This window comes from Physella acuta, unplaced genomic scaffold (genome assembly GCF_028476545.2).
Source record: "Physella acuta isolate Inbredline_101_S28 unplaced genomic scaffold, ASM2847654v3 ptg000670l, whole genome shotgun sequence".
Classification (NCBI taxonomy): Eukaryota; Metazoa; Mollusca; class Gastropoda; family Physidae; genus Physella; species Physella acuta.
The window spans coordinates 96399-168487 of NW_026732189.1; the positions used below are offsets into that span (position 1 = coordinate 96399).

Below are 72089 nucleotides of genomic sequence, written 5' to 3' on the forward strand. Positions count from 1 at the left end.
CCATTAGCCTTGGTCACGGTCGGGCGAGTCCATTCTTACCCCCGCGTGGGGGGATTGATAGGATATGATGTGGTCAAAATGGAAAAAACAAATGACAGACGACTTACACTTCCTGTGAGAAAACAATTATAGATATTATCATTCTAAAACTACAAACATTACAGCCAATCACCATATATTATAACATACACACACGATCCTCAACCCCTGCCCCCCCCCCTCCTCCAAATTATTTTATAATACTCAAAATTCGTCACACATGAATTAATCTTAGAACTCCTGCGCGTGTCGATTAACGAAACTATAGTACACAATTGTGAATAATTAAGGGCTAATTACTTTCACGTTTTATCAAAATGGCACAAAGCTTGTAAAGAATCAACACAAAAAAATGAACAAATAATAACACCTGAATCTAGAGGGCGCCCGTATTCAACATTGTCATGTTAGGCACCAGGAATCCCTAAACAAAAGGCTACAATAGCTTCTAATTATAATAGGCGCCCGCATCCTTCATGAACGACTCGCACACCCCTATGCTATAGCGGTTGGTCTTGCGTGCGACCTAACTCCAGTAAGAGATATATTTCGTACCCACCACAAAGTAAACGTTACTAAAAAAATAAATTAACGTCATTGTGGATATATTTAAGTGAACGTTGATAATAATCTGATATTATCTTTAGCCTAGAATAATTATAAGATTATCACAAATACAAGTATCTGTGTTTTACCAACATTGTAACGCTGTCATTTGTAGATGGTGTGAAATTCAACTAGGCTCTAATGCTGGGGGGGGGGGGGGAGTCGGAGTAAACCTACACCCTGACGTACGCCTACAGGCCACCCTGCTGACCTGCCTACAGGCCACCCTGCTAACCTGCCAACCTGCCACCCTACTAACCTGCCACCCTGAAAAAAAATGACAGCACAAACTAATCTCCGTGAATTTTTGTAAGCATGAAATACGAAATCTTCAGCCCTGAATGGAAGCGTTGAAGCGTCGGACAAGCTGATGGTATCTCGGCGGGATGGGGAAAATCTCAGGCGGTCGTCGCGATGGTGGAAGTCTCAGGCGGTCGTCGCGATGGTGGAAGTCTCAGGCGGTCGTTGTGGTGGTGGAAGTCTCAGGCGGTCGATGGTGGAAGTCTCAGGCGGTCGATGGTGGAAGTCTCAGGCGGTCGTTGTGGTGGTGGAAGTCTCAGGCGGTCGTTGTGGTGGTGGAAGTCTCAGGCGGTCGTTGTGGGGGTGGAAGTCTCAGGCGGTCGTTGTGGTGGTGGAAGTCTCAGGCGGTCGTTGTGGGGGTGGAAGTCTCAGGCGGTCGTTGTGGTGGTGGAAGTCTCAGGCGGTCGTTGTGGTGGTGGAAGTCTCAGGCGGTCGTTGTGGGGGTGGAAGTCTCAGGCGGTCGATGGTGGAAGTCTCAGGCGGTCGATGGTGGAAGTCTCAGGCGGTCGTTGTGGTGGTGGAAGTCTCAGGCGGTCGATGGTGGAAGTCTCAGGCGGTCGTTGTGGTGGTGGAAGTCTCAGGCGGTCGTTGTGGGGGTGGAAGTCTCAGGCGGTCGTTGTGGTGGTGGAAGTCTCAGGCGGTCGATGGTGGAAGTCTCAGGCGGTCGATGGTGGAAGTCTCAGGCGGTCGTTGTGGTGGTGGAAGTCTCAGGCGGTCGATGGTGGAAGTCTCAGGCGGTCGTTGTGGTGGTGGAAGTCTCAGGCGGTCGATGGTGGAAGTCTCAGGCGGTCGTTGTGGTGGTGGAAGTCTCAGGCGGTCGTTGTGGTGGTGGAAGTCTCAGGCGGTCGTTGGTGGAAGTCTCAGGCGGTCGTTGTGGTGGTGGAAGTCTCAGGCGGTCGTTGTGGGGGTGGAAGTCTCAGGCGGTCGTTGTGGTGGTGGAAGTCTCAGGCGGTCGATGGTGGAAGTCTCAGGCGGTCGATGGTGGAAGTCTCAGGCGGTCGTTGTGGTGGTGGAAGTCTCAGACGGTCGTTGTGGTGGAAGTCTCAGGCGGTCGTTGTGGAAGTCTCAGGCGGTCGTTGTGGTGGTGGAAGTCTCAGGCGGTCGTTGTGGGGGTGGAAGTCTCAGGCGGTCGATGGTGGAAGTCTCAGGCGGTCGTTGTGGTGGAAGTCTCTGGCGGTCGTTGTGGAAGTCTCAGGCGGTCGTTGTGGTGGTGGAAGTCTCAGGCGGTCGTTGTGGGGGTGGAAGTCTCAGGCGGTCGATGGTGGAAGTCTCAGGCGGTCGATGGTGGAAGTCTCAGGCGGTCGATGGTGGAAGTCTCAGGCGGTCGTTGTGGTGGTGGAAGTCTCAGGCGGTCGATGGTGGTGGTGGAAGTCTCAGGCGGTCGTTGTGGTGGTGGAAGTCTCAGGCGGTCGATGGTGGAAGTCTCAGGCGGTCGTTGTGGTGGTGGAAGTCTCAGGCGGTCGATGGTGGAAGTCTCAGGCGGTCGTCGCGATGGTGGAAGTCTCAGACGGTCGTTGTGAAAGTCTCAGGCGGTCGTTGTGGTGGTGGAAGTCTCAGGCGGTCGTTGTGGTGGTGGAAGTCTCAGGCGTTCTGAAACCATCACAGGATGGTGGCAACTGACAAACATAGCAAGTCGATGGCTACTGCCGCTTTTAGCAAGAGAGGCTATTTACATATCTTGCAAGACAGTGTCTATTGCCACATCTAGCAAGATAGTGGCTATTGACACATCTAATGAGATGGTGGCAAATGACACATCTAGCAAGACAGGCTATTGACACATCTAACAAGACAGTGGCTATTTACACATATAACAACACGGTGGCTATTGACACATCTAGCAAGATGGTGGTGACCGGTAAATCTAATACGACAGTGCCGACCAAGCCTTCTTACTTCGTAGTGGCAACTGACACTCCTAACCTAAAAGAGTGACACCATTTAGCGAGCACTACGTCATAGCTCGCGACATGCCAACACCAAACGTCAGACTGCACGAGGTATTCACGACTTACCCGACTCTCTTCGCGATCTTAAAGTCGATTTTTATCCCGCAACTTCTTGCTTCCCGCTGTAAGCTCTACAAAATCCGCCGTAATGAACTGATTTTGTTTACCTAGCCCCCCTTTTATTTCTCCACACTCTATGGCATTTTAAAAAATATTTAGATTTCAGAAACAAAAAAGTATTGTCGCTTTAGGTAGAGTGGGGGGCTGTCTAAAATCTATTGCCTGTACGCGGAGATGTCTAAAATGTATTGCCTGTACGCTAGTGGAGCCTAGCACTGGATACACAAGCAGCGGGGCAACACAGCCCACTCGTTTCACAACTTCATCACCACTTGACAAGGCGGTGCTTTATCTTCAAGCCTTTCCTCGCGGTAAATAAAACTTTTTTAAAAAGATCGTTTCTACTGCAATGAACGAAACATCTGCAATGTTTCTGCCTCGGCTTTTGGAAGTAAAAAAAAAAAAAGTAGAACTCTCCTTATCGTAGCCGTGGACAAAATATCGTCCCTCTTGATTACCATGCATCATGGGACTCGCGTGAACGCAAACCAGGTACCCAGGTCCTGGCACTTTCGTGTTAACACCTTTATGAAAATATTGTGTCACGGGGTATTATCGAGCCCGATTATCCACCCACGCCTGGCTTAACGAATGTTGATGTATTGCCTAGTGTTGGATTAGAAAAGGTATTATCCCCCGGCCCCCTTGGCTAGGACGGAGATGCACTTGTGGTGGGCGGGGGACAATGGGGAGGAGTTTTCCCCGAGGGGTGAGGCGTTTTATTTCCTCTGGCTTATAATTTGGCTTCCCAACGCCGGGTGAAGAACTTGGCCGAGGTGTGGACGTCTACACAGACTGGGCTCGATGTGTGTTGCGGGCGGGGGCAAAGGGGTACCATATACAATTCAATGCCGGTGATATATTCTCAAGTATAACTTTATACAGTGACAGGTACCATATACATGAAGTCAATACAGGTGATATATTCTCAAGTATAACTTTATACAGTGACAGGTAGTATAACTTTATACAGTGACAGGTACCATATACATGAATTCAATACAGGTGATATATTCTCAAGCATAACTTTATACATTGATAGGTAGTATAACTTTATACAGTGACAGGTAGTATATACAAGTCAATACATGTGATATATTCTCAGGTATAACTTTATACAGTGACAGGTACCGTATACAATACCGGTGATATTCTCAGGAAATAGTTTTGTAAGCCAAATCCTATTGTGCTCTTGACTACGGTTGTGTTAGTTATCGTCCACATAGAGTTCTATAAGGTGAAGACAATGATATCCAAAATTAAGTGCTTTTCTCTATGGAAATTACACATTACGATTATATTATAATACGTCAATGCCAGTTTTTAAAATAGAAAACAGCTTTATTGATTATTTTACTTTCACGGTATAATAAACAGTTTTGTAAGTCTTGGTCGATATATTGAACAGTTTGTAAAGTAATTTTCATGATACCCTAAATCATACTTTTCCAAAAAGACCATATTTAATTCCACTGTATTACTGTGTAAAATAGCGCCAAAGAAAAGGATGCCGTGAAAAGGGGTACCAGATGAATGGTAAGACATCAGCAATGTATCAAAGGTATTGTACAGACTCAACGTTCCCTCTAAGGAGAAAAAGCCCAACGTGTATTTTGTGTGCGCGATGTTGTAAAAGTCTTGTTACAAGGATATATGTATTTTACAACATGACTGCACGCCGCTTAGAAGGAACATAGGGTACAGTATAGACCTAGAGCCAGCTCACAATAAATGTCACGCTCAGTGAAACATCTTTAACGAACATCAAACCCCATTACAATGATGTTCTACCAACTCAGTCATTGACCTATATCCACTAATACAAACAAGATCGATATAACGTTATTAACAACAGACAATCATCAAATAAAATGATGCGTGTATTAACTTCAACAGTTTTAAAAAATCAATTCAATTAAACGTTATAAGCTTGTATTTACATGAAGTCTATGCCTCGGCATTTTATTCTAATACCACCTAATATTCTATTACCCTTCATCATTCTATTTTCCGGTATCCGGTTTCCGTGATCGCTAAAGACATTCTCTCACGGCCATATTATTTTTTTTTTTTACCAAAATAAAAAAAAAATAAAAAAACTCAATTCCCCAAATCTCTCCTGGTGAAAACGTTGGCGTTGGGTGAAATAGCAGGTATTATAAACAGATCACTTGATGAAATTGTCGCCGCGAGCGTAGAGTTTGACGGTGGCAATCCACCAAGCCACGGTGGAACAGTGGATCCGGTGTCTTTCAGAGATCCTTCAGTGTTCTTTAAGAGGGAAAGTAATTGACACAAGATTTTCACTTAACACGTAGGGATAAAGGGGGGAGAGGACTGGATTTATCACCCCTCCCCTGAACGTTTAACTTCTATTGAGGTTAGGTTGGGTGGCTGCGACTAGAAATATGCTGTTTTCATCAGCGTGTAGGGCAACTAACTTTAGAGTGTAGGGCAACTAACCTTTGAGTTTAGGGCAACTAACCTTAGAGTGTAGGGCAACTAATTTTAGAGTGTAGGACAACTAAAAATAGAGTTTAGGGCAACTAACTTTAGAGTGTAGGGCAACTAACCTTTGAGTTTAGGGCAACTAACTTTAGAGTGAAGGGCAACTAACTTTAGAGTGTAGGGCAACTAACTTTAGAGTGTAGGGCAACTAACCTTTGAGTTTAGGGCAACTAACTTTAGTCTAGGGCACTCTAGGGCAACTAACTTTAGAGTGTAGGGCAACTAAAAATAGAGTGTAGGGCAACTAACCTTAGAGTGTAGGGCAACTAACTTTAGAGTGTAGGGCAACTAACTTTAGAGTGTAGGGCAACTAACTTTAGAGTGTAGGGCAACTAAAAATAGAGTGTAGGGCAACTAACCTTAGAGTGTAGGGCAACTAACTTTAGAGTGTAGGGCAACTAACTTTAGAGTGTAGGGCAACTAACCTTAGAGTGTAGGGCAACTAACTTTAGAGTGTAGGGCAACTAACTTTAGAGTGTAGGGCAACTAACTTTAGAGTGTAGGGCAACTAACTTTAGAGTGTAGGGCAACTAAAAATAGAGTGTAGGGCAACTAACCTTAGAGTGTAGGGCAACTAACTTTAGAGTGTAGGGCAACTAACTTTAGAGTGTAGGACAACTAAAAATAGAGTGTAGGGCAACTAACCTTAGAGTGTAGGGCAACTAACTTTAGAGTGTAGGGCAACTAACTTTAGAGTGTAGGGCAACTAACCTTAGAGTGTAGGGCAACTAACCTTAGAGTGTAGGGCAACTAACTTTAGATTGTAGGGCAACTAACTTTAGAGTGTAGGACAACTAAAAATAGAGTGTAGGGCAACTAACCTTAGAGTGTAGGGCAACTAACTTTAGAGTGTATGGCAACTAACTTTAGAGTGTAGAGCAACTAACTTTAGAGTGTAGAGCAACTAACTTTAGAGTGTAGGGCAACTAACCTTAGAGTGTAGGGCAACTAACTTTAGAGTATAGGGCAACTAACTTTAGAGTGTAGGGCAACTAACTTTAGAGTGTAGGGCAACTAACTTTAGAGTGTAGGGCAACTAACCTTAGAGTGTAGGGAAACTAACTTTAGAGTGTAGGGCAACTAACTTTAGAGTGTAGGGCAACTAAACAGAGTGTAGGGCAACTAACTTTAGAGTGTAGGGCAACTAAACTTAGAGTTTTGGGCAACTAACTTTAGAGTGTAGGACAACTAACTTTAGAGTGTAGGGCAACTAACTTTAGAGTGTAGGGCAACTAACTTTAGAGTGTAGGGCAACTAAATTTAGAGTGTAGGGCAACTAGCTTTAGAATGTAGGGCAACTAACTTTAGAGTGTAGGGCAACTAAACTTAGAGTGTAGGGCAACTAACTTAAGAGTGTAGGGCAACTAAACTTAGAGTTTTGGGCAACTAACTTTAGAGTGTAGGGCAACTAACTTTAGAGTGTATGGCAAATAACTTTAGAGTGTAGGGCAACTAACTTTAGAGTGTAAGACAACTAACCTTAGAGTGTAGGGCAACTAACTTAAGAGTGTAGGGCAACTAAACTTAGAGTTTTGGGCAACTAACTTTAGAGTGTAGGGCAACTAACTTTAGAGTGTAGGGCAAATAACTTTAGAGTGTAGGGCAACTAACTTTAGAGTGTAGGACAACTAACCTTAGAGTGTAGGGCAACTAACTTTAGAGTGTAGGGCAACTAAAAATAGAGTGTAGGGCAACTAACTTTATAGTGTAGGGCAACTAACTTTAGAGTGTAGGGCAACTAAAAATAGAGTGTAGGGCAACTAACTTAAGAGTGTAGGGCAACTAAACTTAGAGTTTTGGGCAACTAACTTTAGAGTTTAGGGCAACTAACTTTAGAGTGTAGGACAACTAACCTTAGAGTGTAGGGCAACTAAACTTAGGGTGTAGGGCAACTAACTTTAGAGTGTATGGCAACTAGCTTTAGAGTGTAGGGCAACTAACTTTAGAGTGTAGGACAACTAACCTTAGAGTGTAGGGCAACTAACTTTAGAGTGTAGGGCAACTAGCTTTAGAGTGTAGGGCAACTAACTTTAGAGTATAGGGAAACTAACCTTAGAGTGTAGGGCAACTAGCTTTAGAGTGTAGGGCAACTAGCTTTAGAGTGTAGGACAACTAACCTTAGAGTGTAGGGCAACTAAAAATAGAGTGTAGGGCAACTAACTTAAGAGTGTAGGGCAACTAAACTTAGAGTTTTGGGCAACTAACTTTAGAGTGTAGGGCAACTAACTTTAGAGTGTAGGACAACTAACCTTAGAGTGTAGGGCAACTAAAAATAGAGTGTAGGGCAACTAACTTTAGAGTGTAGGGCAACTAACTTTAGAGTGTAGGGCAACTAACTTTAGAGTGTAGGGCAACTAAAAATAGAGTGTAGGGCAACTAACTTTAGAGTGTAGGGCAACTAACCTTAGAGTGTAGGGCAACTAAACTTAGAGTGTAGGGCAACTAACAATGTGTAGGGCAACTACACTTAGAGTGTAGGGCACCTAACTTTAGATTGTTGGGCAACTAACCTTAGAGTGTAAGGCAACTAACAATGTATAGGGTAACTAAAAATAGAGTGTAGGGCAACTAACTTTAGAGTGTAGGGCAACTAATTTTAGAGTGTAGGGCAACTAACTTTAGAGTGTAGGGCAACTAAACTTAGAGTGTAGGGTAACTAACTTTAGAGTGTAGGGCAACTAACTTTAGAGTGTAGGGCAACTAACTTTAGAGTGTAGGACAACTAACCTTAGAGTGTAGGGCAACTAAACTTAGAGTGTAGTACAACTAACTTTAGAGTGTAGGACAACTAACTTTAGAGTGTAGGACAACTATCTTTAGAGTGTAGGGCAACTAACTTTAGAGTGTAGGGCAACTAAACTTAGAGTGTAGTACAACTAACTTTAGAGTGTAGGGCAACTAACTTTAGAGTGTGGGGCAACTAACTTTAGAGTGTAGGGCAACTAAACTTAGAGTGTAGTACAACTAACTTTAGAGTGTAGGGCAACTAACTTTAGAGTGTGGGGCAACTAACCTTAGAGTGTAGGGCAACTAACTTTAGAGTGTAGGGCAACTAACTTTAGAGTGTAGGGCAACTAACTTTAGAGTGTAGGGCAACTAACTTTAGAGTGTAGGGCAACTAACTTTAGAGTGTAGGGCAAATAACTTTAGAGTGTAGGGCAACTAACTTTAGAGTGTAGGGCAACTAACCTTAGAGTGTAGGGCAACTAACTTTAGAGTGTAGGGCAACTACTTTAGAGTTAGGTGTGTCCCTTACGTTCCAAATAGTCCCAATTTGTTTAATTTTATCATTTGACATATCTATTTCGCTAAGATAATAAATTAAAAACATCAAATGTGAACAACAAGAGAAACTTTTTTATTACAAAAATGTCTGTGAAGTAATGGGGTCCATTTACTTACCTTTATTAACAATTGTCATGTGTTATTTGGATAAATAATAAACCGAGAGTGATCTCTCCTAAACTTTCTCGAATATTCTTATATAACATGGAATATAGACATGATTTTTAATTACTTAAACTTTTAAAAATAGAATAGAATCTCATAGAAAAAAGAATTGCGCACCAAGCGAACGCCAAAACAAAAAATGTGCATAATAGTGCGCAATATTATTAGTACTTTAAAAATTTACATGCGTTTTTTGAGAAATTGGAAATAGCGTAAATTAGTACTTCCGGTCCACAGAAATTACTCAAAATTTGAAAGATGGTAGAGAATTAGATCTTTTAATTACATGTGAAATTTTATTTATCTATCTGAAATAGTACTCAAGTTATAGGCTTTTGAAAAATTCAAAGTAGAAAAAGTACCACTTCCGGTTATCGGAAATCGCTCAAAAGTTGGTCAGGATCTACGATTTTGATAAAATATTTATATATGAAATTTCATCAACCTAGCTGTAACGGTACTAAAGTTATCGTGTTTACACACAGACAGACACACAGACAGACACACAGACATACGGACAAGATTGCAAAATTATGTTTTTCCGTATCAGTGAGTTGTAAAACGTCGAGATTTGTAAAAAATCTCAATTTTTTTTTTTGCACGATTACAAGACTTTCTCTATACTTCGTATATACGAGAAAGTAAAAATATGAAAAAAAAGTCATTTTCTGTAGGTCGGTCGCTGTTAATATTGTTGAGGGAAAGCAAAGGTAGCTGAGCATAGTGCTGACCACTTTATCTCTTCATATGCCGACGGTCCATCAAACAGATCAACTACTTCATCTGCCTCATGTCTTGGACACCAACGGAAAAAGAAGCTGTTCGAGTTAATGTACTTAGCCATTACATAAAGTCTGACCAAACAATTAGTTTTTTAAATTAAAATAAAACATTTACCTGTGACATGAATATGAATTACAGATTATCTGAATTAATGTATTACATTTTTTTTTCGAAAATTAATGTGGATAAGTGCATTTGTAATTTGAAGAATAAAATTATTTACATCAATATATATTTCTGTGTTTCATGTTTATCAAATCAATATTACTTTGGTGATATATTATTTGAAAGAAAACTTCACTAAATAATCAAAGTCCATTGAACTGGGTAGTTCGACTGTTCTACTATGATGATTTGATTTTCATGTCAAAGTTTTGAAAGTCGATCCCATTCATTGAAACCTGACTCCAGGCTCACAATTACGTGTGTAAAATTTGTACTGTGTGCATTTATTTCTCAGATCTACACATATAAATCGCTGATCTACATTTTAATTCAGGTCTGATATTATTTACTTAAGTATGTGTAACACTTGCACTGTGCAGGTTTCATTTAAAAACTCTACATATAATAAACTGCTGCCCTAGATATTAATTTAGATTTGGTATTGGCTAATTAATTGATACAACGTGTAATATCTTAACTCAATACTTTCTAACCAATAATACCGGCGGAGCGCTCTAATAATATCACATGGTCCAATCGATTCATTATTCAAGTTAATATGTGCATCGTGTTTACATTCTTGAGCCTATACATACATCCCTGACTATTAATCAAATTATTTTCTAGGCTCTGATGTTCCCTGTCTATCACTAAAACACAGCCTGTTTGTGGTTTCGAATATTTTAAAAATAAGCGCCAATGTGTACTAAGGTTTCAAGCCGCTAAATCCAAGGGCCGAAAATAAACGTGCAAATGCAGCTTATTAAATGATTTATAGATTCGATAATTAAGAACTATATGTTATGTTGTCGATCTTACAACATTTGATAACAAAAAAATAATAGCATGTAATGTTATCTCTTCTATACCGCGTACGGCTGAGATATCAGCCCAAGAAAAAACAGTTCAATGCATCGAGTCTTCTACAAATTCATCCACTTTTATATAGATTCAACTATTTCTTTAAAAATTTCAGCCATTCCCTTAAAAGTGCATCCAGAATCCTACTAATTCATCCACTTTTCTACATATTCAATTTTTTCCAAAAATCTAAACAATTTTCCTCAAAGTTCAAACTTTTCCCAAAAATTTTAAACATTTTCCTAAACTTTCAGCAACCCTTAAAACTTAAACTATTCCCCTAAAAATGTATCCAGTCTCCTACAAATGCACCAACTTTTTATTTTGTTAATAAAAATTAATTTCACCATTTCGTAAGCCTGAGTTATCTCACCCATTGCCTTAGATCAAGTTGCCCTCCAGACAAAGAACATACTTATTGTTCGACTACGTAAACAGTAATAACAATTAAACAACAAATATCAAAAGCAAATCTACAACAGACTAACACGAAATGAAGACGACAAAGAGCATAGATTTCATGTTTTTATTGTATGATACCTCCAAATGTATAATATCAAGTAACACCATCCGAACACAATACTGAGTTCATCCAGCTAAAACACTTGCCACGTTCTAAAGTATGGGTCACGTTTTACATGTCACGTTCAAAAGCATGAATCGCGTTATAAAGAGTGTGTTACGTTTTAAAACACAAGTCACGCTTCGACTAATGTGAAACCAGGCGTATCCAAGTCTCACCAATCTAGCTAGACCAATGTCTTTGTACCAACCAATCTCACTACCTCATTCCCCAAACTTCATGTAGACTCACCACATTCCCCTAAAACCAACACGTCTCACTACCACATTCCCCAAACATCAACATGTCTCACTACCACATTCCCCAAACATCAACTTGTCTCACTACCACATTCCCCAAACATCAACATGTCTCACTACCACATTCCCCAAACATCAACATGTCTCACTACCACATTCCCCAAACATCAACATGTCTCACTACCACATTCCCCAAACAACAACCCGTCTCACTACCACATTCCCCAAACACCAACCAGTCTCACTACCACATTCCCCAAACATCAACATGTCTCACTACCACATTCCCCAAACATCAACATGTCTTACTACCACACTCCCCAAACATCAACATGTCTAACTACCACATTCCCCAAACATCAACATTTCTCACTACCACACTCCCCAAACATAAACTTGTCTCACTACCACATTCCCCAAACACCAACCAGTCTCACTACCACATTCCCCAAACATCAACATTTCTCACCACCACATTCCCCAAACATCAACTTGTCTCACTACTACATTCCCCAAACATCAACCAGTCTCACTACCGCATTCCCCAAACATCAACATGTCTCACTACCACATTCCCCAAACACCAACCAGTCTCACTACCACATTCCCCAAACATCAACCAGTCTCACTACCACATTCCCCAAACTTCAACCAGTCTCACTACCACATTCAAGTACACCATATTCCCCAAACAATTTACCAGTTTTACACAAGCCCATTAAACTTTTATCACACCTAAGTTAAGCCATCAGCATTGAAGAGAAAGAAGTATAAAATATAATATTCAGATTTTAATTATAACAGTAATAAGATTGAAAAGGAGTGAAATTTTATTGAAAAGATTTAGCTATGAATCAACAGCATCCACCTATCTTATCAACATCGTCCACTCACAACCACACGTATGCTAGAAAATGGCGAAGCAGTCGAGTGTACCGAAATAACTTGTCAAATCTTAGAAGTATAAATTACTACAGTAAAACAAATAATTTGATATTGAATTAACATCTAATATTGTCCGAACTGTAAAGAAGAATATGTTGGTATTTGAAAGAACTTCTAACTAGATCTTATTATTTTGAAATCCTGGTGGTATTAGACCTGTTTTTATTGAATCTCTAGAACCAAAAATTACAGCTGCTAATAAAATCATGTAATATTTATAAAGCTGGCAGATTGCCAAGTCTGCTGATTTAATTACTTATGTCTGCTCACTACAACTGTTACTGGTTCAATCTTTATGTGGAATGTATTCTAATTATTTATACATTCATGCAGTCTTAATAAAAAAAAACACATTTTTTTTAAATATAATTTCTAAAGATTTGTTAAAACTGTAGGTTGAGTATTTAAGAGATGTAACAGATTATTCAAAGACTATTGTAACGTCATTCAAACACTGAAGAAGAAAAAAACACAAGATTTCACATGAAAAAAAAAGATCTATTTATATCGTAGATCACGTGACCACAACCATAACTGTATGTACATATTAACAGAAATAGAATAATCTCATAACGCTTCACGTTCAATAGACATCACAGATTGCAAATGTACTGAAATTTCAAAGATGCATCAAGACCCTGTTTCAAGTCCCGGTGTCATGGGTGTGTGAATGTGCTTTAAAACAAACACAGACTGGATATTTACAAATTCTCAATCAAAGGCTTAGCAAATCTTTTGTTGTGTTCTGTAATTGAAACATATTAATTAAGCAAATTACGTACGCTTTTAATGTGATTTAATTAAAGTCTGGCAAAAGTGGCGCGCGATTTTTAGGCTAAACACTAAGAAGTAAAAAGGTGATTAATTTTTTTTTTAAAGTAATAACACATAGAATTGTTCTTTTTTTTAAAAATCGGAACAAAGTTTTTAAATTGTAATTTTAAATAAATTAATTATAGTTCAGTCTCGCACCGTGGTTAAGGTGCAATCTTGTTAAAACGGCGCCATATTCTTGTTAAAATGGCGCTATATTCATAAGATAGAGTTAGTAAACCACAGACAGCTTGTGGATGTCATCCTGCACTTATAGATGACAGCTTATTGCTTGCTCAGACGCAGATGGTCATAAATGTCATGTAGTACACAAGCATGCACACGTTGTGAGTACTAGTATGTGTTATTGGACTGTGTGTTTACATATTTCACGTACTTCTAGTGCCGGGGTGTCAGGAATAAAGTCCACCATTTGACCGAATGTTTTAGGCGAGAAAACAGATCAGGCAAGCAACAGTTGGGCTCGGATTATCCTGATGGATTAGTCTCTAGAGTTTATCACAAGAGTGGAGAAATAGTCTTTAAACAAACCCGAAGATTTGTTGCCAGTTTGTACCGTAAAGTTCTCATCAAATTGATCTACGCTGTCGTCGTTCAAATGTAGGGTGTTGTTATCATCCAAGTGGATATTGACGATGACATGTTGACTCGCCGTTATGGTGATGAGTACATCACACGTGTGCCGTGTCTAGTGGGCACTCACACAGCTTACATGTGCATTGCACACACAGCTTCAAAGCAGGTGAGTAGTTACTGACGTGCGTCAACGAGTCAACAATGACCCCCATCTCGATATCAAAACAAAATTTCCTCCGGATAAGTCTCGTGTGGCAGACGTGATGTGTTCAGAAGTCGCTGGATTTAAACATGTCCACCAGCAGACGTTCTATGGGGATGTTCCCGATGGTTTTCCTGAAGAAGAGTTCCTCGATGGTTCCTCCGCTGACCACTCGCAAAGATGGAAGCAACAGCAGGAGCTTGCCAAACCTGGGAACACACACAAAGTCTATGTCAGGATCATTAAAGACACAGTCTGTCAGGATCATTAAAGACACAGTCTGTCAGGATTGTCAAAAAACACGGTCTATGTCAGGATCATCCAAAAACACTAAGTCTATGTCAGGATCATTAAAGACACAGTCTGTCAGGATCATCAAAAAAACACACAAAGTCTATGTCAGGATTATAAAAAACACAACTGTATGTCAGGATTATCAAAAAACACTAAGTTTATGTCAGGATTATAAAAACACACAAAGTCTATGTCAGGATTATAAAAAACACAGTGTATGTTAGGATTATCAAAAAACACTAAGTTTATGTCAGGATTATAAAAAAAACACAAAGTTTATGTCAGGATCATCCAAAAACACTAAGTCTATGTCAGGATCATCCAAAAACAAAGCCTATGTCAGGATTATCAAAAATCACACTAAGTCTATGTCAGGATTATCAAAAAACACAAAGTCTATGTCAGGTTCAATAAATAAGAGCCGGTACCATGTCAGTAACAGCAAAAAGTTACAGTAATGTCAGTGTGCTTTCTGGCAACAAAAATTTGGAACCATTTGGAACCAGCTTGTCGAGACTATTTGCCCTGCTAATGTTTGTTACACAGTAAAAATGGTGTATAAATGGTCTGTAATACAAGAGGGGAGGGGGCCGGGGGGTGGGGCGTTTATTTAAATAATAAAATCGTATCAATGCTAACATATGTGACTTAATCGCCTACGCTAAGAAATTTCTTGATTCCCTTCAATGTACCATTGTGCTTAATCCTAAAAGCCCCGACGCATGCGCAGAATGAATCATTGATCACCCCCCCACGGCGCTGGGGGGAAGCGGCACTCACCTGAAGGGCTGGGTGGGGTAAGCCGTCCTAATGTACTGGTTTAACGTCAGCTGGGCCTGGTCCTGGAGGCTGGCAACAGAGTGGAACTCCCTCAGGGTCTTAAGCTCCGTGTTGTTGTTGGCGAACACTGTTGTTGGGAAGGGGGGGGGGTGAGAAAAATTGTACTTTCAATAAACTCGATATTTTATAAAACATAAAACAATTTTTCATAAGATGATATTTTATAAAACAATGTTTCATAAGTCTATATCTTATAAGATGGTTTTCCAAAAGTAATTTTTATAAGAAAGTGTTCCATAAAAGTATATTTTACAAGACAAAGTTTATACAGTGGATATTGTACAAGCCACATCAAACCACACTTAAGCTACTATTTCCTACAGACGCCTTTAGTTTCCCTAACATGAGTTAGGTAACCATCAGAGCTGGGTGGACTCAGGGACGTTTTGCTGATTTGAACCCGGATTCGAACTCGAGACTTACGGGTTAACAGTCTAGCTCTATACTTCTAAGCCACGGCATAAAGATGACCACAATATTCCCTTGTATTGAAACAGATGAACTCTACTTTATCTACCCCATGTGTCTTATGCACGAAGTTAAAGGATGATTTCCTATAGTGCATATTTTATAAACATTTCTTTCATTGAAGTCTAATATTGACTGACTACATACAGAATTTCAAAGTCGAATTATTGCCTACTACTCCGTAAGACATACATATTATTATGACAGCATATCTCAACCCATCCCTTAATGTTTACTTTAGTCAAACACCCAACCTAACCCTAAACCTAAAAGCAAGAACCTGTGCTGACAATGCCACCCACACCTTGTGTGGATATGACTAAGTTGCGGACGTGATGAACCCGCGTACCTGTCTTAAATAGAACGATTCCCTTGAGACAAATGTATTCCGTGGGGTCGACCTGTAGGGCCTTGAACTTGGCGATGGTGTCCTGGAGGGCTCGCACCTCACTCATCATGGAGACGATCTTTTCTGCTGGACTGTGCTCACTCGTAACACCTGAGGGTGGAAGGTCATGTGACTGGTCAGGTGATATCTGAACTCTATACGACTGTTATTTTGTGTTTAAATTGTGGACAGTTTATTTCTTGATGACCAAAATCAAGAAATGTTATATATCTTATTTAATTGAAACCAGATAAATACACAATGAGATATTTCAGATGTATTGATACTAGACAAATAGACAATGAGATATTTTAGATGTATTGATTCAACACAAATAGACAATGAGATATTTCAGGTGTATTGATGCCAGGAGAAATCTAAGTTTACCTGCTGCGGCCAGCAGAGGTCCAGCGTCCAGTGGAATCTGGAACTGGGCGGCACCAAGGACAAACAACTCTCGCCAACTCTCCTCCAGCAGAAGTACCTGATCCCGGAACGGCAGGGTGACGAAGGCGGGGACCGACTTGGTCCACTTGACGCTCATGAAGAGAAGTCTGGCAGCGGCCTCGCAGATAGCCTCGGGGTTGTTGGCGTAGGCCTGGATCATCTCGTGAGGGTACTGGAACAACCGGAAGTGACATTTGTATGAGTCTCGGCATTAGAAGCAATTTAGGAACAAACTTGACGGTTGCAAGGTTATTTAAAACAGAATCTTTGGCAGGATTTTATGATTTGATGGTCTTATTATTATTGTCTGGTATGCTTTGAAAAATATTTTAGGTGGCTCGCTAATGTTTGAAGTATTTCCATATGTATTTATAGAAAGTCGAAGTCTTACGTTTTGCCTGACAATAAGACAATTGGCGTGGCTCAAACATACAATGGAACATTTTTGTTGCCTTTTTTGAACTACCATATAATCCAGTGAGGTGTGGCTTGTATTGTTCAGTTTTTAGACTATTTTTCCCAAGCGCTGTTTATTTTATGCAAGATGTTTTTGTCCCTAGATCTAGCAGGTGTTCACAAACATTTTCAAATCACAATAAACAGAACTTGAAAGTTGAAAGCAAAGGCAAAAAGGGGGAATATTTTGTTTCGATTAAAACAGCGAGGTTTTTTTTTTGTTTTTATATCTCTGTGGGCTTTTGTGACATTGTGCCTATTCATTTGCTTATTAATGTTTGCTTCTTCTTTAAGTGTAAACTTGTGGGAAATAAAAAAAAAATTATGTAGAGTTTGTTGTTCTAGTGTGTGTATAGACTAGATGGCTCTACATCACATAACACACAGGATACATGAGCTAGTACACACCTTGGGCAGCGGGTGCAGTAGAATTCCAGAGGGGGGCGTGGCTATGGATGGGGGCGGGTCCACGGCCGACACTGTCACTCCGTCACCAACAGATTCGTACGTCACAAAGGAGGGGTAAAATGGCGGCCTGTGAAAAAGTGTCGTAATTAATGACAGTAACTAATGAGAAGCTAATTAAACGTGAGCAGGTTACACATGGGAAGTGGGACGTCGTGGTCGAGAGGTAGACCGTGTGATTGTTAACCAGACGAATTGGGGGTATGCTTGAGGTCCGGCCTGTAGGAAATACCTGAATGTACCCAGCTCTAATGAGTACCTGACACCAGTCGATAATTCAAAGTTCTGGGAATTGTGCAGGCTACACTACATAGTCATCGTACACATTTTATAACACAATAATAGGGGCAACTCATTTAAGTATATATATATATATATATATATATATAAATTTCATAGACAATTTCAAATAAACTCTACTTCATCTGTCCCATGTGTGGATGGATCTTTACACATAAAAATAAGCCTATAGAAAGAAGCGACGACATGGGAATTAATTCTCTCAAGCCTCTACTAGTGTCCTGTCTCTCCTATGATTGATGCAGTACAAGCTATGTCCCCCGCCCCAGCCTCTAGCTGTGAGTGTGTTTATTATGTCGTGTCCCCCCCCCCCCCCCCCCCCCACAGCCTGTAGCCGTGTGTTTATTTACCTGTAAGGTGTGGCGCTGAGGACGCTGCCGTACTCTGAGGACTCCTTCAGGTACATCGCCACCTGGCGTCTGATGGTGGAGTTCCTGGGGCCCCGCTCGTGCTGCACGGCTGTGGAAACAATCATGATTGTAGTCAACGCCAAAACTGCACCCCGATGATTGATGGATCCAAGCGACGATCGCAGCCAGGGCGAGAGAAAAAAATGTGATTTAATGAAGTACAGAGCGCGATGATTATGTTGTGATTTCTTGCATCGTGGTCAGGGAACGACAACTGGGGTGTTGCGGGGGGGGGGGGGGGGTGTTTGTTTAGGGAAAAAATAATCATGAGAAATCATTTAACAACACCGTCGGTTGTCTTTTCTTTGAGCTTAATAACTAGCCTGCCTTATCGCTGGCTGAGACAGGGTACATAAAACTGGTTGAATATTTGTTTTCCGTTTTTATTGGGTTTGTGTCTTTTGTTTCGTTTGCTAAAATAAAAAGTTGAATCTGGTTGGTCTGTGTGAAGAACCCATTAACCATGTGTTCCAATGATTTTAATGTGTTTTACAGAAGTTTAGATTGTAAACATTCTTGTCCCAGTCAATCAAGGGGTGGGGGGGGGGGGGGGTAAATAATAATCACAGGCAGACACTAGTTGGTTAACTCGTTTGAAGCTGCAATATCAAAGTAGGCCTACGTTTTAAAAACATAAAGCCCAGGACAAACTACAAACACATTGGCAAGTATGTGGCAGATATGTCCAAATGTGTCTTTGACAAAAAGTGAGAAGGATGGTCCAAAATTTGTATTTGACATAAGTTGAGAAAGATGGTCCAAAATTTGTATTTGACAAAAAGGTGAGAAAGATGGTCCAAAATTTGTATTTGACAAAAAGTTGAGAAAGATGGTCCAAAATTTGTATTTGACAAAAGTTGAGAAAGATGGTCCAAAATTTGTATTTGACAAAAGTTGAGAAAGATTGTCCAAAATTTGTATTTGACAAAAGTTGAGAAAGATGGTCCAAAATTTGTATTTGACAAAAAGTGAGAAAGATGGTCCAAAATTTGTATTTGACAAAAGTTGAGAAAGATGGTCCAAAATTTGTATTTGACAAAAGTTGAGAAAGATTGTCCAAAATTTGTATTTGACAAAAGTTGAGAAAGATGGTCCAAAATTTGTATTTGACAAAAGTTGAGAAAGATGGTCCAAAATTTGTATTTGACAAAAGTTGAGAAAGATGGTCCAAAATTTGTATTTGACAAAAAGTGAGAAAGATGGTCCAAAATTTGTATTTGACAAAAGTTGAGAAAGATGGTCCAAAATTTGTATTTGACAAAAGTTGAGAAAGATGGTCCAAAATTTGTATTTGACAAAAGTTGAGAAAGATGGTCCAAAATTTGTATTTGACAAAAGTTGAGAAAGATGGTCCAAAATTTGTATTTGACAAAAGTTGAGAAAGATGGTCCAAAATTTAATTTACAGAGAAGCGAGATCCAGAATTTATATTAAACAAAATATCGCAAAGATGGTTTTTAAATTATTGGCAGAATGTTAGCGACTATGAACCGAAATTTGTATTAGACAGAATATGGTATCGAAGGCTCAAAATTATGTATTTGAACTGAAGGTCCAACATTTGTATCGGACAGAGTGGTAACGAGGAAGGTCCAAAAAAATTTATTTGACCAAAAGATTGCCAACATGGTCCAAAATTTGCATTGGACAGAAGGGTGGGAAGGTTGAAACAAATTGAAACTCTTCCCGTTTCCTGACGGAAGAGATGCTAATGAGGACCAGATGAGGCAGATACAGTGATCGCCTCTCAAGTTCCCCCCGTGCCGGCTGATCAGCCAGCTTATCGCGGCCCCTCCTCGGGACGAGGGCCGTGTTCTCGTATTGTCCCGTGTCTCACGTGGGCTGCTGGACGTGCCCGGGACGTGAAAGTCGAGAGTGAGCAAACGATAAGCGGAGACGGTCCGGAGCGCGGCCGACAAAGCTTGCCGTAATTGGCTAATATCTGGCTCTGGCTCCCGCTCGGCGCTCAAGTTTCACGGACAGAATTTTGTTATTTTGTATCCAAAAATGAGCAAACGTTTCGCCTTGCCTGCACGGCTTTGCCTCCACCCCCCCCCCCCACCCCCCCCCCCCCCCCACACCCTCGTTGACCATTTGTTAACGACCAGACTACACATGAATGACATTATGATTCAGATTCCCTCCCCCCCCCCCCCCCCCCCCCCGCACCACCGGCGGTCTTTAATTCCGGGCGGACAAATTTAGGGTTTCAATTTTGTGGAAAAATTGTCCCCGCTGTTCTGATTGTCGTGGCGGGATGGTGCGAGGTCGCGATGACAGTTGCCGTCTTTTGACTGCTGTCGTCTGCCTGATGCCGTTGGACCGGGTTACCGGCTAATTAAATAAAGTGTCAACCCCGGGGTGGGGGGATTAGACGTGCGGGGGGGGGGGGGGGGTTAAATGAAACATGAGGCACGGGGTAAAATCAACCCGTAAATCAAATTTTAATCAACTTTTCCTGCGAAAGTTGAACGTCACTGATTCGAAATTATCGACTTTAAAATCTGTTCGATCGTACCTAACGTTGAAACCTTTACAACAGAAAAATAAGTCCGTAAATACTTTAACAGCCGAAACATATGTTCCTTGTACAGCTGTTAATTCAAGCGGACATAACTCGTACGTGTCTCACCTACCCCCCCCCCCCCCCCACACACACAATTAATTGTATTTCTTACCCTAACCCTAACGGATTTCATCCGTTTCTAGTCGCTGACTCTCTCACTGTAAACCCATTAAATCCTAACGCCCCATCCAGCTAATCCAATAAATGTGCCTCCCCCCCCTCCCCTAGTTAGCGGGCTCCTATTCCCCTTTATCTGACTTTAAGCCGGCATAAAAAAGCGGAACTTATCGACCTAGGCTAAGTGCTGTAATAAGAAATCGATGCCGTTGTATTCGAGTTTACTTTAGTTTAGAAATATCAAATGTCCCCATCTCGGCTTCACTCCCCCTAAATGGTTCAACAGGAGTGCTCTTTCCTTTATTGTGTGCGGCATTTACTTAAGCCTAGATTTGTTTTAATAAAACACGGTACAACTTTATAGTGAAGGGGAGGGGGGGGGGGGGTTGTCGATATGTAAAAAAATTAATGTGTCTTGCTAGCCATTGCTTTAAAATATAACAATTATTTTTTAAATATTTTTAATTATTGATTAGGGCATTTTTTTTTAAATAACAAAATTTATTTAAGAATCCATAATGAATATTTCACTTGAATTTAGAGAGAAATAAAGTTGTTATGTTGGTGTTCCCTGAAACGCGGAGCCTAGAGCAATTAGAGCTTATAAGTATACACCTTATGCCAGTACTTCATACGGTTATTATACGCTAATGCATTAAGCCATTTGGCTCGCATATACCTTATAACTGAAAGCCATACGGCTCGCATACACCTTATACCTACAAGCTATATGGCTCGCATACACTTTATACCTGCAAGCTATATGGCTCGCCTACACCTTATACCTGCAAGCTATATGGCTCGCATACACATTATACCTGCAAGCTATATGGCTCGCATACACATTATACCTACAAGCTATATGGCTCGCATACACCTTATACCTGCAAGCTATATGGCTCGCATACACCTTATACCTGCAAGCTATATGGCTCGTATACACCTTATACCTGCAAGCTATATGGCTCGCATACACCTTATACCTGCAAGCTATATGGCTCGCATACACCTTATACCTGCAAGCTATATGGCTCGTACAGCACTAGATGTTGTAATGATACACCTTCAAAAAATAAGCATAATCCTTTAAGCGCCGTTATAATAAAATAATTCAAAAACACCTTTGTGTACCCAAATACACCTTTGAATCCACCTCTGTGTGGCCCCCAACTCCTCTACACACACACACACATACACACACACACACACACACCAACTTATCAGCCAGCAACAACTCACCCCCCAGCAGCCAAAAATTTGAAATAAATGACCCCCCCCCCCAAGCAGCCAAAAATTTGAAATAAATGACCCCCCCCCCCCCCCCAGCAGCCAAAAATTTGAAATAAATGATCCCCCCCCCCTAGTCTTTTGTCGGCTAAAACCAACCCCGCTAGCTTGACCCAGTGAAGGTTTACCCAAGGCTTAAGCCCATTTCTTTCGTCCAGATACCATCTTATCTTAAATAAATCTACCCCCCCCCCCAACACCACCACCCCCTGTAACAACATTCACCTGGGAAAAGTCATATCACTGACTCGACTGCCGATCAACTAGCGACAGTTTTCGTTAGCTTCTAGCCCGAGTGTGGCGATAGTTTGTGTAACCTTAGAGCCAGCTGATTGCAAATGTCGCAGCTGTTTCGCGGATTATCACCGGGGTTTATCCGCCCGGGCCCCATTGTCTTAGAACCCACACCACCGAGTCATTCCCCCCTGCAACATGTTGTTTTAGACTAGCGACAGATTGGTGTAGAAAACTATGAAGTAGCAGTGGATTAAGGAATAAAATATTTATCGTTTTTTTTAGCTCTAATCTCCGAGTTTTATTTCTTTTTAAGTTTGTAATTGCATCTAGACATGACGCTTGTTGTTTTAAATCTTTCTACCAACGATTTTAAAAATATTCGGTAAATTGTTTTTTATAAAAAATATTTTTTTGATCTTGGTACTTTAGCAACAATAAAATGTGGTGAGTTTTTCGCCTCAATGGCTAAATCAGCTGCACGCGAACCCAAACAACATATTTTTAGTTAATATTATTGTGAAATCACCGTATAACCGTAAACTTACTACGTATGTTCAATTCCGTATTGATTGATCAATGAAAAATATAAACAAAGCGATTCACCACCAAACAAGGATAAATTTAATGAACAGACTCCCATTCCTATACATCCGGGTCTCAGGCTACTCTTTGCGTGTGTAAGATTTTTGTTGATAAAAACAACAGTAAAAAATAAAATGATAAAATAGGCTGTGTGGTTCGCAAACATAATGTCTTAGAATAAATGAGTAGTCTCCTATAAATGTGCTTATCTTAAACTCTTTGCGTGTACGTTTTTTATAAATTATAAAACTATAATAAAATCAACAAGCAGAACTACAAACAAACCTAAAAGCAAACAGACCTACAAACGAGGAGACCTACAAACAGACCTACAAACAAACAGACCCACAAACGAGGAGACATACAAACAAACGGACCTACAAACAAACAGACCTACAAACAAGCAGACCTACAAATTAACAAACCTTAAAACAAGCAGACCTACAAACAAACAGACCTACAAACAAACAGACCTACAAACAGACCTACAAACAGACCTACAAACAGACCTACAAACAGACCTACAAACAAGCAGACCTACAAACAAACAGACCTACAAACAGACAGACCTACAAACAAACAGACCTACAAACAAGCAGACCTACAAACAAACAGACCTACAAACAAACAGACCTACAAACAAACAGCTCTACAAACAGACAGACAAAAAAGACCTACCATCTTTGTTCATGCCGGCTTCCATGCATTTCTTCAACCGGCACGCCCGGCACTGGTTCCGGTGAGTTTTATCAACCGGACATGACCCTTGACCCCTGGATTTACATATGTACTGTCTGTTGCGACGTATTGACCTCTGTGAAAGATAAAGAAGACAAATCTCAAACTCTCGTCCATTTGCCCATCTACACATCAATACAATTATAATACACTACATCGTATTATGATGGTAGTGTGCAACCATAAGGCTTCTCTGTATATAGCGTAAGATTAAGGCTTCTGTGTATAGCGTAAGATTAAGGCTTCTGCATGTAGCGTAAGATTAAGGCTTTTGTATATAGATTAAGGCTTCTGCATTTATCGTAATATTAAGGCTTCTTTATATAGTATAAGATTAAGGCTTCTGTATATAGCGTAAGATCAAGGCTTTTTTTATATAGGTTAAGGCTTCTGCATTTAGCGTAAGATTAAGGCTTCTGTATATAGCGTAGAATTACGGCTTCTGTATATAGCGTAAGATTAAGGCTTATGTATATAGCGTAAGATTAGGTCATTGTCTGACCAACAAGTCCCTGTCTATAACGCACGAACGATGAGGTCATTGTGTAACCCTTCATCAAGTCCCTGTATATAAGACGTCAGTGTGAAAACGTCATCGTCTGACCAGCATATCCATGTCTATTGTGACGCCAGCATTATGACGTCATCTTCTAACCACCATGGTCCTGTCACTATGACGTCACTACAATGACGTCAGCGTCTGTCCAACAGGTCTGAATGTGTCCGGCACATCTCGTGTGACTTTTCTCTCGTTCCACTCCCGCTCCTAAAGCCAAAAGGCTATCCCACGAGCCAAAACAAAGTCCCGCATTCACGGATTTTGGCTGTGTTTGGCCAAGATTTATCGAACAGGGGAGTCAACCCCGAAACAACAAGTGCTGAAAATGGTTGTCGTTCTTGGCTAAGCTTTGACTGACAAGTCAGGGATAGAGGTATTTGACGGTAAAAAATCGGCGAGACAACACCGTGTTTCACAAGCGGAAACATAGACCGCCAACTGATGACAATGTTGCCGCGAACTTGTCGATCGCGGCAGCTTTTAGTGTCCCATTGTACGGCGGCCATCAGAACGCCAATATTTGCTTGATACTTGAATCAATATTCTCCATTAAAGGTTGAAAAGTTAGAATCAGTTGAACAAATAAATGAAGTTAGGAACAAAACGAATCGAGTTATAATACATCGATTGAATAAAAAAACCGAATTCTAATCCTTTGAGCTAAAATATTTTTTAAAAATTTTTAAAATCTGATATCACTTTTAGTATCAATCGATGTCACGTTATCCCTCCTTTTGAACTTTTTTTTTTTTCTTTCGTGCGGCCGGCAAGTCGATTGTAGCCTGCGTAGCTCGGTGTTCACGACACTAGTATTTGCCTCCCCTTATTGTTTTAGACGAAGTCGAGTTATGCCTGGCATTCTTTGATCCGGGACCCGGGGAAGACTAGCCCCTGGGACGGGGCGAGACAAACTTTCTAATCGGGCCCGAATCTAGTTTTTATAAACACGGGGATTACGGGACTTGTAGCTGGAGAAACGGCTTACATATGTTTCTTTGTGCTTAAGTCCACTTAATGTAGAAAACACGTCTGGGGACATGGAGAAGGCGCGGGGCTACCTGAGCCAGCCACCCTCAGTTCACATTGTGTACATTGATATCAGGGGCTAGATGGCAACATTGTTGTTCGAGCTATTCCTTATATATATATATATATATATATATATATATATATATATATATATATATATATATATATATATATATATATATATATATATATATATAAGGAATATTATTTTTTGTCTATATATTTTCCGATTGTCTTAAAACTAGCAATCCATATTAAAATCGTATTTGGCCAACTAAGTAGGTAAATACCAACTTCTCTCAGCTGAAGACTAAAGGTCTAGGTATTGACCCGTTCAGTTTCAATAAAACGTGTTTTAATGACCAGTTCGTCACATCCGGGAAGTCAAGCACTGCGTGGTATGTAACATGTGACGTCATATTTCAGATAAAAAACACCAGAAAGTTCAGACAAGAAGCCAAACTTGGGCGACTAGCGCGGGCTTTGGTATCCAAGTGACTTCAAACACAAAAAAAGCCTCCCGTCACCTCCCGTGCCCTTTAAAGTTGGGCACCCCCCGACCCTTGGATAACGAGACGTTTAGTCCCGCCGGTAGAGTTCCGAAATTCCCCGACTTCACGCTTGTCGTGAGGGACTATGGTTTGATCAGAGATTATTGGAACATTTGCTAGGTGATATCTGGGGTCAGTAAAAACAAAACATATTTTTTTTAAAAACGTTAGTTCTACCAAGTGAACGTCACACAGCTCATATGCGTTCGGTATATGCACGCTTTAGCTCGATATTTTGACATAATTCAATATATATCCCACCAGTGTTTCTTCCGGACTTTTTTCTCCGGAGTTCCACTTGAAATAACCCCAAACATAACCCCAAATTTAACCCCAAAAATAACCCCAAAAATAACCACAAAACACAACCACAAACATAACCCAAACATAATTCAAACATAACCCCCAATCATAACCCAAATATAACGCCAAACATAACCCCATTTTTTTGTCTTGGTGCATCTAAGAATAATGTGCAATTACAAGGCTAATTTTGCACCAAACGTGCATACAATGTTATTGCACTAGATGCTAATATACCCAGCACAAACTAAGTCACACCATAACGTCACACCATTCTACAGCTACATCCCACACATACAACCTCAAACTCACACCTAACAAAATCCCCACACTTAATCAAACCTTCACCTTGCACACACCCACACCTTCATCCCACACATACAACCTCAAACTCACATCTAACAAAATCCCCACACTTAATCAAACCTTCACCTTGCACACACCCACACCTTCATCCCACACAGATACAGACCTCAAACTCTCACATAACAAACACCTCACACCAAACCACACACGTCGTTCAATCTAAAGAAGAAAAAAAACTTGTGCTACAATCAACTTTTGACACCTTCATCACTCTCTGACACCCTAATTTCAAAGTCAAGACAAACAGAAAGATCCCAGCCTACTCCTTCACACGACCGGCACCCCCGGAAATTTCCGGCTCAGTTTTTATCCGCTACGGTTCCCCTGTCCTTTATGTCAAGTATTCTCCATGTCCAAAATCCTGTCGACTTTTCAAGCCTTCGACCAACCCAACCCAGCGGTTTTCTACACTTTCTGATTTTTTCATTAACTCTTCAACGACTCGCATTCATGGGCCCCGCTCTTGTCAAATAGGGATAACTTAAGAGGGGAGGACAAAAATTGACACGACACCGGTCAGAACAACACAAAAAAATACCGCGGCGCCGCGACAAAGATTGGTGGGGTGACCCGGAGTCAGCGATCCCACCGAATCCAATTGGCTTTTCTAACAAGGGGCGCAACCGTGCTGATGGCTCCATTACAAAGCCATTGTGTCCTGTAAGTGTCCGATGATTATCTCCCCCCAAAACCTACACAAGTGCCGGAAGACAACATGGCGGAAGGTAAACATTCGGCTCAATGGTCGGATACAAGTAACAAATAGTCAGCAAAGCGGATCATTCTGGAAACAAAATGGTAACAAATAGAATTGAGGAGGAGGGGTGGACGGGTGAAAAGATTATTTTTCTTGGATTAAGGGGCTGAGAATATTACTGGAAAGTGAAAAAAAAAAAAAAACGGATCGTACATACCTTAAAAAACCCTGCGCATCTGAAAGGGATGAAAAAACTAATTAGCATGATATAAATAAACAAATAAATAAATAAATAAATAAATAAATAAATAAATAAATAAATAAATAAATATATATATATATATATATATATATATATATATATATATATATATATATATATATATATATATATATATATATATATATATATATATATGTGTGTGTGTGTGTGTGTGTGTGTTTGTGCGTCCGTGTGTGCGTCCGTGTGTGTGCGTGCATGTGTGTGTGCATGTGTGTGTGCGTGTGTGTGTGTTTGTGTGTGTGTGTGTGTTTGTGCGTCCGTGTGTGCGTCCGTGTGTGTGCGTGCATGTGTGTGTGCATGTGTGTGTGCGTGTGTGTGTGTTTGTGTGTGTGTGTGTGTGTGTGTTTGTGCGTCCGTGTGTGCGTCCGTGTGTGTGCGTGCATGTGTGTGTGTGCGTGTGTGTGCGTGCGTGTGTGTGTGTGTTTGTGTGTGTGTGCGTGTGTGTGTGTGTGTGTGTGTGTGTGTGTGTGTGTGTGTGTGTGTGTGTGTGTGTGTGTGTGTGTGTGTAAAATTTTGATTTAAAAATTTAAATGTTATAATGAATCGTGTCTGTTAGTATTGACCAACAAACTCTAAAACCTACTGTTTCTGAACGCGCAGGTTGAGGTGAGAAAATGAGAAAACACGCCACACCCGCTGTTACAAGCAAACCAATAAAAAAAAAGGTGCTTATTTTTGTGTATTTTTCATGTTTCTCTCCGTGCATGAGGTTTGATAAAGCCATTTTATCCCCGTGTTAATGGTGTTTGCGCACGGCGCGTAATTCCACTTCCGCTAACTGTGGGGTGAGTCGGTCTCGTAGGTTTTTCCGTCGTGCAAATACGTCTGGGGGGTCGGGGGGGTCGGGGAGGGGGGTGGGTAATCAATAGCCGGGCTGAACAAAGAATGTTTGCTTCTTAAATTGGTTGGCGTTATGCTAGGATGCGTTTTAAGATACAAGTTGTCGAAAGTTGACCTCTGAGAAGGCAGGTGTGAGGGTGGATCTTGTGGGGGGTGTGGGGGTGTGGGGGAGGAAAGTTTGAACAGTTAATAGTTTTAAAAGGATTAGAGAATGGGGTAGTTGGTTTACACTTAAGTTAATCGAAATTGTGTTTATTTACTTTTTAATGAAATGATATTATTGTGAACAAAGGATGTTGGCAGTCTTAAAGAAATGTGTATTTAGAGTTAAAATGTTGCTTAATTCGAGTCAAATTTTTTTTTTAGTTAAGCCCCAGGTACAGCGGGTTATTGAGTAAAGGTTAGGATACTCGACTTGCGTTTAGAGTTATAGTTTGTCTGATAAATAGTTAAGTTTTAGAGCTGGATGGTAACTTGTATCACGATGGCATTCCAAATTGTATAATTGAATGAGGTTTGTGTTTGCTTAACTTCCGTGACGTGTCAATGACGAACCAGTGAGTGTGTAAGGGAATGAAGACAGTACTCACCCATCACAAGCGTAGATGCCGTAGTGTTTGCCTGATGAGTGATCCTGGCAGACCTTACACGGGATGTCCACCAATATCCGACCTGCAATAAAATTAATGAGTCATTAGTTGGGCGAGTCAGGAGTCATTGGATCATTGGATTGGTGGTTTGAAGTCATTAGTTTGGCGAGTCAGACTCAATTCGCTGGACAAAACAGGAGTCGTTAGTGAGGCTAATCTGGACAAACACGACTCGGTAAGTCGGGAGTCTAACAAGCAAGGAGTCAGTGGCGAGGCAAGATATTGGAGTCATTAGTTTAGTTTTAAATTACAGTTGGAAACTTGACAGAAGACTACTGGTCAAATGTGCACAGTAACTTTAGACTGACTCTATTCACATAAGTTGATGTACAGTGCGTAATTCAATCTATGTTCTAAATATCATTCTATTACATCTACTCTCTTCTTTATCCTTCTTACGTTTCAAACCTGACAATTTGTTCTATGTTCTACATACATCGTTGAGTAATAGCTCAAGCCTTGTTTTTTTTTCCCCTTACTAATTGATTCATTAAGTGGTGTCGTAGCTTATTACAAATGTATACCCCCTGCTTTTATATAAGATACCCCACGGTGTCACAACATACCTCTAATGCACCCCCTCCCCCACACACATACCACCCCCATCGCCTACCCCCTGCCTGCTTCAAAGGTACACCAGACTTCCTCACGTGCCGTGGTTCACACGTGACCATATCAGCCAACAGATAAAACAGGAATAGTGACACACCTAACACAGCAGACGATCAAACACCAGACGACCAGATTAATGCCCGCCCAGACCAGCCCCGCTCAAATTTCTTTCATCTTTTGATATCATTTGTGGTCATCAATGATGATAAAACCATTTTTTTTCCACGGCGACAAAGAGTAAGATATTTGTTTTTGGAGGTTGTCAGAAGAAAGCAATGATATCTAAGGAATTGGATGTGTGTTTGTTTAAATTTAACAACGCAAACCTGTTTGAAGATTTGAGTATTGCGCTAAAATAGGCGAATGAACCAAATATAGGGACGGATATTATGGCGTTCATAGAGTAGAAATATTGTCTAAAAATCTCTTTGCGTTTCACATTGGTATAATTATTTTTAAAAAGTGTGGAATAGATCGACATCAATCTATCTTACCTAATAACATACAATGAATTATTTAGGTAACTTTAAGATGGCGATGAGAGTAAATAAGGCATGTTGGTTACTTATTTGATCATTCATTTAAAACGTTCAACGCAAACAAGTAATGGTACTGAGGAATGTTAAATCTCTTGATAGATGTAAGATGGACTGTGTCACACTGACCTGCTACCTGTAAAGTATACCAGGATGCGATTAGATTGGTGCTATTCACGTTAAGATCCCAACGCGTAGAGTACATAACACTCTATCCCCCCCCCCCCCCCTCGTACCCAGGTTCATTCCCCCACCCCCCCTATCAACCTTAAAACCAATTATCGATCGACCCCTATCTTGGATAAAAAAAACAAAAACCCACCCGCCAACATCTTTAACACCTTATTTACATTTCATCTTTTAACATCTATAACATCTTTTCATTTCTCGTCTGCTAAGCTCAGCTCTGGACCCTTTCCTCCATCACTTCCTCCATCTGTTTGTTTACATACCCCACCCCACCAGCATGCTAACAACATTTAAAAAAAACCGTTATGTAAGGCATCCTTTGACTCAACACTCACCGACTGTGTACTTACTAGCGCGGACTCCCAAGAACACCCGCGCTAAAACCATTCTTTTCGTTTACATTTGCCTCCAGTCGCCCACAACACCGTTCGGCGATTCGCCGTTGACATTTTGCATCCATTTTAAGTCCAAGAAAAATAGGGAGCTGAAACAAAGCCAACATTCTCGAGCGGCCGACGAAGTTAGAAAGCTGTTGACTTAACGTTTGAGCGCCTCAAAACATTATCGATAACTGGACGTACCGAAGGAGAATGAAAGGGGGAGGGTTCATCATCATCGGATGCCTAATGCCCAGGTAAACAGTGCCAGCCCGTATGCTGGGGGCCGCTGGTAAGAGTCGACAGACACCGCTTTAAAATCAACCCCCCCCCCGGGCAATCCCCCCCCCCCCCCCCCATATTGTAAATACAACAACCCAGTTGTTACTTTAAAATGTTCAGCTATTGTAAATTACAAGCGTAAGTAGTTCGAACACAAGTATCACGAGATACGTGATTATAAGCAACAGTATCACCTGCAACTCTGCTCGACGCTTACTCGCGGATTTCCGATCGTCTTTGATCAAAGTTGAACAGAACACTCCATCAACCTAACCCCCCTCCAGCCGGCAGAAAGTGAGCCCCACTCATAACTCATTCAACACACTCGCATTATCCGGATTAATGCAGCGTCATTTTATGGATGACGTCCGCCGCTTTGAAGTTTCCATTCAGGTCCTCAAATCTCGTCCATTCTCGCTAACATCGCGAGATGTCACCCCGACACAAAACAGCGCCGAATCTTTTTAAAAACAATCGTTATTAAGCATCCTCAGATTCGGTCCGGTTAACAGACTTAAGTTTTCCTTGGGTGTTTTTGGGTAAATAAAAACATAGTTCGTCACGTTTCGTATATTAACATGATCGCCGGAAGCGAAAGTAGAAGGGCCCAGCTGGGTTGAGCTATTGACAAACAACGAGGGCAGCTGACGAGTGTTTGGTTGCGATTCATGTTAAATACAGCTATGTTGTTATTACTCGACGAGTCTTTTTTATAGCCATTTTTTTCAAACCATCCACAGCAACACACACACACACATCCACAGCAACACACACATTCACAGAAACACACACATCCACAGAAAAACACACATCCACAGAAAAACACACATATCCACAGCAACACACACATCCACAGCAACACACACATCCACAGCAACACACACATCCACAGCAACACACACACACACATCCACAGCAACACACACACATCCACAGCAACACACACACACACACATCCACAGCAACACACACATTCACAGAAACACACACATCCACAGAAAAACACATATCCACAGAAAAACACACATATCCACAGCAACACACACATCCACAGCAACACACACATCCACAGCAACACACACATCCACAGCAACACACACACACATCCACAGCAACACACACACATCCACAGCAACACACACACACACATCCACAGCAACACACACATCCACAGCAACACACACACACACATCCACAGCAACACACACATTCACAGAAACACACACATCCACAGAAACACACACACACACATATCCACAGCAACACACATATCCACAGCAACACACACATCCACAGCAACACACACATCCACAGCAACACACACACACATCCACAGCAACACACACACACACATCCACAGCAACACACACATTCACAGAAACACACACATCCACAGAAAAACACACATCCACAGAAACACACACACACATCCACAGCAACACACACATCCACAGCAACACACACATCCACAGAAACACACACACCCACAGAAAAACACACATCCACAGAAACACACACATATCCACAGCAACACACGCATCCACAGCAACACACACACATATCCACAGCAACACGCACGCTCACAACAGCCAACACACCCACGGCAGCAAGTAACGGTAATACGTCAGCCAAGTACCCAACCTCCTAATATATAAAAGCCCATGTGCGCACTTTTCTCTCTCTATCCGCAACATTTTTAGGCTATAAGACCAGTATCTTCAGCGATATATGGAGAACTTAAAGATACAGACTTATGTTGAAAATAATATGTTGGATGTATTGAATGATGGAATAAATGTTCTTAAAGAATGAAAATAAAAGTAAAGGCATATTCGAATTTAGAGATACGTTTTTCATTATGCAACCGGAAAAGTGTTTAACGTGGTGACAACAAGGTTAGAAACAATGACGTCACATGTCACATGTTCAAATTTCGGAAAGTACAAAACACTAATGGCGTAATCTTCCAATTTTAAAATATGACGAAATAAACTATTTCATTCAAATTTGATTTAGGTCTGTAGATCTACTTATCAAGACGTAATTAATTAAATTTATACAATTTTTCTCGGCCAAAACTAATACAAATTACTTTTAAAAACAACATAAATTCCATGGAACAGCCGTGTTTCTAACGGGATCATTTAAGTCTCTTAATCAGTATGTGGATTTAATATGGTGTTGTGTTGAATAATAATGTATATAATTTGGTTTTCCTTATAGGTATTGGTAGCTTTTGTTATTTTGAATGTGTCGGATTTTTAGCTATGTAGTTACATCTTTGCTTTATCACTAATATCGTTCAACGTGTAGTAAAACCTGAGCGTATTGACTAATAACTATTTATACAATTTCTTTTTCAAACAAGTTTAACATTAAAATGTGGGACGGAGTGGTCTAGCGGTAGAGAGCTGGATTGCTAACCCGTAAGTTTCGAGTTTGAATCCGGGTTCAAGTCAGTAGACCGTCCCTGAGTCCACCCAACTCTGATGGGTACCGAAATCATGTTAGGGAAAGTAAAGGCGGCTGGACATAGTGCTGACCACACTATCTCTTTATATGCCGAGGTCACAGAAACAAGTGAACTCTACTTCACTTACCCCATAGACCGTTAGGTTTGAAAGGGAAACTTTACTTTTATTTTAACATTAAAATATAGAGGCCTATCATTCACCTGTAACGGGTACCGATGGCTAGTATCTAAGATGACTCAGCGACGTATTACAAACTTAAGCCCGGATCCGAACCAAAGACTATCAGCTTAGCACTCGTGCGCTCTATTAACCGAGCACTGTGGCCTCAACATCGACCTGCACCCACATATTACAAGCGGGCCCATGTCAACTAAGAAGACTTCATAGACAAACACGCCCACACCATTTAACCACGCCCACACCATTTAACTACGCCCACGCCATTTAACCAGGCCCACATCAATAAACACGCGCACATTACCAACCATGCGTACTTCATCTACGACGCCCTCAAATAAAACAACCAAGTTCATATCAACAACCACGCCCCCCCCCCCTAATTAAAACCCCCAACCCCAGCTAAAAAAAAACAACTCCATTTGATTGTCAGGTAGGTGAGGTGCCTGGATGAGATGAGAGGTACAACATATTTCACAAGCAATGTTCCCTCTTAGCTGCGCGGTTGCGCGGCCGCGCAGTAGTTTTGAGCTGCCGCGCAGTGATTTTGTAAACAAAAATATATCCTCGTATAAGACTTTTAGAACACCGCGCACACTAGCTTTTTCCCCTTAGAGGGAACATTGTTCACAAGTATGACGACAAAAGTACAAAAGGAAGGACATTGACCATAAATTTCCAGACGGTTGTTGACTGTCCTGTGTGTTTGTTTACTTGTCCTAACAGGAATATGTGTCTTTTTTCACATCACATTTTTTTTGCACATCACATTTTTTTTTCACATCACATTTTTTTTTCACATCACATTTTTTTTGCACATCACAAAATATAATTCTGAGTTATTTTTCTGCCAGATTAAAGAATAGAAACAATCTAAGAACGTTAAAAACTAAAATATGTTTAATTGTAATAATGAATTGATCGTTAAAAAACTTTTCAGAAGTTTTAGTAGAACTAACAGGGTTAAAGGTTGTAGATTACTTGTTGCTTGTTGCCGTAGTTATAGTAATAATGACGGTAATTTTGGGGGATTTTTTTTTAGTTAAGGTTGCTTTAGTCGTTGTAGTAGTAGTTGTTATAGTAATAATAGCATTTGTTGTTGAAGTAGCTGTTTTAGTAGTATTCGAAATAGTAATAGTTGTAGTGGTTTTGTTGTTGCTGTTGTCGTAGTTGAAGTAGTAGTTGTTGTAGTAGCTTTGTTGTTATTGTTGTTGAAGTAGTAGTTGTTGTAGTAGCTTTGTTGTTATTGTTGTTGAAGTAGTAGTTGTTGTAGTGGTTTTGTTGTTGTTGTTGTCGTAGTTGAAGTAGTAGTTGTTGTAGTAGCTTTGTTGTTATTGTTGTTGAAGTAGTAGTTGTTGTAGTAGCTTTGTTGTTATTGTTGTTGAAGTAGTAGTTGTTGTAGTAGCTTTGTCGTTGTTGTTGTCGTAGTTGAAGTAGTCGTTGTTGTAGTAGCTTTGTTGTTATTGTTGTTGAAGTAGTAGTTGTTGTAGTAGCTTTGTCGTTGTTGTTGTCGTAGTTGAAGTAGTCGTTGTTATAGTAGCTTTGTTGTTATTGTTGTTGTTGAAGTAGTACTTGTCGTAGTAGCTTTGTCTTTATTGTAGCAGAAGGTGTTGTTGTTGTAATGCGTGTGTTGTAGATGTAGCAGTAACAATGTCGTATACCAGAGCAGTCAGCCCGGGGTTGTTGTGTGCCACGGAGCTCAACTGTTGGTTTAATGCGCTCTTGTTACATTAAACCTGTTTTAACAACCTACTTCAAACCTTTAAAAAAGTAACACACAACAATGTAGAGCTAAGGGAAGATGCCGGATCACCAGCATCCGGTCTGCCGGAGCCGGAAGCCACGACAGCGCTGAGTGTTTAATGTAGCCGGTTTGTCTCCCGGACTAAATGCTTTTAACCGGCTTGCCGGTCGGCTTTCAAGCTGCCCTTCAATTGTGTAACCCTAATTCTGATTGCGTTTGATTTCGTTCCTAAAATTAAGCAAATAACACCCCGACTGGGACAATGGGGTTGGACTTTTGACAAGAATCAGCAACAATCTGATCGTTCTTTTGTTCTGGTGACGCGGGGTGGCACTGCGCATGACAATAATTCCCAGCAAGGGAGGGTGTGAGCCGGGGTTTATCGTCCGCTCACCTTCAACTGGGTCAGCGATTAGACCGGGGTTATGGAGACCAGGTTCTCATTCTTTGACCGGTGGACCCAGCGTCTGGGATCTTAGAATTCCATGCCGGGGGATCTGGAACTTTCACGATTTATTTCACAGAGAAATTACCAACGGTTGTTTTTTTTTTTTAACCTTCGATTTTCTTTTTTTCTTTTTATACGGCGCATGCGTACAGTGTGAATGTTAAATCAGACAAATGTATCGACGGATTAGGTAACCATTTAAGGATAATTTAAAATCTTGCCAATAATTTTTGTTAAAATATTTTTTATAGGTTTGAATGTTAAGCTGCTTTTTTCGTTAGTGTTTAATTGAGGTAAAAAAAAAATCTTTACAAGTTTTATTTCTTCACAGTTCTTGTTCAAAATTTGGCAGGCACTCGTGAGAAAGTAAAAAATTACATATTCATTTAACTATCCAGTTTTTACTTCCATATCCTTTAGAATTTGTATTCGAAATTTTTTTTGCTATATCCATACCGTAAAACTTTTAAAATTTGAATTCGTAAAATATACTCTATTATTATTAGTTTTTGAATTTGGAAAAATTCGTATGCGTCCTCTTTGATCATACTTTTTGCTCATCCTCTTTGATCACCCTCTTTGCTCATTCTCTCTGATCACCCTCTTTGCTCATCCTCTTTGATCACCCTCTTTGCTCGTTCTCTTTGATCATCCTCTTTGATCACCCTCTTTGATCACCCTCTTTGATCACCCTCTTTGATCACCCTCTTTGATCACCCTCTTTGCTCATCCTCTTTGATCACCCTCTTTGATCACCCTCTTTGATCACCCTCTTTGATCAACATCTTTGATCACCCTCTTTGATCACCCTCTTTGATCATCCTCTTTGATCATCCTCTTTGATTACCCTCTTTGATCACCCTCTTTGATCCTTCGACAGCGACGAGACACTCTCGCAGTTTCTCTATTCGGCCACTGCTCATTACTTGATTTAATTACAGCAATAATTTTAAATGACAAACCTTATAAAATCTACCAATTGCTAGCCACACACAAGAGGTGCTGGCAACATGTTTCTCTAAACAAATGTGACATCTCTAATTAACACACGTGTAATCTTCAACGAATACTTACGACTTAACCACAAGACTACAAAGAAGTTAATTTCAAAATAGGTGTTACCATAACATTAAACGTTAGCGTTAAGTTCAATATATGCAAAGATGTTGATTAAATAAATGTTAACTTTAATACGAAAGAAGATAAAAACAGATAACATCTCGCCATAGCTGTGAGTTATATAAATATCAACAGCATCATGTTTTTTTTTTATAGATGTTAGCTCCAATGAACATAATTATGACAACAGGCGCTTACATTGACTCCATACACATTTGTTATTTTACAATACAGACATACATGTCTCTTCCAACATACACAAAGACGTCTTTTTAATACAGGTACATAAGTCACCTCCTATACATACAAATACACATATGTTAACTTCAGTCCCACCTGTGACGTATTGACCTGCGGCCGTCTGGTTTTTGATTCCCATCAATTTAAAATATCGATTTTTTAAAAAAAGAATGAGAAACGACAATATACCCATGTCCTGTTTCATCTCTCATTAATCTTTCTTTTGCTCATGCGGATACCCTACACCGCAATGTGTTACACGGGTGGGTCGACTTCTCCCCCCCCCCCTCCCCTCCCACCTCCTGTCATCAGGTCTAGATCAGGTATATAATCCTTTTCATTCCCTCATCACGTGACCCAGGTGGATTGAACACGATACAGGTTTGGAGAAATATAATGACCGGCTTAGCCAATTAAAGAAAACTTCCGACAGCGAGCGACGGTGGGTGGGGGGGGGGGGGGGGGGGGGGGTGGGGGGGAAATCAATGTGGTTTGCTGCCGGCCGCCCGGGATCATTGATCGAGGTCAGTTCATCGTCTGCTAGCCGTCTGCTAGCGAGCGCTGGCCTGCTGGTTGTCTGTTCATTAGATTAGCCCCCGGGCGGGAGGGTTGACCCACGGGTTGAGCGTGACAACCCTGATGCAGGTTTTGGGTAAACATGCTTGGATGAACGGGGAATCAGAGATTATGAAATGACAGCTTGGCTGTATTATCAAGTAGAGATTAGATGACTGTATTGTCAGAGATCACTAGATGACTGTATGACTGTATTGTCAATTAGAGATTATTAGATGACTGTATGACTGTATTGTCAATTAGAGATTATTAGATGACTGTATGACTGTATTGTCAATAAGAGAAAGTTAGATGAATGCATGACTGTATTGTCAATTAGAGAAAGTTAGATGACTGTATGACTGTATTGTCATTAAGAGAAAATTAGATGAATGCATGACTGTATTGTCAATTAGAGAAAGTTAGATGACTGTATGACTGTATTGTCAATTAGAGAAAGTTAGATGACTACATGGGGGTTGGCGTGGTCGAGTCGGTAAAGCTCACGGTTGCTAAACCGAAAAGTCTCGAGTTCGAAAAAAGAAAAGCAGGCTGAAGTTGGAGTTAATCGCCTCAATGGCGCATAACCAGTTGACACGTAAACTTAATTGTGTTGGAAGGGACTCCTTCCATCACTAAAATTAAGAACGAAGAAGAAAAAAGAAGACGATGACTGTATGACTGTATTGTAAGTCAGAGAAAATTAGATTAGATGACGATTGTTAATTGGAGAGCATGACTTAACCAGTTGTCCGTACTGTCGATCCGAGATTTACATTACATTAAAATAGACAAGCAGTAAATATATGCCTCACACCACACAAACTACCCTTACACCATCTCACTTGATTCTCACATACCCCACCTCACACAGAATGACCATGCCACATAGCATACATCCGATTCATCCCACACACAGCACCCCACACACAATCTATACCCTGACCCATGGTCCACATGGACTAACACACACTCCCTGATATACACTCCCTGATATACACTCCCTGATATACACTCCCTGACCCACACTCTCTAAGACACACCCTCTAAACTACACTCCATAACCCACACCCCCAAACTCACACTTCCTGACCCACACTCTCTAAGACACACCCTCTAAACTACACTCCATAACCCACACCCCCAAACTCACACTTCCTGACCCACACTCCAGTACACCCCCCATGACACCACCCACTTTTACACAACGACCCACTTTGAAGTGCCCACCATCGCTCTAGGAATTGCCATCAACAAAACCGCATTATAATTCACCCGTTTATCAGGCTCAAGTAAGACGTCATTAACCTCACATGATACGGTCTGGTGGTTACTTAACATTGTCTCAACAACTAAATGATCCCCAACCCTCCAAAATTACATGGGTTGATAAAATAAATCTCATTATTAATGTGATTTTTTTTTCAATCGGGTACTTTAACCATGACATATGTAAAATGAAAGATTTTCACATTTTTGTCTTCAGTTTTTACAATTTGACGTAATTCTGAGAACGAATCCGCCTAAACACCTTCGACCTTATTACTCCCTCCACCACTACCTCAGCCACTACCACCACCCCTGATTCCGCTACAACCACCACCACTACCTCAGTTACCTCAACTACTACATCCACCCCTACCTCAGCAACTACAACCACCCCTACCTCAACTACTTCATTTACCCCTCTCTTCAAATTCCTCTTCAACCCACCATCCTCCCTCTCCTATTACTCTCCCTACAACCCGCTTCCCCCCCCCTCTTAAATCCCCATCTATCCCTCCAGACATCCCCCTCTCCCCCGCCACACCTCCCTCACACCCTTCAATTATGAACTAACTACGGTATTACCCACCAATATTTTATAGACCTACACGACATGCGGTCCATTGTTGACTCAATTCCTAATCAAAAATATACAGCGCAGTCGCGGTTGTCGTGGAATTCGTGTTTTTTAAGATAACGAATGTTGCCGCAACAACAAAGGGAAATAACCCAGCAGGGGGGAGATAATCGCCGCTTACACGACTTAACTGGGGAGAAACTTGTCGATATTTTTTGACAGTGGTCGTTTGACAAAACTAAAGTGGCCAAGTTGTGTTACAAAACTGCGTTTTTTATCAAACGATATGTTTAATAAACTTGGTTATTTCAAATAACTGGACTTGTCTTATTGTCCTAGACGTTAGCTTTCTCCTGGTAAAATTATTTAAGTAAACCATTGTCAATGAATGAAATGACATCAGAAAGAAGTTTTATTATTGTAAATCGGTATCAGTCTTCACAAGTTTCTTTTAATCATGAAATTATTAATACTACAACGAACATGGCAAGGAGAACTGACATGTCCGAAGAAAACAAGCAAAAATTATTTTTTTAAATAAATAAGTAAAAATTATAATTAATTACCTTAGGAGAACTGTTATCAGTTTAGCTGCCTAAAGGGGTGTATGCCTCATTTTCAGTTCCTCACTCTACTACACATGTCATACATGCTGCTAATTACTGTTTTGTTTTGAATCCCTAATTTACTTGAGGCCAAGCTTTAAATATCGCTACTCTTATTTCAGGTCAAAGTTCAGAAATCACCCCCCCCCCCCCCCCCCCACCCCACGCCTGTCCTATCTCTCTGACTCCAAACAATTCATTAACTAACCAACGAATTAAAAAGTCTGGTTTTATCTCATATGATAGAAGTTTTGTATCCAGCGTTTGTAAGCGATTGTCAATGAAAGTACAGATCGGAAAGAATTATTGTACATCTCTATCGGTCCCAACAAGCCGATAGTGAAAACAGCAATCCCAAAACGAACTAAGCGACAAATCAAAACTGACGAAAACATTACTTGTATGAGGCGAGAAAAAAATCAACGAAAAATTAAAATCCTAATTAAAACAAAAATTTATAAATGATTTAATTAGCAACATTTAAAAAAATTATTTTAGTCTCAGTGTAAGGTAAATCTGTAGTTAAATCAAGATACATTCAATATAAAGTCAAACAGTATATACAAGGATCATCACTGAAACTGATACATCCTAGGTGCCTTACAACAATAGATGTTTTATTCTGGAAATCAAAAAAGGAACGTTGTTTTTTTTTTTAATTTTTAAATATTTTTTTTTAAATACTACAACAACAATACAAAATAACCAAGCAAGGTGCGTACGATCTAATGATTAAAATGGGACATACGCCCTAGAGGACTAGATCAATACTGCTTTGGTTTCCTGGTAAATAAAAAAAGGTATTATTTTAATTGTACACCGCCATTACTAATGCAGTGGGGAGCTGTGCGGCTATTGAAGAGCCGGGCTGACTCCTGCCTCACGTCTGCTGCGGTGGTAGATCCGGCTGTGGTGAGCGGTGGGTGACTAGCCGTGGAACAATCGGCCCGGGGGGTGGGGGGTACAATGGAAAATTGACTGGCGCGATAAGTAGGAACGACATGTCGGCCTACATGAAAAGTTAATCATTATTCGTTAATCTTTGTTAATCTGATCGAGTGTTTGGGCGTCGGTTGTGTAAGTCTTTGGTTTGCGCGTTCCATTCAATGATTTCCCCATGTGTTTTGTTATTTCAAAGGGAAGGGTCTCTGGCATTTCGGTGCTTGTACTCGCAGGCCGGGCTCCTTCTCTGGTAGCCATAAGATTCAACTTTAGTCAATTAACAATTCGTGAATGGGACAAGTTAAGTGTATGCTGTGGTACTAGTCTATGAACAATTCCCGAATGGGGCAAATTGAAAGTATTTTATACTTATAAGTTCTGATTCTAGTCAATGAACAATCCGCGAATGGGACAAGTTAAAATGTGTATCTTACAGCTATAAGCTCTGGCACTATATATAACAATTCGCGAATGGGGCAAGTTAAAAATGTGTATCTTATAGCTATAAGTTCTGATTCTAGTCAATAAACAATTCGCAAATGGGGCAAGTTAAAATGTGCATCTTACAGCTATAAGCTCTGGCACTGTAATTCGCGAATGGGGCAAGTTAAAAATGTGTATTTTATAGCTATAATCTCTGGCTCTAGTCATTAAACAATTCGCGAATGGGGCGAGATAAAAAGTGTTGCTTAGTGTGACCCTTGTCGCGATTACAAATCAATGCGCGCGCCGAGTGAGTAGTGACTCCGTCGTTTTGTTGCGGTGGAGTGAGTGCACCATCTGCGTCCCGGTGAGGAGGTTCTGCATCAGGGGCTGGCAATTGCCGCGTTTTGTTTTCTCGTTCAATCGATCCGGGGTGCGACCAGAAGGGATTTTTTTAAAAATCTAATCCATTGATTTGTATGAGCGGCAATATGGCACGCTAGGAAACATCGCGGCACTTCAAGATCAGGACATTTCATGATCAGGACATTTTGGGATCAGGACATTTTGAGATCAGGACATTTTGGGATCAGGACATTTCAAGTTCGGGACATTTCAAGATCAGGACACTTCAAGATCAGGACATTTCAACATCAGGACATTTCAAGTTCGGGACATTTCCAGATCAGGACATTTCAATATCAGGACATTTCAAGATAAGGACATTTTAACATCAGGACACGTCAACATCAGGACACTTCAAGAACAGGACATTTCAAGATCAGGATATTTTAACATCAGGACAATTCAAGATCAGGACACTTCAAGATCAGGACATTTCAACATCAGGACATTTCCATATCAGGACATTTTCATATCAGGACATTTTAACATCAGGACATTTCAAGATCAGGACACGTCAATATCAGGACATTTCAATATCAGGACACTTCAACGTCTTCAACATCACGACACTTTGAATATTTTTTTTCAAAATTACAATGTTACGACCGAATACGATAGAAACAAACGATGGAACATATCTAGAAACTATGGAAAAAAACAAGAAAGTTTTGATTTAAATTGACTAGAACAGCAATCTGCGAGTCAATTTGATTAGCACAATATATTGTGTATATCAGACAGCCTTCGACCTAATGCCCCATCAGTTGTACGTTATCATAAAGAAAGCAATCGTTATACCAAACAATATTCTTCCAAATTCTTGAAGTTAAACATATAAAAATGAATAAACAAAGATAAACATCAACCGGGGTTGTTATCAGCTTGTTGTCTAGAGGGTTTAAATATTTTTTTCTACACACACGCTATTATTAATTTTAAAACGCGAAATTAAAATTTATAAATTATGACAAGGATTTAGCGTCCAGTTCAAAGGAATATTAGCCAGACATCCGCTATAAACATTTCAACTATCCCTAAAACGGATCTAGATTTGATAGCCTCGATACGGCGTGGAGATTAATTTCTAAAATTTATAATTGACATTTGCCGGGGACTGAGATAATCCGCATTTGACGCGATAAGTTTAAAAAAAAAATTTTGCCTCTTCTTGCCGCGTTCGAGTGGGCTGAGGAATCAAACGTGACGTAGCTGGTAAGAGGCGTCCTAAGTCACAGCTAATCGATGACCAGCTGTATCGATCTCAGCGTTCGATACATGGAGTGCACGCAACAGATCGCGGTGACAGCCATCGAAGATAGAAATTTAAATCTTTGCCTTCGACCGATGTTACACATATTTAAAGCGTTTACTTTAATCCATTTAATCCATACAATTCTAGACATGTACAGGTATCCGTTAAACAAATTTTGTTAGATATCCAGAAAAATTTACTGTTTTCCATAAAATGTTATATACATCAATTCACTGTGTTTACATATCTGTATCACACATACTTTTACGCTCATCTGTAAAAACGTAACAAACATCCATCAACCTTAAAAATATCTACAAAATATCACAACTGTCGATAAATCAGTTTAATCTAAAATATTGTCTTTATTGATGATACGATCTAACAATATTACGCACATCTTATCTGAGATATTGTGTCCGATAAATGATTCCAACTCACACTTTTGTTTTTAATTGCAACGTCAAAATCAACGCATTCCTCCAAGCCTTATCGTTCATTAATCTAACCCTAAGTTTTAAAAAAAAACTAGTTAAAACTCTTAATTATCGACAGGCTATCCCCCCCCCCCCTCCCCGATCTTTACTTCGATACATCTACACACCTGTCTACATACTAACCAACGTGATAATGAATTAATGAATACTTAATTGTTTTTAAGTTACTTAGACTTAGACTTCGAGATTGAAACAGAGAATTGGCGAAATTTACTCACACAGACCTCACAACCTTTGTATTTTAACTCACGGGAAATTATTCTCCTCAAATAATTAATCTAGTTACAAACAAAACTTATCTCGACCAGCCTACATAGAAGATCTAGTTGTAAATTAAAAGTCATGCAAAAAAAAATAATAATTTTACAAAATAAAAACATAGTTGTTGTGATTGTTGAAAAATGGAACAGTAAAATCGATAAAAATATTGAACCTTTGCCTCTTTATTCAGCTTTCAAAAAATGCGAGATTATCCTTCAACTGACACCCGTGAAATCTAAAGATTATTCTGAATCGGTCTGATAGAGTGATAGCTAATGCCGATTTTCCTGTGTATCACTGGGTATCTGGTTTCAATGTTAATCCGGCCCCTTGATTTCTATCCAGCCATTTTTTTTTTACCTTTTTACGAGTTAAATAGAAATCTGGCCAATCTAAAAAGTTGAAGTTTTCCTTAATCTTATGAGTATGAACAGACCTGTATCAGAGAGTGGCTTAACCGTACCATGTGCACTGTGGGTTAGCTCATTTGAACGTGGACGCAGGGAAGACTTGGGCAAGTCAACATCTCGACTTAACCCATAGCCTCGGATCAACCCGGTCACAAATACGACTCGTCTTTTAAGTCGTCATGTACACAGACAACATGCAAACACACGCACGCACACACACGCGCGCGTACTTAACGACCTACGGGTACGAGAACTGCTTTACACACACACAAACATACGGGTTCACATACACACACACACACACACACACATACACACACACAATCATCCACAGACCTGCAGCTCTCAGACCACTCCAATAATCCCGCGAAATGAAACTGATCTTCTAAACCACCGGACAAATAGCTGAACAATCAAGGGACGTCACCGCTGCCGATTTGATACCCCGACATCGATTTCCTCCCCTCTGTGTCTACCTCCCCTTATTTGCGGCATCTCTTAACGAAATTCTCCATTTTTGTTTGACTTAATTCTTAGAAATCAAAAAGCCCCTAGGACCAAAGCTAAGCCTTGATGTCAAACACAGCGTACAGCCTAGGGGAGAGTTTTAATCTTATTACGCTATTCAATCTGTGCGGCCGGCCAGACATTTTTTAAAAAATGGCCATCGATTTTATTTTTTTAAATCCTCCCATACGCCGGATAAAAATTACATCGTGCGATTGCCCAATCAGAAAAAAAAATGCGTATATATTTCGGATGTTCGGCGGACGTCTAAGGAAAGTTAAGCGGAAGTTGAAAAAAAAAGATGAGTTTTAAACTTTTTAAAGACCCGCGACGAAGATGCGCGGATGTTCAAGAAGACCAAATCCTCTTACTCAGGTATTAGGCTGGAATCAAAGATGTTTGCAGATAAAAAAAAATCTTCCAGCGTTGTTTTGTACCGACGGCGATGAGCCCGTTATAGAAATTCTAGGGGCCAATTACACAGGATGATTCGCTTTGTGGTCTTCGTCTTGCCGGACTCACGGTCCGGACTGCCGGCCGGTTAAACGCGTACCGGCGCTAAAGACCGGCATTGACCGGCATGAAGAAAGATTTCACGAGAATGAGTACGTTAAAAAGCACTTGAACACGAGAGAATTAACACCGAGGTGGGGCGAGACAGTTAGCGCTTTGACTTAATAGAGCAAGCCGCTAATTGGAAATTTAACTTTTTTTTTATAAATGCGCTACAGCTCATTACAGCCGGCTCATGGTGAGTTGGCTCATTACAGCCCGCTCTTGGCGGTTTAAATAACAAATGCAAGTTTTTTTTAATGCGTTTTTCACAGACTTAAAATACAATACATGCAGAGAAAAAATATAATCTAATTTCTATTCATTTTCCGTAATTATGGCGCTTTTCGCTTTTAATTGTAATACAATCCTCTTTGAAGGTTTAAAAAAATTACAGACATTATGTTTCATTTTTGTCTATGTCTAGTATAGACAGTAAGTCGGCGTTTAAAATATATCGTTGACAAATCATTTACAATTTTAGCCATGGGGTGTACTCTTTTTTTTATATCTATAAAGTGTGGTATAGTTTCGTATAGTTTAAGATAACATTAACAAATGCCGTAGACATATCGTACATGCTAGATGTCACATGACATATGGAGAAATGCTGTATGCGGCATGTCAGATGATAGAGAAATGCTGCATGGGACATGTCAGATGACGGTGAAATGCATATAGGATAAGATACATGATACATGAAAATATAGTACTGATTACGATGATTTCAATTATTGATTGCCCAATGTGGTATAAAGCTAAGCGTCTTAGTTTATTCATGCTTTGTAAATACATTCTTTGTTAAACTTCTAATCAGAGGCGTCGCGACACTTCCCGGTGCCCGGGGACAAACTTTTAATTTCTCCCCCCCCCCCCCCGCCCCCCTGGGGAGCAACCTTTTAATTTTCGATTTGCACCCCCCCCCCCCCCCCAATATATTTTTTAATATTTATAATTAAAAAATGCAGCTAAAATGATATTCTAATTTGTTTTTAAAACCCATTTTGGCGCCCCCTGAGGTCGGTGCACGGGGACATATGTACCCCGCCCCACCCCCCTTGCTACGCTTCTGCTTCCATTCGTTTTTAGTTACCTATTGCTTAACACTTTAATTATTTGTATGTATCAATTAATATGTTTATAACGGAGAATTTCAATTATTTTGTAACTGCAAAAATGTGTGATAAAATCGTTATAAACTATGTTTATATGTGCAAATGTTGCCTGTTACAACATGGTGTGTGGGTTATGGTGTGTTATTGTGTGGGTCAGTGCTGTGACTGGTGTGTGTCGGCGCTGTGGCTGGTGTGTGGGCTATGGTGTGTGGATTATTGTGTGTGGGTCAGTGCTGTAACTGGTGTGTGTCGGCGCTGTGGCTGGTGTGTGGGCTATGGTGTGTGGGTTATTGTGTGTGGGTCAGTGCTGTAACTGGTGTGTGTCAGCGCTGTGACTGGTGTGTGGGCTATGGTGTGTGGGTTATGGTGTGTGGGTCACAGCGGTGAGTGATGTGGGTCGTTGCTATGATTGGTGCGTCGGTCATTATTTTTAATTGTTTTTCTTACTTTTGTCTTAGGCAAAAAAAATAGACCAGTAACATACGTCACAGCTGTATTGCCGTGGGTCAGCTTGACCGAAAGACAAACAATTAATGTCGAGTCTCATTAACCACCGCGAATTATGAACCTTAAAAAAACTCAACCCAACATTAAACCTAAGAAAACGCAAATAATTAATATTTAATTTTTAACAAACTGCAAATATTATATTATTTTAAAATTGAGTCAAATTAGTCGCATACGGATTTTTAAATTACTAAAATCGCCACGAGCTAAATGTGCATACCTTGGTGTGTCAAACGATAATCAATAGTTGATATAATACCGGTCTATATAGTATAATAGTGTGTTATCTTTCTCTACCTTATGTGAACATATCTAAACAAGCTAAACATTTTAATATAAAAATATTTTAGCCGGCAATAAAAACTATATATTCGATTACATCTACTCAATTTGCTTAAACTTGTGTTTTGAAAAAAAAAGAGTATTTTCTTAAGTTGAATTCATTTGGAAAATTAAAAGAATTATAAATGTTTTAAATATAAATATTATATAAATATAAAATAAATATTATATTTAAATATAATATTTATATTATATAAATATTTATATTTATATAATAAATATATAGCCTATATATATTTATTCATACTTTTTCAGCATAGTTTTTAACAATATTTTTATATTTTAGCATATGTTGTTGAATTCATTTGGAAAATTAAAAGAATTATAAATGTTTTAAATGTAATTAAAATTTATATATTAATTTATATTTTTTTCAACATAGTTTTTAACAATATTTTTATATTTTAGCATATGTTGTACAATTTAAAAAAAAATTAAATATTGTTAAAATGTCACCAATGACTACAAATTATTGAAATAGCAAGCAGATTTTTTGTTGGCCAATTCAGTTTTAAAATGTGCACATAAAATGGCAGTCCACAGATTCCTGTGATATTTCATAGACGCCATTTTAAATTTTAATTCAAAGAAAATTCCAAAGCATGTGAATTCAGTTTATGTTGGCGTTGATGTTGGCGTTGATGTTTGGGTTGTGCTGGTTTTGTTTGTGTTCCCAACAAAAACTAACTGCAAGTCGTGGCTGAGGTCTAAATGAAATGTCAACTCCTTCAATGACGTGGATGTCATCTGTCTAATGGATATGGATGATGAGGGCAACAGGTGACTACACCTGGCGTGGTGATTATCACGTGGTGTTGTTGGGGTGGGGGGGGGGGGGGGGGGGGCAGGGATTATGCCATGGCTAAATTAATAGCGATATACCTACCCCCTCCCTACTAGTGGTATACTGGGATAGAATGTATAGAATGCCTATTTAAAGAATGTGTGATTTGATGCCTATTTAAAGAATGTGTGATTCGATGCCTATTTAAAGAATGTATGATTTGATGACTGTTTAAATACTGTATGAGTAAGTGACTATTTAAATAATGTATGATTTGTAAACTATTTAAAGAATGTGTGATTTGTTGACTATTTTAAAAATGTATGATTTGATGACTATTTGAAGAATGTATGATATGGTGACTAAAGAATGTGTGATTTGATGAGTATTTAAAGAATGTATGATTTAGTAACTATTTAAAGAATGTATGAATCAGTGACTATTTTAAGTAGAAAACAAAGTAAGCATTAGAAAATAAAAGGGTGGTTGGGGGGGGGGGGCGTTTTCTTTAGTTTTTTCACGTTCTTTTTTTTTCTTTTTTTGTATTAATATTTCTAATCTGTTGGGTTAAAATGCCGCAATGCATATACCAAACTGTCCACAATTATTTTATATTAATACTATAAATAGTGCGTATCACATTTAGGCGCTCTAGGAAATTATCAGGCGACAGAGGTGCCATTTATTGAATGTGGACCACAATTATTGTATGTTTCTGGGGACGTGAAGACCACAACTTATGTGCTGTGGTGACTAGACCACAATGGACCACAACTTATGTGCTGTGGTGACTAGACCACAAGACCACAACTTATATGCTGTGGTGACTAGACCACAATGGACCACAACTTATGTGCTGTGGTGACGAGACCATAATAGACCACAACTTATATGCTGTGGTGACGAGACCACAATGGACCACAACTTATGTGCTACGGTGACTAGACCACAATGGACCATAACTTATGCGCTATGGTGACTAGACCACAATAGACCACAACTTATGCGCCGTGGTGACTAGACCACAATGGACCACCACTTCCTCGCTCAATAGATGGGACAACTAGCAACACGGCCGTCTGTAACATTGTCTTTTATCCTATACTTCTGGCCTGTGTCGCGTCAAGACGGATTGACATCAGCGTCTTATGACGCCATCTTGTGACACAGTCCTGGGTGCTATCGATGAGCTATTGGTGGGTGGGGGCGTGGGGGGGAGAGGGTGACCTTTGATATTCACCTGGTGATGTCACACGTACCTGTGGAACCGTACCCCTGACGTCACACTTTATATTATTATCCAGACACAATGAACATTGGTGCTAGTGATTTTTTTTTGTGCTGGGGTGGGAGGTGGTGGGTGGAGGGGGTTAATAAGTTGTCTGATACAGCGATCCGTAAGTGTTTATTCTTAGATTGGAGGAGGGTGGGGGAGGGGAACAGATAATTAGATGACACGGCGATGATTGCGTGCATTGATTTGATATTTGAATGCGGTAATGAGGGTATAGATTTAACGCCGGCACAAAGTGCACACCGTCCCACCCCAGGAACTGAACGACTAGAGCCGAGTGTGTCTCGCTATTGGAGATTCAAACAAGGGTTCTAGACTTGGCTAACCGATGCCCAACTAACAGGGGAGTGGTTCTCACATACTAGCTGCGTTAGAGTCGATTGGAAGAGCGAGTCTCATATTGTTATATATTTACAGACCATAAAAAGGTTGAAGCTGTGGTTTTTAAACTATGATTTATTGGAACCAGATTAATATAGATTAAAACAGTGGATCTCAAACTGATAAACCAAGCGAATGAATTTTTTTTTTTTTTAAATCAGCCCAAATTCAGGAATGTTGCAGTCCGATATGTTTTTATACATTTGTATGTGTTAACACTGTAGCGCCTATTACGTTTGTATGTATTGAGTTTCTGTTTATTGAGTTTATGTGTGTGTTGAGTTTGTGTGTGTTAAGTTTGTGTTATTGAGTTTTATGTGTGTTGAGTTTGTATGTATTGAGTTTCTGTTTATTGAGTTTATGTGTGTATTGAGTTTGTGTGTGTTGAGTTTTTGTGTGTTGCGGTTTTTATGTGTTTAATTTTGTGTCAATATTAGGCTCGCGTGTCTTAAGTTTGTGGGTGTTGTGTTTGTCTGTGTTTAATTTTTGTCCGTTTTCATCGCAACTATTTTTTGTCAGATTTTTATCTTCTGCTTTCTATTTACTCTAAGACAACTATAAAACATTTTAATACATTCTTAATCTGTTAAAATTTTAAAATGTGTAGGCCTACGATCTGACAAACTGTCTCAAGCGGTCCGGTTTTAAATTATTTGCATCAAAAATTTAATCAATGATAAATTTAAATCTATATTATGTTGTTGTTTACTATGTTTGCTTATTGATTTAATTAAAACTTTCTCTAATGTAGAGGCCGATAAACCTCAGTAGCCAACGTCCTCTGTGATTCTAATAGTGTACGCTTTTGTTTCATGGTATTGTGTTAGTCAGAATATAATCCTTATGAATAGATAATGTGTACAAAATACGGATAAATTGTACATGCATAAACGACAATCGTATGTAAACAAATAATTGTCACACAATCATTCGTGCACGAATAACAATCATATAAATGTTTGTCTCACTATTTTACGTACAAGAACGACAATCACAGGAACATGAATGGCTGTCAAACAAGCGGTCGTACAAGAATGACAGTCACATGTACATAAATAGATGTCACACAATCATACGCGCGTACATGAATAGTACATGTGTACCCAACCGATGCGTCAGACTGCACACAGCTACAGCCAATGTATGAAATCCACGCTACCCCCCCCCCCCCCCCCCAATCGTAAGTCTATAAAATTCTATTGATACCCGTCTATTTGCAAGATGAATATTACAACACGTGTTATGTGTAATCTGGTTGGATCCTCGTGTTTTATTTATAGCTCCCCCCGTTGAGTGTATCGAGGACTAATTAATTATTTAACCCCCTCAACACTGACGCCACAAGGTCATTACTAAACTTCTAATCAACGTCTTAATTAAAGTCAACACGTACCTTTTTAAAATAAAGACCTGACCAACAATTAAATCCGACCATAAGTTCATGAAATTTGCATGGAATTAACCTATCAAATAAAGAACCGCTAATTTGTGATAAAGACAGTAATTTATGCAAAGTTACAAAGCCGAAGTGACTCATAATAGAGATAAAAATAAAACGTACGTTTTTGAAAGAAACGAATTATCTCTTAATGTGTATCACTCAACAACGGTTAATTATAATTTTCGAAATTTTAAAAACCTGACTAATTTGAAGACAGAATGACTAGAACATTTATTTGTTTTTTGTTTTTAAAATATTAAAATTAAAGAATGGACTACATGAAACAAATGTGTTTTTAAATGGTTTCAATGATTGTTATGTAAAATAAATGTAAATATTATATTTAATTTCGTTAAGTAGAACAACAATTTCCCCCGTCGATATATCATTAAATATATCGATGACTTTAAGATCGACTGAATTATTAATTTTATCATCAACAGAAACATCGGTCAATTGATAACGTTAAACACATGGCATAAATTTTTTTTCAGTCTCACCTTTATCAACCAACATGTAATACAAGTTGTTTGTGTCACCAACATGTAATACAAGTTGTTTGTGTCACCAACATGTAATACAAGTTGTTTGTGTCACCAACATGTAATACAAGTTGTTTATGTCACCAACATGTAATACAAATTGTTTGTGTCACCAACATGTAATACAAGTTGTTTATGTCACCAACATGTAATACAAATTGTTTGTGTCACCAACATGTAATACAAATTGTCTGTGTCACCAACATGTAATACAAATTGTTTGTGTCACCAACATGTAATACAAGTTGTTTGTGTCACCAATATGTAATACAAGTTGTTTATGTCACCAACATGTAATACAAATTGTTTGTGTCACCAATATGTAATACAAGTTGTTTGTGTCACCAACATGTAATGCACATTATTTTGTGTCACCAATGGGTAACTCACCGCTAGTGTCCAACATTTGGTGAAAGTAAATTGCGACATTTTAAATTTGTTGTAATTCGGACTCAACATTTTAAATATGGTGAAACTAGTAACCAACATTGTATCTGTGTTGAAAATTAGCTTTCAACATTTTATGTATGGTAAAACTAGAATCCAACATTTTAAATTTGGAGAAACTAGAATCCAACATTATAAATTTGGAGAAACTAGAATCCAACATTATAAATTTGGAGAAACTAGAATCCAACATTATAAATTTGGAGAAACTAGAATCCAACATTATAAATTTGGAGAAACTAGAATCCAACATTATAAATTTGGAGAAACTAGAATTTAAAAATATAAATACTGTGCAACTAGAATCGCACATTATAAATTTGGTAAAACTAGAATCCAACATTATAAATTTGGAGAAACTAGAATCCAACAATTTAAATTTGGAGAAACTAGAATTTAAAAATATAAATACTGTGCAACTAGAATCGAACATTATAAATTTGGTAAAACTAGAATCCAAAATTAAAAATTTGGTGCAACTAGAGTCCAACATTATTAATTTGGAGAAATTAGAATTCAATATTATAAATTTGGGGCAACTAGCATCTAACATTATTAATTTGGAGAAACTAGAATCCAACATTATAAATTTGGAGAAACTAGAATCCAACAATATAAATTTGGAGAAACTAGAATCCAACATTATAAATTTGCAGAAACTAGAATCCAACAATATAAATTTGGAGAAACTAGAATCCAACAATATAAATTTGGAGAAACTAGAATCCAACATTTTAAATGTAGCGGCCCAACATATTCGTCCACTTGAAATGTCAGTGTATTTGGTCAGCACTTTGACTCGTACTTTTTAGTCAACCAATGGACAAGGTGGGCAGGTTTGATATTATTTGTTAAACGTGTCGTACATTAGCTAGGATATATGACTGAACAGCCAGTATTTAATATTTTAGTTACTTGAACTTTTTAAGCACACTTTTCATTTTTATACAAGCTTAAAATATTAATTTTATAGATTGGTTTGTAAGGTGATTTTTTTCAAACAACTAACACAATGAATAAATATTAAACTGACTTTCCGCCTATATTTACCGTATTTTAATTAAGTTTCTTTTAAAAATAGTTCACAATTAAATTATACAACTAGATTAATTTAATTATATTATTCGTCATTCAAAAAATAATTGAAACTAAAATAAACCAGATTACTTAATACAATTTTAGTTAATTAAGTTTGCTAATCAATTAAATATACTTCATGTTCAGCCAAATTATTATGTCATTAATGCATCTAATTCACTACGGAGACCAGAGATTTTGGTTTTCACTTACTAGAAGTTCCAGTCGGCCGGTTCATGATGGGCTACAGCCGGAGCTGGCAGACGTCACAGCTACAGCCGGGCACACGGCTGGAGAATGTCCTGGGTCAGTTCTTGAGAGAGGGTCGCACCAGCTCTGGAATCTGTTTTACGGCTAGCTCCTTACAGGCATGACGGCTGGAGTTAATCCTGACAGAAATCTTCACTTTTGGCATTCAGCTATCACACGTTTTGTTTCAAGTCAGTGGTGGAATTCTTTTAAAATAAATAAATTCATTAACCGACTTAAGAACTTAATTAACAATGAAGACTGTGAAAAGTTCCAGGAATGAAAGCAGAAGTAAAGTCCAAGAGTCGAGCGCCGCCTGGCCAGAAATGTGACTGCTGTGAAAGTCTAAAGTTTAAAGCAGAAGTCAGGACATCCGCGGGGACACGACGCATGCCCCCGACTTGACCTCACCTGCCAATCAAAAGGCGGAGACGGCGGGGACGGGACATGCCCCGGGACGTGTCGTCTGTGACTATTCGACCGCGGAGTCGGGTTGCGTTCTCGCGATCAAGCCCCGCCCATCTGGCAGGAAACCCAGTGTCGCCATTGGCTGATGTGGGATCGATAACTTGCCGATTTGACACCTCGGGTTTTACGACTTGATGGGAAACACGAAAGGTGGCGGGTCATTTTTTTAACGTGTATTTTAATCAAAGGGTGTTACGTCAACTGTTCAGGTCGTTGGGGCTGTCAACATATACACACACTGATACACACACATGAACACACAGACGGACGGACAGACATACGCACAGACACATTTGAACCTGATGTTCTGAAATCTCAGGGTACACATCATGCATCAGGTGCTGTTGTTACAACATGATGGTGATGTGTTGATCTTGATGTTCTGACATCTTTAGATACACATCATGCATGTGCTGTTGTTAAAGCATGATGGTGATGGGTTAGTCTCTACCTGCACTTGAAACTTCTTAAAATTATTTTTGAGGAGGAAGGACACTTAAAATTCTCGAGGGGGGGGGGGGCGGGGGGGGGCGAACAACAGATATTATATTTTCTATATAAAATTCTTTTTTTTCAATTTCGTTGGGGGGGGGGGGGGGTCACTCCTTCTTTTAACACAAATTCTCAGCCCCTTCTCCATCAGATATTTAAAAAAACTGTGTAAATCAGAAACACGACCATGATACTTTCACGATTAAAGTATTTCACCGTTTAAAGTATTTGGATTTAATACAACAAAATCCACGTCTCCAATAACATATTACCAGTAGTAATTAAAGAAGGTACCTTGTTAAAAAGGTCACCGACACGTAGATACCTCTTCCATTATCTCGATAATGAGCAATGGCGGAGAGGTACAACATAACGGTTTAGTGCAGCCAGAGTTTCTTCCAGGCATCTCTTCGGGTGCCCCCACCCCTCTAACGAAATGGAATGTATACAGAAAATAGACCCCCCCCCCCCCCTCCGGTAACTTTAGTCCGCCCCCCCCCCCCCCACCAGAAAATATCAAGTGCCCCCTATCCCGCGACAAAAAAAGCCTGAAAGAAACACTGAGTGCGGCGGAAGTTGTTTCGGCTTTAAATAAAAAAATTTTTTTAAAAAAAAAAAAAAGGTCTTTCATATATGACTCCAGGCCATTTGACCGATCCCCCCCCCCCCCCATCCCATCTTCAAAAAAAGATAGACTCACACACCAGAAATGACATCAAATTCAACTTGACCCCCCCCCCCCCCCCCCCCCCTCCGGACCCGACACCTCTTCTCCTCAAAATTGCAACTTTTATTACTAAAACATCGATTTCTTTATCTAAGTATTTTCTTAGAGCGATCAAAGTAGAGTATAATAATTTATATTACAATTTACAAAAACAGCAGTTTAAAAACACCAAAATAACGTCTAAAATTGAGTTTCTAAAATTACTTTTTAAAATGCTAAAGTGGGTAATAAAACAGATTTCCTGGTCTGATAGGGTACTTAAGAGTCGGGGTCTAATGGTAGAACGCTTGCTTGGTAACTTGTATGGCTAGTTTGGTACCGTGCCTAGAAATCCTTAAATCGCATCCAACACTGCTCGAACACTCTACCGGTACACTATATGCAAGCCCGCCCCAGGGTGACCTACCCCACCCAGCCAGGCGTAAACCTGGGTATTGTTCTTATATGGTGGCTGAGCTCATGATCTACCTCATCAACCCCACGTGACCAGCTAACTCACAAATCTACACAATCTGCGTCTCTTTGTTCTTGTTACAGGGTAACAGCTACAGCCACGGGACTAGCTACAGCCACAAGACTAGCTGCAGCCACAAGACTAGCTGCAGCCACAACACTAGCTGCAGCCACAAGACTAGCTGCAGCCACAACACTAGCTGCAGCCACAACACCAGCTGCAGCCACAAGACTAGCTGCAGCCACAACTCTAGCTACAACCACAATATAGCTACAGCCACAACACTAGCTGCAGCCACATCATTAGCTACAACCACAATATAGCTACAGCCACAACACTAGCTGCAGCCACATCACTAGCTACAACCACAATATAGCTACAGCCACAACACTAGCTGCAGCCACATCACTAGCTACAACCACAATATAGCTACAGCCACAACACTAGCTGCAGCCACAAGACTAGCTGCAGCCACAACTCTAGCTACAACCACAATATAGCTACAGCCACAACACTAGCTGCAGCCACATCATTAGCTACAACCACAATATAGCTACAGCCACAACACTAGCTGCAGCCACATCATTAGCTACAACCACAATATAGCTACAGCCACAACACTAGCTGCAGCCACATCACTAGCTACAACCACAACACCAGCTAAAGCCACAAGACTAGCTACAATAACATCACTAGCTAAAGCCACAAGACTAGCTACAGCCACATCACTAGCTACAACCACAATATTAGCTACAGCCACATCACTAGCTACAGCCACAATACTAGCTACAGCCACAATACTAGCTACAACCTCAACGGCAGCTACAACCACAACAACAACTACAGCCACAACACCAACTACAGCTACAACACTAGCTACAACCACAAGACTAGCTACATCCACATCACTAGCTGCAACAGATATGTGTGGTAGCGTCATCAGCGGTCTCGAAGATCAGTTTCCATACGGCTCCTTACAACCCTATAATAATGTTTACTAATAGAATGGGTAACATCATTCTCTGAAGTTGACGCCACATTAAGTATCACAGTTTGATCATTCACCAGATGTTCCATTCTTGTGGTTTTTGATGTCCAGGGTACAATAGATACAAGCAGTCCTGGCACGTGTCACGTTCATAACGCGCATGCACGTGAGTCGGGAGGTAATCAACTTTTCGGGTTCAAATCTGCTTTGATTTTTAGGATAAAATAATTAACTATCAAATTTTGATTGCGCGAACCGGGAAAAAAAAGTTAAAATTGAAGGCTGCACAAGAATGAAAATTGAAATGACTCTTTGTGGATTAAACATGACCAAACCAACAGACATGCATAAATTTTTAACTAAGTAAAAACTTCTAAAAACTATGGATTGTTAGTGAACATATTTAATTATAATTTTTTAGTGAACATAATAAATATATAACTATGAACATATTTAATTATAAATTGTTAGTGAAAATATTTAATTATTATATAACTATGGACTGTTCAATGATCACTGTATTTCCTAAGTTGATCGCATTATTTATTTTTATTTTCTACATTTTTTTGGTATTTAGGAATTCACATACTCCCCTTCCCCCCCCCCCCCCCCCCCCAAGAAAAATGTCTTAAATACTCGGAAAATTGCAATCATTAAACTATTTCAATAGATTACTTTAAAAATTCAAATTAAATTTAAAACTAACTATAACTGTAGCCTGCTGAGGACTTATTCGCAAAATTTGAAAGAAATCGACCCATTAGCTACACGCCAAAATTTGGGTTCAAAGCTCTGAAAACAAACCCACTCACCCACAGACAGATGGACAGACACTTTACGGACAATGTGATCTAAGTCAAAGCTTGTAAAAACCGACCATATTTCATTGGGGGGGGGGGGAGGGGGGTTCAAAGCCCGGGGGTGTGTAGTGTACATGGTGGGATTCTGCCTGACCGCTCTCCGTGAAATCAACACTAACGCTCACCCCGACCACTGAACTGTACATGTAACATGTGTTTGATTCGGCGACAAAACATCAAAAAATCAGTAGTGCGTGAAGATCACACAATCATAATTACATGAGTGCAAAATGTAGGTAGGTGGGCTGGTATTGTGTGTGAGTACAACGCTAAACTGGTCACATATGTATGCACGATAAAATATGTAATGATGGTTAGTGCCTGTAAATTAGTGTACTGGTGCGAGGGGTTTGCTCAAATACTTGAGGAAAGGATTGAAATCCCCACCCAAAGATTTAAATCCCCACCCAAAGATTGAAATCCCCACCCTAAGATTGAAATCCCCACCCTAAGATTGAAATCCCCACCCAAAGATTGAAATCCCCACCCTAAGATTGAAATCCCCACCCAAAGATTGAAATCCCTACACTAAGATTTAAATCCACACCCAAAGATTGAAATCCCCACCCTAAGATTTAAATCCCTACCCTAAGATTTAAATCCACACCCAAAGATTGAAATCCCCACCCTAAGATTGAAATCCCCACCCTAAGATTTAAATCCCCACCCAAAGATTGAAATCCCCACCTTAAGATTGAAATCCCCACCCTAAGATTAAAATCCCCACCCAAAGATTGAAATCCCCACCCTAAGATTGAAATCCCCACCCTAAGATTGAAATCCCTACCCTAAGATTTAAATCCACACCCTAAGATTGAAATCCCCACCCTAAGATTAAAATCCCCACCCAAAGATTGAAATCCCCACCCTAAGATTGAAATCCCCACCCTAAGATTGAAATCCACACCCTAAGATTGAAATCCCCACCCTAAGATTGAAATCCCCACCCAAAGATTGAAATCCCCACCCTAAGACCCTAAGATTGAAATCCCCACCCTAAGATTGAAATCCCCACCCTCAGATTGAAATCCCCACCCTCAGATTGAAATCCCCACCCTAAGATTGAAATCCCCACCCTAAGATTGAAATCCCCACCCTAAGATTGAAATCCCCACCCTAAGATTGAAATCCCCACCCAAAGATTGAAATCCCCACCCTAAGATTTAAATCCCCACCCTAAGATTGAAATCCCCACCCTAAGATTGAAATCCCCACCCTAAGATTGAAATCCCCACCCTAAGATTGAAATCCCCACCCAAAGATTGAAATCCCCACCCTAAGACCCTAAGATTGAAATCCCCACCCTAAGATTGAAATCCCTACCCGAAGATTGAAATCCCCACCCTCAGATGGAAATCCCCACCCTAAGATTAAAATCCCCACCCTAAAATTGAAATCCCCACCCAAAGGTTGAAATCCCCACCCTAAAACCCTAAGATTGAAATCCCCACCCTAAGATTGAAATCCCCACCTGAAGATTGAAATCCCCACCCTCAGATGGAAATCCCCACCCTAAGATTGAAATCCCCACCCTAAGATTGAAATCCCCACCCTAAGATTGAAATCCCCACCCTAAGATTGAAATCCCCACCCTAAGATTAAAATTCCCACCCAAAGATAGAAATCCCCACCCTAAGATTGAAATCCCCACCCTAAGATTTAAATCCCCACCCTAAGATTGAAATCCCCACCCTAAGATTGAAATCCCCACCCTAAGATTGAAATCCCCACCCAAAGATTGAAATCCCCACCCTCAGATGGAAATCCCCACCCTAAGATTAAAATCCCCACCCAAAGGTTGAAATCCCCACCCTAAGACCCTAAGATTGAAATCCCCATCCTCAGATGGAAATCCCCACCCTAAGGTTAAAATCCCCACCCTAAGATTGAAATCCCCACCCTAAGATTGAAATCCCCACCCTAAGATTGAAATCCCCAACCTAAGATTGAAATCCCCAACTTAAGATTGAAATCCCCACCCTTAGATTGAAATGCCCCATACTAAGATTGAAAACCGCATCCCCACCCCATTCCTAAGATTGAAATACCCACCCTAAAACTTAAATCACTGTCCTTAGATTGAAATCCGTACCTTAAGATATGGTCAAACTGTTTTAGCCAATAAAGGGTTAGCTTGTGTGATCCGTCTACCCACCCCCCCCTGCTCCCTCCCATTCAACACGTAACCCATCATCATAGCAGAAATCCCCCCCCCCCTCACACCCACACACTCATTACCTTTTTATCCCTAGGTAAAGGACAATTTTTGTGGATTTACCCCTCCCTCCTCCCCTCTCCCTCCCTCACACACACTCACACACCCCACACATTCATGATGCGTGAGTAAGTTGTGCGCTGAATTACCTGCTCACCCGCAACCATGGAATGTGCCCGACCTGGATCAAAGAGATCCAGGTAACTAGCCCGTGGGCTTGTGGTAATGGTAGACACTGATGTCATTGTCATGTTTTATTTCACTAAACTTTTCTCAAGTTGTTTTGTGGTCCAAGGTATCTTTTTACATGCGAGAGTTAAGTATGGCAAGCCGTAAGTGTCATATATTGTATTGACACTGATGTCATGTTTTTATTTCACTAAACTTTTTCAAGTTGTTTTGTGGTCCGAGGTATCTTTTTACATGCGAGAGTTAAGTATGGTAAGCCGTAAATGTCATATATTGCGTAGACACTGATGTCATGTTTTTATTTCACTAAACTTTTTCAAGTTGTTTTGTAGTCCGAGGTATCTTTTTACACGCGAGAGTTAAGTATGGTAAGCCGTAAGTGTCATATATTGTGTAGACACTGATGTCATGTTTTTATTTCACTAACCGTTTTGAAGTTGTTTTGTGGTAAACGAGGTCCGAAATATCTTTTTAATTGCGTGTTATAAGTATGACAAGCCGTAGGTGTCATTTATATTATAAGCAAAGTATTGCCTACAAAATAGTGTAAATACATTATTTGCAGACAAATATTGTACACAAAATATTACAGACAAAAGTTTACTGACAAAATATTTTAGACAAAAAAAAAACAGACAAAATATTGCAGACAAAATGTTACGTGTACGACAGACCAGACAAGTTATCTGAAAGGTAACATTTGCAATAATGTGACGATATTGTGTAATAATATCCAAATATCCCCACTTTTTAAAATTGTCCAAGTTATGTAAAGCAAATTATAATTTTAGAATTTCATTTACTCCAAATTTTAAAATTGTATTTTTGCAAGCTAATTGCTAATATTTGTATAATTCGGATTATATATATATATATATATATATATATATATATATATATATATATATATATATATATATATATATATATATATATATATATATATATATATATATATATATATATATATATATATATTAAAAACTCCGTATAGTTGGGTAACGCAGAATTGACATTGCAACACTGGATCATATTTGTAGCCTCATGTAGTTTTTGTCAAGCAGCCATCGCCGTCATCCCACCGACATAGCCCAAAAGGCAGGGTTTTGTATGGGCGGCGTGGGAGCTTAGCCCGGGCATTACAACAAGAATGGCAAACAACATTACGCCACAAGCTCGGTTAGCCGGGGCACACAGCTCACCTCGCGCTAATCAAATTAAATGGGCAAGTGCTCGGCTGGACAACAGAGGAAATCAAATGACCGGAGCTGAGAAACGTACACACATCAGGACATGGGCAGGACCGCCGGACAATGAGGACACAAACGATTGATACAAGATGACCGTATTTGATCGGGACACGGACACTCGCGGCATTGTTTCTGTCCATGTGAACTCGGCAACCAAAAAGGAAGGCGCGCGGAATGTCTTTGGTCCACAGACTCCGGGTTTGGCCTCAAACACGGACTAGCATCTGGCCACTTCAGTCAGGAAGTCGGTGAGTACTCGGTGAGCGGGAGCCAAATTGTGCAAGGTCCCGGGATCGTTGGGCGAGTTAAAACAGACCCCCCCCCCGCCCACACCAATTTCATCACCCTTTTTACACACACTCACATGCACACAAACACACACACCAGCATATAACTTCCGTTAGACCGTTGAATTGATAATTTCGAAAAGTACTACTAATAATACAGATAAAAGTTTCTTCTTACAAATATAAAAGTGAAATTAGTGATCTTGGAAAAATCGCCAATACAAAAATTGTGCAACATTATTAGGATATAGTTGAAGTTGATCTCTTCTTAATACGCAGTTACATCATGTAAGACAAGTAACAAGCTGGTAATAACCGGACATTGCAACAAATTGTATTTGAAGTTTTACGTGAACACCATTACTTCAAACAGAAGATTAGAATTGTATTATTTGTTTCTTTAGCTATTAGGCATGTATGTTTTCGTATATATTTCAACTCAAAAGTCGTGAATTAGATTGTTAGGGCTTAGTTAAAGATGGGTGTGAAACACACGAATCAATACATCGATCTGATTGGTTAAAATAAAACAGTAACAATCTCGGCACTTGTACCGAAATCTCTTAATCAAAAGTTATCGTCCTTTTAAAACCTTGATGACTTCCCTGCCCCTAAACAATGTGGAAGTTGAAACAAGTTATTCCCCCTGATTAACGTGGGCGCGCCTTAGCCCGGGGACGTCACGAAGGAACAAACACCCTGCGTCCACGGATCAGCTGAGAAATCCGCTGTCAGAGACAACAGTCGCACCAGCTCTCGAGGCCTCCTCAAGCCACTAATCTAATTGATATCTACATAGATCCTGTTTTCTCAAGGCCCCAACTCGCGTGCACTTCCCCTCACCTCATTGTCCCTGCGCACTTATTATCCCAGCTTCCATAGGCGGAGACTTGAATTCAAGTTCAGTTTCTCGGTGGTTATACCATACAAATAACTGAACCCCCATTGAAGAAATGTGTCCGCCACGCCTCTGCCGGTCACCATCCGGTTCGGGGGGGACTTTGATGAGGTTAGCGAGCACATTCGAATGTCCCCCGAACAAATTTGCCGGCAGTTTCCCCGGCTGGGCGGGCCACGGCTCCCCACTAAATACTCCAGATCCGTTGTTAATCGTTGGGTCAACTGCGGGGGGAGCCGGGGAACAATGGCCTCACACATGCGGGGCTGGCCGTGCAAATAGACAGGCCACACAGAGCTGGGCCATCACGCTGGAAACACACCTGAAATCATTTACTGCTGTCGTCTGCTGCACTGGCCGACACAGTACACGCACAAGTTACTCACAAGTTACTTGCAACATCACAAGTTACTTGTAACATCACAAGTTACTTGTAACATCACACGTTACTTGTAACATCACAAGTTACTTGCAACATCACAAGTTACTTGTAACATCACAAGTTACTTGTAACATCACAAGTTACGTGTAGCATCACAAGTTACTTGTAACTTCACACGTTACTTGTAACATCACAAGTTACTTGCAACATCACAAGTTACTTGTAACATCACAAGTTACTTGTAACATCACAAGTTACGTGTAGCATCACAAGTTACGTGTAACATCACACGTTACTTGTAACATCACAAGTTACTTGCAACATCACACGTTACTTGTAACATCACAAGTTACTTGCAACATCACACGTTACTTACAAATCACAAGTTACGTGCAACATCACAAGTTACGTGTAACATCACAAGTTACTTGTAACATCACAAGTTACTTGTAACATCACAAGTTACTTGTAACATCACAAGTTACTTGTAACATCACAAGTTACTTGTAACATCACAAGTTACTTGTAACATCACAAGTTACTTGTAACATCACAAGTTACTTGTAACATCACAAGTTACTTGTAACATCACAAGTTACTTGTAACATCACAAGTTACTTGTAACATCACAAGTTACTTGTAACATCACAAGTTACTTGTAACATCACAAGTTACTTGTAACATCACAAGTTACTTGTAACATCACAAGTTACTTGTAACATCACAAGTTACTTGCAACATCACAAGTTACTTGCAACATCACAAGTTACTTGTAACATCACAAGTTACTTGTAACATCACACGTTACTTGTAACATCACAAGTTACTTGTAACATCACACGTTACTTGTAACATAACAAGTTACTTGTTATATCGTAACATTACAGATGATACTATGCGGGCTATTTCATCAATGGCTCATCCGTAAATGACAACTTTATGTGACGAACTTTACATCCCTTTTATTGTCACACAAGAACGAAGATTCCCGCCCCTGAAGTGACGTCACATCTCACCCTACAACAATTTTTTGTTGTTTAAAACATTGATTTCTTTCTCTATTGTTTTCTGATCTTAGTCAACATTCAGAAAATTAATCAATAAATTTTTATGCAGTTTACAAAAGCAGCCTTCTAAAAGGCGAACTAACGACTGAAATTCAGTTCAACCTACTAAAATTACTTTTAAAATGTAAATGTGTGTTATCACAAATTTCTGACGCCTCCCCCCCCCCCCCCATCTCTTTTAAGGGGACAAGATACTAATCCGTGGTGCCCTATCCTTAAGAGAATGACAATGTTTATGGACGCCCCCAAATTTATATTGCAATGCACTTACAGTATTCATTTACTTTTATCAGTGGCGTAGCGAGGTCGGGTGTCACCCGGTGCGGCACTTAATGGTGTCATGCCCCCAGAGGCGACCCTTCCCGGGGACAAACTTTCAAATTTTCGATATGCACCACCCCCCTCAAACTTTCGATTTACACCCCCCCCCCTCAATTTTTTTTCTATATATTTTGCTGTTTTTTGCCTTGGTGTCACCCCCCTAAATGGTGTCACCCGGTGCGGTCCGCCACCCCCCCCCCCCGCCCCCCACCCCATCGCTACGCCTCTGACTATTATTTACATGTATAGGTTTAATCAGATTTGTTTTTCTTGCGGATTATTTATGATCCCTCCCCGACCCACATAGTCATCAACATGCTTGCCTGACATGCCGTCGATGTTGAAATACTTGCTCAGCTATTTGTCTATAAGTTGTACACCTGTCACTACCTGTCAGTTATTAAAACGTTTTTAACACGTTTTTCTTAACTCAGCTTCGCGTTTGTTTGTTTGGATGTTTGTTGTTAAAATTGACATCGAAAATTAGCCCACTTTTGATTGCTCTTGGGATCTGAAATTTGGCATACAGGCTACTTTCGCCTAACAATTTCAGATGCAATCATAAAAACTAGCAATTAGAGACCGTAATTAGCTTAATTTAATTACGCCCCAAGGACCATAAAATTGAGGACATGATTTCTAAAGATACCGACAAGACTGGAGGCTTATTGACACAGTTACTTCGGCCCCAATCGATGTGAGCGCGCTGGCCGTGATCGTATAGTGGTTAGTACTTCGCGTTGTGGCCGCGACAACCCAGGTTCGAATCCTGGTCGCTCAAGATTTTTTTAGTCCGTGTATTTATAAACACTTAGTCAAGTCATACTTAATCAAGTCATTAGATAAAGTAGAAAATAAACTATATAAAAAACTTTTTTAAAGACCACGTTTTTCATGTGTAGCAACGGACTAAAAAGGAGAAAATAAAATACTTAAAAAAAACTTTTTAAAAAACCACGTTTTTCTTGTGGACTAAAAAGTAGAAAATAAATTTTTCTTTTGTGCTTTCTCGAGCTGTGCAGGTTCTTGTGATGACTGACAAAAAACGTGGGTCGGGCAGATGGGTCGGGAAATTTGATGGTGAACGTACCCACGTTTTTTGTCAGTCATCACAAGAACCTGCACAGCTCGAGAAAGCACAAAAGAAAAATTTATTTTCTACTTTTTAGTCCACAAGAAAAACGTGGTTTTTTAAAAAGTTTTTTTTAAGTATTTTTATTCTTAACTCAGCTTCGCGTTTGTTTGTTTGGATGTTTGTTGTTAAAATTGACATCGAAAATTAGCCCACTTCTGATTGCTCTAGAGACCTGAAATTTGGCATGCATGCTACTTTCGCCTAACAATTTCAGATGCAATCATAAAAACTAGCAATTAGTGACCGTAATTAGCTTAATTTAATTACGCCTCAAGGACCATAAAATTGAGGACATGATTTCTAAAGATACCGACAAGACTTAAAGCCTATTGACACAGTTACTTCGGCCCCAATCGATGTGAGCGCGCTGGCCGTGATCGTATAGTGGTTAGTATTTCGCGTTGTGGCCTCGACAACCCAGGTTCGAATCCTGGTCGCTCAAGATTTTTAGTCCGTGTATTTATAAACACTTTTTTAAAAACCACGTTTTTCATGTGTAGCAACGGACTAAAAAGGAGAAAATAAAATACTTAAAAAAAACTTTTTAAAAAACCACGTTTTTTATGTGTAGCAACGGACTAAAAAGGAGAACGGACACGGTAACACATTGTTAACGGTGACACGGTTGGTACGCTGGGCATGCTAAATTACACATAAACACGTTTTTCCTTAACTCAGCTTCGCGTTTATTTGTTTGTTTATGGGAGATTTGATCACGTGATTCGTGAGTAGATCTCCACGCCAGCAACGTAAATTACACCCTTTCTCTGTTTAAAGCGTATCGGTCGCTCAAGATTTTTTTAGTCCGTGTATTTAAAAACATTAAGACTTAGTCAAGTCATACTTAATCAAGTGATTAGATAAAGTAGAAAATAAACTATATAAAAACTTTTTAAAAACCACAATCCTGGTCGCTCAAGATTTTTAGTCCGTGTATTTATAAACACTTAGTCAAGTCATACTTAATCAAGTCATTGGATAAAGTAGAAAATAAACTATATAAAAAACTTTTTTTAAAAACCACGTTTTTCATGTGTAGCAACGGACTAAAAAGGAGAAAATAAAATACTTAAAAAAAACTTTTTAAAAAACCACGTTTTTCTTGTGGACTAAAAAGTAGAAAATAACTATTTACATACATTTGATGACAAAAAACGTGGGTCGGGCAGATGGGTCGGGAAATTTGATGGTGAACGTACCCACGTTTTTTGTCATCAAATGTATGTAAATAGTTATTTTCTACTTTTTAGTCCACAAGAAAAACGTGGTTTTTTAAAAAGTTTTTTTTAAGTATTTTATTACTTCTAGACTTGGTGACAGCTGTGTGAGGTTATAGTTCGTGTTGTGAAATACAAGGGGAACAAACCCGCGCTCATTTGATTTTTCAACAACACAATCGGCTTACACGAGTGGTCCTTAGAAATCTGAAGTTTTAATACCAGTGTGATAGATTACATCTTTTTATATGTATTGGGTTGTTGTTTTTTTTTTTTTTTTTGTCTTTGAAATAGATTTGAAGAATTACATGAGCTGACTGTTTATTCGGATTTCAATATGCTTTCATGAAAGCTGAATTTTATATATCTGGAGCTTTTTTGGTACTTTTTTTTAATACGATAAATGACATAATCTAAATTATCATGTCGGTGAGTGAACATTCATGAATGAATTCACGCTTAGTTCCTTTAACTCACCAATTTTAGTTCGGACTCTTCCCTTCCTACCACCTCCCCATGAGTGTGACGTCATTTAAGGACAACCTTCATAAAAAAATTGGTCTATTCTGTGTGGTAGTTTATTTTCCTATTTTCAATGTTTCACTTATCTTCTTGATAAAATCGAAGCACCAATTATAATCAATTAAAAAATAGAGTCATCATCCCCCCCCCATTCCCATCCTCCACTCTACTGCGCCTGCTGTACACGTTTTGGCGTACAAATACTAGAGCGAACTTAAAGGTGGTCACAGCCCTTGAGCTCTAGCCATTGACCACATAAATTAGTTCAGTTACCAGCAAACATTCAACTGTGTGACTAATGTCTGTGGGTGCATGGGGAGGGGGCGGGGGATATATCTACAAAACCCACGGCCCCTGGGGTCGGGCGGGGCAAGTTGAACAAGAAAAGACAAACCGAGGGTCGGGGTGAGGGCCCTTGAAGGAGCCGAGAGCCGGGTAATCCGGCTACAATGGTCCGGCTCCCGGTCATTTGTCCAGCGGCCACCTTCGTTTAACGCTTTAAACTCTGGCCAAACGGCGGCTAAGCTCCAGCTCGAATGTTCTAGAATTGACTTGAGAATGTTAAGCTGTGTAAGCCGTACATTGTCCCCCAGCACTTGGTCCATTTGTTCCGTCAGGGTCGGGGATTTCATAAGGCGACACCGCTCACGGTATGTTGCTGGAGCTGAGGGAATGTACAGCGTGACTTGTTCTCTCTGACTAGAATTATAGAGTCATACTTGCTTTTATAGGAGGGGACGATGTCATACTTGCTTTTACAGGGGGGGGGGGACGCTGTCATACTTGCTTTTATAGGAGGGACGCTGTCATACTTGCTTTTATAGGAGCGACGCTGTGATATATTTTTTATAAGACAGATGTTGTCTTACTTATTAGAGGTACTCACTTGTATTTGCTTTTGTCGAAGAAGTCCTGTGCTCTTTACATAATCACTAGGCATGCTGCCCAGCTTCGCTTAGGCTTTCGAAAACATTGAGAATTTGAATGCTTAATTAATTCGCCCGAAGGTCGGTCTACGACCTCAAGAGTTATGAAGAGGTTCCTCCGTGGACATTTTTTTTCGATTTATAGCTCATATAAGGTACCGGTCAGTCGAGGTCAGTTTTGACCCCCACATCGTAGACTTTTCGGCCAACCGGCCCCCGTGTTCTGTCGCACCAAGGCAAGATCATGCCAAATTTGAAGCGCCTGCGGCGCCGGGAAGTGCCCTATCGGACACCCGACAATCTAGATCTAGATCTAGATTCCTAAAAGAATTTTTTTTTTAAGTTTAGCCCGAGCATAATAAAAATGAATACATTAACCAAGTTGACTTGCTGTGTCTCGAACCCGCACCACCTGCGTGGTTTAATGTACACTAACATCTCCGCTATTTAGGCACCTTATAAAATACGGAGAATGAAACACGTATTTTAAAATCTTAACTTACGCGAATATGCCTATTCTTTCAAATTAATTTTTTATCCCAAATTAGCCAGTTCCAAACAAAGATTTTGTATAAAATAAATAAGTCTTGAAATAGTTTAGTCCTAATATAGAAATTTATTTTTGGAATTGATTTTAGAGAAGTTAGAGTCTAAATCTAGATCTTAGCGTCTACGTCTAGATCTAGTTATTGCGTAGATTTAGATTTAGATTTAGTCTAGATCTAGAATCTCTAGATCTAGAATCCAAATACATAAAATAAATTTTATGAGTTTAGGCCGGAAAAATTGTATTGTATACATTTCATAGTGTACGTAGATCTAAATCAAATTTGAATGAAATAGTTCATTTCTTTTCATTCTTAACACGGCAGATGACGTCATTAGTTAATGTATAAGCAATAGTGACGTCACAGTTTTATGCGTTCTTTTTCACATATATTAATGCTTTTCCGGTTGCATAAATAATACTGTTTCTCTACATTCGAATACGCCTTTAATTTTTATTTTTCTTCTTTAAGTAAAATTGTGGTTATACATTTAAAACATCTAACATATTATTTTCAACAAAAGTCCGTAAAAAGTTCTCCATATACCGCTGCCGATTCTGACGTGATGTCCGGCGAAAATTTTTTGCGGACAGAGAAAGAGAGAGAGAGAGAGAAGAGCGCACATGGCCTTTTATAAATTAGGATGGTGTGAAGTGTTTTCTTTTATATTCAATATGCATAGATGATGACTAAGGCACCTATGCTTTTGTCAATGTATAACACTTCGTGCGTATGTCAAGTTATGTCATTTGAGGCTTCTATCAAATTATGACATGTCATACTTCTATCAATGAATGACATTCAGTTTTCTATTATAAAAAAAAAAACATCAAGAACAGATCAAGTCTTGAGTACTTCAGGCGAGTTTGTGTTCTAGACTTGTAACGTGTGGGTGATGAAGGTGGGTCGCCAACCCCCCAACCCCTCGAACAAAGGGCGGCGACTCCCCCAAATTAGCCCGGCAGCCCAGGAGTGAAGGGGTGGGGAGCGGGGGGTCGGCTCAAATTGTGAACCCGTGGACAGTCCGTTCATCATCCGGGCGACCGGACCCGGCCATATGTCACGTGACCGGACACAATGGACGTGACGGCTGCCGGACGAGTGAGTACATCTAGCTGGACAAACAAGGGGGGGGGGGGTCGGGTGAGGGGGGGGGGGGTGACAAGCGTGACCACGCGAGAGCGAGCGAGAGATACTTGCTAGTAGGGGAGCAGATACAAGTGTTTGAATTACTGTATGAAGCAGCTACCAATTCAGTTCTTCACCAAAGGCATACACAAGTTAACAAACGGTACAGGGAAGACGTATTTGAAATACTAGTAAATTCTACATCTATATCTCATCTGTACTGATACAGAATTAATAGAGTAGCATAGTAGCAATTAGAGCTAACATTAGAATGTGGACATCTTGTTTCGCTCGACTCACGATGGTTGTAAAACTTGGGCGATTTCAGATTCAAAACTTTAAATATTTTAATACACGTCTTGCAATACGAAACACAGATCAATAACTATATTCATGATGTAAACATCTACTGTGATCTAATGCTGCTCTAGTGGTATATGCTTCATTGAACATCAAAGTTTGTAAAAACAGTAGAAGTTGTGCAACCGGGATAGTTCTGCCGTTGAATAAAGAACGAATAAATAAGAAAAATAAACAAAAAACGACGAAGGTTGATAGTTTTATTACATTTACTCAGAAATTTCATCTCGTATGTGGTACCGATCGCATCAGCATCATCACAACTGTTATACTACAGCAACGTTATCATAATAATATGTAGATTGTGCGTAAACGAAAATAAAAGGATTGAGGAAAATAAACCTACAAATTTGAGTTTGATTGAACTAATTATATCTCAACGTCTTTTCAACAGGGAAGTTAGCTTTAGATCTAGATTCGTTGACCAGAACATACAAGTACAACAAAATTGTCGGCTTGTTTCCAAATGTGTTAGCTTTAACGACCACCTCATTAGCGGTGGATGAAAGCGTCCAGAAATAGGATTGATCATCACGGCCCCAGCCAAATCTAGCTACTTATGCACTTTAGCCGGCCGCCGCGACCATGTGTCCATTTAGCTGACCACTGGGCTTGCAGGACAATGCTGGAAACCCGTCCGTGAAGTGCCCGCTGCCCTGCGGCACTGGGCACGGAAACAAACGGCTCGGGCGGTAATTAATGACCGGGGCACTCGGGCGAGGGCCGGACGGTTGGGGGGACACTTTCGGCTTCATTGGCTAGATCCGCGGCGGTGGTTGCCGCTTTGGCTTTCTAAAAACACCGCGGTTAAAAGCAGGAGCTGATTTCTCGACTGCAATATCCTTCTTGATTGCCTCACCCCCGGGCAAGCTCGGTCGTCTGCTTCTGTGTACATGTGGAGTGGACAATACGAACCGCTTGGGGTTCTAATCCAAGTGAAGCCCACTAACAAAACATGTTGGAGGACTAACCCATCAATTGACAGCTTTAGATTGTTCTCGTCATGTTTTCGCGTTTTAAACAAACAGCATACAAGAGCATGAAAAACCAAGGGAGGGTAATCTAAAAATTTATAACGAGAAGACAAGCCTTCAAGGGAAATAATTTTTATAAACTACAAGGCTTAGATCAAGCGGAACAATCATTCAAAAGATGAAAGAACAGGAGCCTTTGAAAGAAATATTTTGCCAGCTATTTGTTTTCATTTGCCAGAATAAATATTTGCCAATCTTAATTCATGTGTTATGTATAAAGCAGTGTAAACTAATTATTTCGCTAAACAGGGACTTGAATGCGCCGTCTTTACGTCATTTAAATATTAACAGGCAACCTTAATCTTAAGGTTCTAATTAATTGAGTTTAATTGATGTGGCACTTAATCCACAATGCCTTTCCGTTATTAATTTATATTTTCTGCGGGGACAACACTTGACTCACGCGACACAGCGAAATCCAGTCAGTCAGATATTATAAACACAATGGAAGTCGCAAACATTTAATGTAAAGCAGTAAAACAAAATCTTTAAAGATTGGTTATTTTTTTCATTCATTTGTAGAAACATCAATATTGAAATTAATTAATTTGTCAACTAGAATACAAATGCAGGTTTTTACATGTGTAAAAAATACAACACATACATCACCAAAATGTAATTAAATTCCTGACTTTTCCGACGAACGTTATTCGGATCTTTCCCAGCGTGCATGTGTGCGCGCCCCACCCCCTTACGCTCAAGTGGTTCCATTCAGGCGTTTGGCGAGCCCGCCCCCCAGTTAACATCTACATCATTAAATACCCTCGTTAGCGAGTCACACCTGTGACCCCGGAGTGACCTTCAGACTCCCGATAATTTTTCTGGGTATTCCCGGGATTAGTCGGCGTGACGGGAGTGAGTGACACTGACATCACATACTTGAAATAACTCTCGGGGGGTGGGGATGTAGGGGTGGGGGTGACCGGCGTTATTTGTTGGACAGAGAGATGAAGCGATAG

At 39.9% G+C, this 72089-nt stretch overlaps 1 protein-coding gene across 1 annotated transcript; it reads right to left on the reverse strand.

Moving 5' to 3' along the window:
• Positions 1-14208: 14208 nt before the first annotated feature.
• LOC131949041 (nuclear receptor subfamily 2 group E member 1-like) lies at positions 14209-54006 on the reverse strand. The gene is made up of 10 exons (XM_059310808.1): positions 53627-54006; positions 28974-29055; positions 27478-27496; positions 23696-23831; positions 18169-18277; positions 17462-17588; positions 16538-16769; positions 16112-16261; positions 15235-15361; positions 14209-14369 (listed from the first exon to the last, which is right to left on the reverse strand). The coding sequence occupies exons 1-10, from the start codon at positions 53649-53651 to the stop codon at positions 14228-14230; spliced, it is 1149 nt and encodes a 382-aa protein (XP_059166791.1). The 5' UTR covers positions 53652-54006; the 3' UTR covers positions 14209-14227.
• Positions 54007-72089: the final 18083 nt, after the last annotated feature.

Excerpts from the sequence above, each read along its gene's own strand:
- LOC131949041 (XM_059310808.1), bottom strand. The coding sequence starts at position 53,651 with ATGAACCGGCCGACTGGAACTTCTA. Across the intron at positions 18,278-23,695 it reads AGCCGGCATGAACAAAGATG|CCGTGCAGCACGAGCGGGGC; the intron begins GTAGGTCTTTTT and ends TTGTTTCCACAG. Across the intron at positions 16,770-17,461 it reads TACTGCACCCGCTGCCCAAG|TACCCTCACGAGATGATCCA; the intron begins GTGTGTACTAGC and ends CGGTTGTTCCAG.